The following is a 56,715-nucleotide window of genomic DNA, read 5'->3' on the forward strand; positions in this document are numbered from 1 at the left end:
TAACAAACACTAAAAATGAATAAAATCAACAGTTAAAGGTATGCTAAACTATATGAAAACACTGAGTAAGGAGACCATTAGAAACAAGGACTAGTATTATTTTATTTTCATTTAGAAATCACTTTCCAGAAAGTATCTCAAAAATACCAACAATAAAAAAAACATTTCATATGCAAACCAATTAAAAACATCTTAAAATCCCACACAGACCCTCCATGATGCAGAGTGGTAAGCGGCAGTAACACAGTCGAAGCTCTGCTCACGGCCGGAGTTCGATTCCAACGGAAGGAGGAACTCGAATCTCCGGTAAAAGGGGTCGAGGTCCACTCAGCTTCCCATCCATCCGTGGTCAGTAAAATGAGTGCCCGGCATATGCTGGGGGGTAAAGAAAGACCGGGGAAGGAACTGGCAGTCCCACCTCATATATATGGTCTGCCTAGTAAACGTCGCAAGTCGTCACCCTATTAGTCGGAAACAACTCGCACTATAAGTGTGGAGACACCTTTACCTTTTAAAATCCCACAGAAACAGTAATAAAGCTCTGCCCTTAAAAGGTTTGTTGAAAAAGGAAGGTCTTCTATAGGCACCACAAAAAAAAAACACCTGTCTGATACGTATCAGGAGGAAGTTCAAAAAAGTAGATGCCACCACACAAAAGGCCAGGTTTCTCTATCATGCAGAGTGGACTTCCTAATGAGATGGTATGTGTAAGAGGCCATCCTCTGCAGATTTCAGTGATGGGCTGCATATATAATAGGTGAGATAATTTTTTAAGCATCCTGGCCCCAACCTGTATAGGGCTTTAATCTATGTAGCCTGCAAGATGAAGAGAGGCTCCCATTGAAGTTCTTTCCATACTCCCTGCATTTAAATTGTTTCTCCTGTGTATCTTCTCTGGTGTAATGTAAACCTATTGCTTACATTGAAGCTTTCCACACTCCATGCATTAAAAAAGTTACTCCATAGTGTGTTCTTTGATGTGACGTAAGGCTACTGCTCTGACTGAAGCTCTTTCCACACCCCTTGCATTTAAATGGCTTCTCCCGTGTGTGTTCTTTCATGTAAAGTAAGTTGATGATTTTGACTGAAGCTCTTTCCACACCCTGCATTTAAATGGTTTCTCCCCTGTGTGGGTTCTTTCGTGTACTGTAAGCGTACTGCTCTGACTGAAGCTCTTTCCACACCCTGCATTTAAATGGTTTCTCCCGTGTGTGTTCTTTCATGTAAAGTAAGTTGATGATTTTGACTGAAGCTCTTTCCACACTCCTTGCATTTAAATGGTTTCTCCCCTGTGTGGGTTCTTTGATGTGAAGTAAGCTTACTTCTCTGACTAAAGCTCTGTCCACACTCCATGCATTTAAAGGGTTTCTCGCCTGTGTGTGTTCTGTGATGTAATTTAAGGCGACTGCTTACATTGAAGCTCTTTCCACACTCCCTGCACTTAAATGGTTTCTCCCCTGTATGGGTTCTTTGATGCAAAGTAAGGTGACTGCTCCGACTGAAGCTCTTTCCACACTCCCTGCATTTAAATGGTTTCTCCCCTGTGTGGGTTCTTTCATGTACTTTAAGGTTACCACTCTGACTGAAGCTCTTTCCACACTCCCTGCACTTCAATATTTTCTCCCCTGTGTGTGTTCTTTCATGTAAAGTAAGTTGACGATTTTGACTGAAGCTCTTTCCACACTCCTTGCATTTCAATGGTTTCTCCCCTGTTTGGTTTCTTTCTTGTAATGTAAGTTGACAATTTTGACTGACGCTGTTTCCACACTCCTTGCATTTAAATGGTTTCTCGCCTGTGTGTGTTCTGTGATGTAATTTAAGGTGACTGCTTACATTGAAGATCTTTCCACACTCCCTGCACTTAAATGGTTTCTCCCCGGTATGGGTTCTTTGATGCAAAGTTAGGTGACTGCTCCGACTGAAGCTCTTTCCACACTCCCTGCATTTAAATGGTTTTTCGCCTATGTGTGTTCTTTCATGTATTTTAAGGTTACCACTCTGACTGAAGCTCTTTCCACACTTCCTGCATATAAATGGTTTCTCCCCTGTGTGGGTTCTTTCAAGTATTGTAAGCCTACTGCTCTGACTGAAGCTCTTTCCACACTCCCTGCATTTCAATATTTTCTCCCCTGTGTGTGTTCTTTCATGTAAAGTAAGTTGACGATTTTGACTGAAGCTCTTTCCACACTCCTTGCATTTAAATGGTTTCTCATCCGTGTGGTTTCTTTCATGTAATGTAAGTTCACGATTTAGACTGAAGCACTTTCCACATTCCTTGCATTTAAATGGTTTCTCGCCTGTGAGGGTTCTTTCATGTAATATAAGGTGATCATTCCGACGGAAGCTCTTTCCACACTCCTTGCATTTAAATGGTTTCTCCCCTGTGTGGGTTCTTTGATGTAAAGTAAGCTTACTTCTCTGACTAAAGCTCTGTCCACACTCCATGCATTTAAAGGGTTTCTCGCCTGTGTGTGTTCTGTGATGTAATTTAAGCTGACTGCTTACAGTGAAGCTCTTTCCACACTCCCTGCACTTAAATGGTTTCTCCCCTGTATGGGTTCTTTGAGGCAAAGTAAGGAAACTGCTCCGACTGAAGCTCTTTCCACACTCCCTGCATTTAAATGGTTTCTTGCCTATGTGGGTTCTTTCATGTACTTTAAGGTTACCACTCTGATTGAAGCTCTTTCCCCACTTCTTGCATTTCAATATTTTCTCCCCTGTGTGTGTTCTTTCATGTAAAGTAAGTTGACGATTTTGACTGAAGCTCGTTCGACATTCCTTGCATTTAAATGGTTTTTCGCCTGTGTGGGTTCTTTCATGTAATGTAAGGTGATCATTCTGATGGAAGCTCTTTCCACACTCCTTGCATTTAAATGGTTTCTCCCCTGTGTGGGTTCTTTCATGTAATGTAAGTTGATCATTCCGACGGAAGCTCTTTCCACACTCCTTGCATTTAAATGGTTTCTCCCCTGTGTGGGTTCTGTGGTGTAATTTAAGGTTACCACTTCCACTGAAGCTCTTTCCACATTGCCTGCCTTTAAATGGTTGCTCCCCTATGTGCGTTCTGTGATGGAAAGTAAGGCTATTTTTTACACTGGAGCTCTTTCTACACTCTCTGCATTTAAATGGTTTCTCCCCTGTGTGGGTTCTTTCATGTAATGTAAGGTTACTGCTCTGACTAAAGCTCTTTCCACACTCCCTGCATTTAAATGGCTTGTTCCCTGTGTAGGTTCTGTGATGTATTTTAAGGTTACCGCTTACACTGAAGCTCTTTCTACACTCCATGAATTTAAATGGTTTTTCTCCAGTGTGTGTTCTGGCATGAAAAGTATGAGAAGTAGAGGATTTCTTGCTCTCATTCTTTGCCTGCTTTATTTCAGATGTTTTTGGTCCCCCATGATTTCCAAACATCTCTTTCTGACTCTCAGTCTTGGCTATTACCAGTGGCACCATCTGCGGTTCTCTAGTATTCTCATTCTTCTGCCCGTCGCCTGCTGAGGGGGAAGAGGGTTGAAAAAAAGCATTGGAATTTCAAGGCAAAAACAAAGCATTTCATCACAGATCAAGCCCAATTATCTGCTTCTTTATTTTTACATTTCCATTATTCCTCCTCTTGTGTCTTTGCATTCCCAGATGAAACCAAGATTACCTGAGCACAGTTTTGAAATTTCTTTCAAAGATACAGATAAACTAATCAATTCTGAACTGAAATTATTCTCCCTGCTCCAAAACAAAGAAAGATCTTAGATCTCCTATAGTTGAATAGCACAAGGGTATGTATAGCCAAATGTCACTTGTGGACAGGAAACTGTACATAAAGCAAAAAGACCCAGACAGTAAGGGACAGGATACTTCTAAATATCAGTTGCTGGGAACTGCAGGAGGGAGCAACAGTTGCATTCAGGTCCTGTCTGCTTGCTTCCCATAGGCATGCTGCACTAGAGGGGCCATTGGCCTGATCCAACAGGCTCTTCTTATGTTCTTAAAGACATCTAAGATGTCCTCCAGGAGAACTCACACCCTGATGGGTTAATTAATCTGCCAGGAATGATATCACACAGGAACCGAACAATCCTACAATTCCCAAACCAAAAAGGGCTTCACAACGCAGCTGAACATCTACCTGTTGATGTCGCCTCTTCTTTGGGATCCGGGATAAAGGCATCTTCTCTTTCTTCCCAACACGAATGGAGGTCCGACTCTTTGAAGGAAATAGACAAAACTAGTTACTTTTGACCAGAAACAGGTCCATATTTATTGATTGATTGACTGATTGTATTTATATACTGCCCCATAGCCAAAGCTCTCTGGGCGGTTTACAGTACCTAAAAACATTAAAAACAAATATACAAATTTAAAACACATCTTTTAAAAACAATTTAAAACACAATTTAAATACTTAAAACAAGTTCCACCTGAAGATTCAAGGGATTAAACTTAGCTGAGATAAGACAGGGATGGCCAAAGACCAACACTACACGACTTTGCAAAGATGTTCTGAACTGTAACAAGAATGCGGAGTGTGTATTTCACTGGCAACCGCAGGTACGGCATCCTCATTTTGTTCCCGTTATAACCTTCCACAAGATATTTTCCAGATTCATACCAACTGATCTCTTCCATTCGTCTAAGCCCTGTACAATTAGATCTTGTTCTTCCAGCCAAGAGACAAAGCCCAGTGTTGACATTTCTTTCAAAGATACAGATAAGCTAATTAGTTCTGAACTGAAATTATTCTCCTCTCTCCATAACAAAGAAAGATCTTAGATCTCCTGGAGATGAATAGCACAGGGACGTGTAGATCCAAATGTCTCTTGTGGACAAGAAACTGTTCAAAAACCTCAGTTCAGTGACACTGTGGAAACCAATCCAGCTTCATCAACCCCTGTACAATTAGATCTTGTTCTTCCAGCCATACCCCTTTAGGATGCACACCTTAACGTGATGAGGGGGTTTGAGAGTGTTGAAGAAGCTGAGAGCAATGCCGTCAGGAGTCTAGACCAAGAGGCTAGACTCCTAGCAGGGGCACCCATGGCGGAATGATCAAAGCTGAGACACCAGACTAAGATGCATCCAAACTCAGAGGAAGGCAATGGTAAACCACCTCTGAATATCTCTTACCATGAAAACACTATGAACAGAGTATCCAAAATGCAATACGAGATACTGCTGGAAGATGAGACCCCCAGGTCAGAAGGCACTCAAGGAGCTACTGGGGAAGAACAAAGGACAAGTATGAGCAGCGCTGTGACTAATGACGCAGCTGGCTCAAAGCCGAAAGGAAGCCCAGAGGCTGATGCGCACAGATGTGAAAGTAGAGTCCAGAGTTGTAGGACGCACACGATAGCAACATGGAATGTGAGAAGCATGAACCAGGGAAAGTTAGAAATTGTCAAGCAAGAAATGGAACGCATCAATGTTACAATACTTGACGTGAGTGAATTAAAATGGACGGGAATTTTCAATCAGGCAACTACAAAATACTTTATGCAGGAAATGAGAAATCAAGAAGAAATGAGGTTGCTTTAATAGTCAGAAGTACTGTAGCAAAAGCAATTAGGAGCTACAACGCAAGGTCTGAGTGAGTAATATCAATGAGATTAAATGGGAAACCTATCGACATAGCCATCATCCAAGTCTACGCTCCAACGTCAAACGTAGAAGAAGAATTGGAGAGATATTACGCAGAAGTACAGGAGGAAATTGATCACACACCAAAACAAGATATGATGATAATCATGGGGGACTGGAATGCAAAAGCAGGGAACAGAGAAGAACTAGGAATGGTGGGGAAATGGGGCTTAGGAGACAGAAATGAAGCAGGAGACAGACTTATTGAATTCTGTGAAGCCAATAATTTGTTTCTTGCAAACACATTGTTTGAGCAACCGAAAAGACGACTGTACACGTGGACATCACCAGATGGTCAATATGGGAATCAAATTGATTATATAACAGGCAACAGAAGATGGAGAAGTTCCATACTTTCTGCGAAAACAACACCAGGAGCAGACTGTGGTACAGATCATGAACTGGTCATATCGAAAATCAGAGTAAAGCTAAAGAAGAACAACAAAGTAATCACAATGTCAAAATACAATTTAAATAAAATCCCAGAAAAATATAAAGATCAAATAAGGAACAGGTTTGAGGCTTTAAACTTAGTTGACAGAGAACCAGAAGAACTATAGAGTGAACTCAGACACATTATCAGGGAAGAATGCAAAAAGACAATACCTCTAGTTCAAAAGAGAGAAAAACTTCAATGGATGACTGAAGAAACTCTTAAAATGGTTAAAGAGAGAAGGAAAGCAAAAGGAGACAGAAACACAGTCAGAACCCTAAATGCAACAATACAGCGACTAGTAGGTAGGGACAAAGAGAACTGTTACAATAGTTATTGTATAGAAATAGAAGAGGACAACAAAAAGGGAAAAACAAGAGCCCTGTTCCAAAAGATTAGAGAAATGAAAGGGAAATTTAAACCAAGAGTAGAGATGTTGAATAATCAACAGGGGAACACACTGACTGACTGAGATGAAATAAAAGGAAGATGGAAGCAATACCCTGAAGAACTCTATAAAAGAGATGCAAGGATGACAGATTCATTCACGGAGGAGCCATATGATGAAGAACCAGAAATTTTAGAATGCGAGGTGAAAGCTGCTCTTAAAATACTTGGAAGAAACAAATGATCAGGAACAGATGGCTACAAGCTACTGAGACTGAATCTGTCCAAATTTTGACAAACATCTGTCAAGAAATATGGAAAACTAAACAATGGCCCACAGGCTGGAAGTGTTCCATATACATCCCGATTCCAAAGAAAGGGGATCCCAGGAAATGCAGTAATTATCGAACTATTGCCTTAATATCCCATGCAAGTAAAGTAATGCTCAAGATTCTACAACAAAGGCTCTTACCATATATGGAGCGAGAAATGCCAGACATCCAAGCTAGATTTAGAAAGGGAAGAGGCACCAGAGATCATATTGTAGTTTGTGAAGGGTGCTGAGAGGAGACTCCTATTCCACTGAGAGAGCTCCAGTGGCCAGACTGGTTTAACAGTTAGCCACTCTGATTGATGCTCTGTGAGGGGAACAGGGCGTCTCCTAGCAACTCTCAGCACCCTTCACTAACTACATTTCCCAGGATTCTCTGAGGGAAGCCATGACTGTCTCAAGTGAAATCAAGTCAGCTGTGGGTGTGGCCCCCTGATTACCCAAGCCCAGCAGCTGTGAGTCTGGCTTTTAGAACAATGACAGTTGGTTCTTACTGAACATGTCCCACATTATCATTGGGTCCCAGCCAAAATTTTTTAAACTAATTAAAAATCAGCCAGGCATTTCAATATGGGAATTCCTGCCTTCTCTTGACCCTTTCCTGCCGGAACAAAGGTCCCCACTTGCTGAATCTGCTCCAAAAGCCCTTTCAAGGTTGCTGCTGCAATTCCTGCTTTCCCGGGATCCCTACTAGCTGAGGGAACGGGCCTTGTTCCAGCTGCCAAGGACCCTTTCTCAGGGTCCCTCTTGCCTGCTGCCTTTGCTGTGTCCCTTTGCTGAGTCCTTCAAGAAACCTGGTCCCCGAGTTCAGCAGTTGTGCAACTGACCTCCCAGTCAGTAATCTTCACACTTCTGATTCCCAGAAAATGGCATTCAGAGGCATACTGCTTCCCAGAGAGAAACTACAGGGAAGCATCATTAACAATTGCATAACATGGATTAGTTACACAACATGGATTAGTTTGAAGTTACCAGACCATTGATATATCTGGCCCAGAACTATCTATCCCAACAAACTGCCTCCCCCAATAATTTAAGCAGAGCTTTTCTGCAGCTTTGCTGCCTTTCCTAAAGGCCCTTCTATTGCCTGGAGAAGCCATTTGGCTATGTGACCGCTGACAAAACCCAATTCTCACTCCTTTTCTCTATGCGCACCAGATGACAGTGAGGTCCTTCATTTGCCTGCTAGGAAATAGCACTGAGACCAGATGAGACTGTGGAGTGAAATCAGTTTGGAAAATGTATTTAAAATACATCAGCAGAAAACTAGTGAATTCATTCTTCTTTATGAAAGATGTTAGAATAGCCAATACAAAAAACATCTAAGCAAAATAAAAACCATATTATACACAAAAATACATTTTTAGTTATTTATCTTAATAAAATGTGTACACTGCAGAAGAATTTTATAAAGAATAGAAAATGTACATTAAAATAGTTAATAAAAATCAACATTTAAAAAACACTAAAAATCAATAAAATCAACAGTTAAAGGTATGCTAAACTAAACTATATGAAAACACCGAGTAAGGAGACCATTAGAAACAAGGACTAGTATTATTTTATTTTCATTTAGAAATCACTTCCCAGAAAGTATCTCAAAAATACCAACAATAAAAAAAACATTTCATATGCAAACCAATTAAAAACATTTTAAAATCCCACAGAGATCCTCGGTGATGCAGAGTGGTAAGCGGCAGTAATGCAGTTGAAGCTCTGCTCAGGTCTGCAGTTCGATTCCAACAGAAGGAGGAAGTCGAATCTCCGGTAAAAGGGGTCGAGGTCCACTCAGCCTCCCGTCCATCCGTGGTCAGTAAAATGAGTGCCCGGCATATGCTGGGGGGTAAAGAAAGACCGGGGAAGGAACTGGCAGTCCCACCTCATATATACGGTCTGCCTAGTAAACGTCGCAAGACATCACCCTAAGAGTCGGAAACGACTCGCACTACAAGTGCAGGGACACCTTTACCTTCTAAAATCCCACAGAAACAGTAATAAAGCTCTGCCCTTAAAAGGTTTGTTGAAAAAGGAAGGTCTTCTATAGGCACCACACAAAAAAACACCTGTCTGATATGTAACAGGAGGAAGTTCAAAAAAGTAGATGCCACCACACAAAAGGCCAGGTTTCTCTATCATGCAGAGTGGCCTTCCTAATGAGATGGTATGCGTAAGAGGCCATCTTCTGCAGACTTCAGTGATGGGCTGCATATATAACAGGTGAGATAATCTTTTAAGCATCCTGGCCCCAACCTGTATAGGGCTTTAATCTATGTAGCCTGCAAGATGAAGAATAAAGCTCCCATTCAAGTTCTTTTCATACTCCCTAAATTTCAATTGTTTCTACTGTGTATCCCCTGTGATGTAAGCCTACTGCTTTCATTGAATCTCTTTCCATACTCCGTGCATTAAAAAAGTTACTCCACAGTGCTTTTTCATGCGAAGTAAGTGTGCTCTGACTGAACCTCTTTCCACTCACTACATTTAAATGGTTTCTCCCGTGTGGCTTCTGTGATGTAAAACAAGGCTACTGCTTACACTGAAGCTTTTTCCACACTACCTGCACTTAAACGGTTTCTCCCCTGTATGGGTTCTTTCATGTACAGTACGGCTATAGCTCTGACTGAAGCTCTTTCCACACTCCCTGCATTTAAATGGTTTGTCCCCTGTGTGGGTTCTTTCATGTACAGTAAGGCTACTGTTCTGACTGAAGCTCTTTCCACACTCACTGCATTTAAATGGTTTCTCGTCTCTGTGGGTTCTTTCATGTAAAGTAAGGCTACTGCTCTGACTGAAGCTCATTCCACACTCCCTGCATTTAAATGGTTTCTCCCCTGTGTGGGTTCTTTGATGTGAAGTAAGGTGACCACTCTGACTGAAGCTCTTTCCACACTCGTTACATTTAAATGGTTTCTCCCCTGTGTGGGTTCTTTGATGTGAAGTAAGGTTACTGCTCTGACTAAAGCCCTGTCCACACTCCTTGCATTTAAATGGTTTCTCCCCTGTGTGTGTTTGGTGATGTAATTTCAGGCTAAAGCTTACTCTGAAGCTCTTTCCGCACTCACTGCATTTAAATTGTTTCTCCCCTGTATGGGTTCTTTGATGAAAAGTAAGGTGACTGCTCTGACTGAAGCTCTTTCCACACTCCCTGCATTTAAACGGTTTCACCCCTGTATGGGTTCTTTCATGTACAGAAAGGCTACTGCTCTGACTGAAGCTCTTTCCACACTCCCTGCATTTAAATGGTTTGTCCCCTGTGTGGGTTCTTTCATGTACTTTAAGGCTACTGCTCTGACTGAAGCTTTTTCCACACTCCCTGCATTTAAATGGTTTCTCGCCTGTGTGGGTTCTTTCATGTAAAGTAAGGCTACTGCTCTGACTGAAGCTCATTCCACACTCACTGCATTTAAATGGTTTCTCCCCTGTGTGGGTTCTTTGATGTGAAGTAAGGTGACCGCTCTGACTGAAGCTCTTTCCACATTCGTTACATTTAAATGGTTTCTCCACTGTGTGGGTTCTTTGATGTGAAGTAAGGTGACTGCTCTGACTAAAGCCCTGTCCACACTCCTTGCATTTAAATGGTTTCTCCCCTGTGTGTGTTTGGTGATGTAATTTCAGGCTAATGCTTACACTGAAGCTCTTTCCGCACTCACTGCATTTAAATGGTTTCTCCTCTGTGTGTGTTCTTTGATGTAATCTAAGATTACCACTCTGACTGAAGCTCTTTCCACACGCTTTGCATTTAAATAGCTTCTCCCCTGTGTGGGTTCTTTGATGCAAAGTAAGGTCACTGCTCTGACTGAAGCTCTTTCCACACTCACTGCATTTAAATTGTTTCTCCCCTGTATGGGTTCTTTGATGCAAAGTAAGCTTATTTCTCTGACTGAAGCTCTTTCCACACTCCCTGCATTTAAATGGTTTCTCCCCTGTATGGGTTCTTTGATGCGAAGTATGGTGACCGCTCTGACTGAAGCTCTTTCCACACTCCTTGCATTGAAATGGCTTCTCCCCTGTGTGGGTACTTTGATGTGAAGTAAGCTTACTTCTCTGACTAAAGCCGTGTCCACACTCCATGCATTTAAATGGTTGCTCCCCTGTGTGTGTTCTTTGATGTGAAGTAAGCTTACTTCTCTGACAAAAGCCCTGTCCACACTCCCTGCATTTAAATCGTTTCTCCCCTGTGTGTGTTCGGTGAAGTAATTTCAGGCTACTGCTTACACTGAAGCTCTTTCCGCACTCACTGCATTTAAATGGTTTCTTCCCTGTATGGGTTCTTTGATACGAAGTAAGGTGACTGCTCTGACTGAAGCTCTTTCCACACTCCTTACATTTAAATGGCTTCTTCCCTGTGTGGGTTCTTTGATGTAAAGTAAGCTTACTTCTCTGACTGAAGCTCTTTCCACACTCCCTGCATTTAAATGGCTTCTCCCCTGTATGGATTCCTTGATGCAAAGTAAGGTGACCGCTCTGACTGAAGCTCTTTCCACACTTCATGCATTTAAATGGTTTCTCCCCTGTGTGTTTTCGGTGATGTAATTTAAGGCTACTGCTTAGACTGAAGCTCTTTCCACACTCTCTGCATTTAAAAGGTTTCTCTCCTGTGTGGGTTCTTTTATGTGAAGTAAGATGATCGTTCTGAGTAAAGCTTTTTCCACATTCCCTGCATTTAAATGGTTTCTCCCCTGTGTGGGTTCTGTGATGTGAAGTAAGGCTATTTTTTACACTGAAGCTCTTTCCACATTCCATGCATTTAAATGGTTTTTCTCCGGTGTGTGTTCTTTGATGAAAACTATGACAAGTAGAGGATTTCTTGCTCCCGTTCTCTGGCTGCTTTCTTTCAGACATTTTTGGTCCCCTGTGATTTCCAAATATCTCTTTTTGACTCTCAGCCTTGGCTATTACCAGTGGAACCATCTGTGGTTTTCTATAATTCTCATTCTGCCGGTCACCTGCTGAGGGGGAAGAGGGTTGAAAAAAACACATTGGAATTTCAAGGCAAAAACAAAGCATTTCATCACAGATGAAGCCCAATTATCTGCTTCTCTATTTTTACATCTCCATTATTCTCCCCCTTTTATCTTTGCATGGCCCTCCCTCCCTACTCAATATCTATATAAACTCGCTGACAAAACACCTCTCGGCAGTAAACTCTCACCCTCCTGTCTTGGCAAAGAGACACTTAACCTGTCTTCTATATGCCGAAGACATTGCCCTGTTATGCCAAACGCAGGTGGGCTTACGTTGTCTCTTAAGAGAACTTGCCTCCTTTTGTGTGGATGAACTTTTGAGAATTAACTATGCGAAATGTAAGGTTTTAGTTTTTGCCAAAAGTAGACATAAACACCGCTGGCAAATTGACAACCATATTATTGACCAAGTCAACGCCTTCAGTTACCTTGGCATTGCATTCCATCCCTTAGGTTTTTGGAATGTGCATTTTGTCCAGTCTGCTGCGACTGCACAGAAATCAGCCAGAGCTTTACTGACCTTCTTTTATACAAAGGGTGGTCAGTACATTCCGGCAGCAGTCCAGTATTCAATGCGAAGGTGCTTCCTCAACTGCTTTACGGGACCCAAATTTGTAGTGGACGCAATTACGCATTGTTGGAGAGAGTACAATCTAAATTCATGAGGTCCGTTTTGGGCGCTCCAAGATGTGTCCCCAATGTGACCTTACGCTTGGAATTAGGTGCCCTTCTGATTGAGACCCACGCTTGGATATTAAAATTTAACTACTGGATGAAGCTGCTATTTTTACCCACGGGATTGCCCCCATTAACTTTGGAAGATTCCTTCCAATCTCAATGGCAATGGGTAATGATTCACAAACTCAGAACTCTCGGTTTTTCGCTCCCAGCGATTGGTGCCCTAGGCCATACGACCGCTAAAACAACAATTATCCAACGCCTCAAAGATGTTGAGTATCAGAACAACATGAGCCTAGTTGCCGCTTATTCACAATGCAGTATTAATGTAAATCCCTGTAACTTGGCCACTTACATTTCAAGTTTATCTACCCCAAAACTCAGGAGAGCTTTTACCCTGGCACGATTCAATGTTCTGCCCTCGGCACTAATGGAGGGTAGATACAGGGGAGTCGATTATTATGATCGAACTTGCCCCTGTGGAGCAGATGCGGTGGAGACAGTGAGCTATGTACTACTTTGCTGCCCTTTTTATTCAGATCTCCGCCTTAAGTTCATCTCCCCACTTTTATGTAATCTTCCTCTGAGCCCAGAAGCTATGATTTTACAATATTTAATGGCAGATTCAAAATCACGGATCACTCTGAGGTCGCCTCGTTCTGCACAGCTGCTATGGCTCGCAGGAGGGATCTAATGCGATGTCTATTAGGTCAAGGTTTTAGCTAGATTACTATGTGGACCCGGTTTTAGCTTTTTAGCTTTCTCACTGCAATGATACTGTATTGTATTCTATCTCCACTCTGATATTCAGAGGATCCGTAATTATACCGCTGGTCTTGGACCGTAATAAAGATTTTACGTTATCTTTGCATGGCCAGATGAAAGCAAGGTTACCTGAATATCCTACAGTCTCACACAGCAACATAAATTCCTTTCAGGTCCATATAACACTTGATGTCACTAAGCCCAGATTTGTCTGGGTTTCCTCCTACTGCCATACAACTGTGATATATATTTCTAAAATAGTATGCAATGAAAAGTGGGGTGCGGGGGATGAGAAGGGCAGCAAGTCTGCAGAACAGGACAAATTGGGCACAGCTCACTTCTCCTTGATTCTTAATAATTTGACTGCAGTCAAAAGAGACGGTCAGACAGAAATATAGGAACAAATGAAGTTGTGATATACTAAATCAGACCCCTGGTCCCTCGAGCTCAGTACTGTCAATACTGGCTGGCAGCTGCGCTGCAGGTTTTCAGATAAAGACACTTCCAAATTCCACCTGAAGATTCAAGGGATTAAACTTAGCTGAGCTAAGACAGGGATGGCCAAAGACCAACACTACACGAGTTTGCAATGATGATCTGAACCGTAAGGGGAATGCCCGACTGATCTCTCCCCTTCATCAAAGCCCTGTCCAATTAGATCTTGTTCTTCCAGCCAAGAGACTAAGACCAGGTTTGACATTTCTTTCAAAGATACAGATAAACTAGTTAGTTCTGAACTGAAATTATTCTCCTCTTTCCAAAACAAAGAACGATCTTAGATCTCCTGGAGATGAATAGCACAGGGACATGTAGATCCAAATGTCTCTTGTGGACAAGAAACTGTTCAAAAACCTCAATTCAGTGACACTGTGGAAACCAATCCAGCTATCTTAATTTGGGGGATTTCTCAGCAGATGGGAAGGAAACTTCAACCTGGATGCCATTCCCCCTCCTTATATGAACAGCCTGGCTGGATCAGACCACAGGCCTATCTATTCCAGCATCCTCACAGTGCCAAAGTGGATGCAGATGGGAAGTCTACAGGGAGCACGTGAAGGCATCACTCAGCTCCAGCTGTTCTGATTCCAGAGATATCACATCTATTTATTCATTTATAGGCTCTTTGTATACCGCTATTTCATTAGAAACGTCAAAGCAGTTTACAACACGATAAGAAAAGGCAACCACCATAAATTAAAAACATCAAATATACAATAAAAACAAAGGTCAAGTGTTGTGAAAAGAGCATGCTCTTAATTGCCTGCCTGGTGCAACAGAACGGTTTTCAGCAGGCGCTTCGAAGTTTAAACAGAAGACGCCTGCTGAACCTCTGTTGGCAGAGCTTTCCAGAGAACTGGGCCGATGACACTGAAGGCTCGATTTCATGTCAATGTTCAAATCATTTAAACTCTATAAAATCTAGTTTCAAAGGAGATGAAGCTTCATCATGGATAGGGAGTAATTTACAAATGAATGCAAGCAAGAGTGAATTTGTTACAAGAAATTTTAAATGTCTCTATGCAAAGCACAGTAGCAAGCTGGAAGATGCAAAGGGAGACATCCTGGTTTGCTCCAAGAAAGCTAAATTGAGGAAGGTAACCTGGAAAGAAGGTGATGTGGAAGGCTAGTGACCAACTAATTTCAGAGATGAAAGGGAGACATCCTGGATAAACTGAGGAAGGTAACCTGGGACGCACGTGCAAGAAAGGAAGATGCTTTAAATGCAATTATAATGCCAATATAGAGGTACTGATTAAACAGAAATTATAACTTTAGGGTTTCTATAGGTTTCAATTAATCATAAAATGGCATCAGTATTTGTTAGGGAAAAGCTTTAAAAAAGCAGGTCACTTTGGGTCACCAATGATTGATATTTGAGGTTTAGAAAGTCTCGAAGGTCACAAAAAGCAAAACCAAAAGGAGATAGAAACCACAAAGTTTAATCTCAAAAAGTCAAACAAGCGTGCACTTTGAAAACAACTTATGTAGTCAGGGGCAGACACTTTGCAGGAAAGAAGGAGATGTGGAAGGCTAGTGACCAACTAATTTCAGAGATTTGACATTAAAACATCTTTAAGTAAGAGGGGGGAACATCGGTGAGGGTATATAAAGAACACGTCATCACTCCCTGACCATCCAGAGGCAGATCCTATGTTCTCTGAGCTACCACTTAGTCCCAGCAGCCTGGGCATTGCTTTTGGAGCATGGGGGTGCCCCTCTGCTGAGTTCCTCAACTCGCAGAGTAAGGAAGATCTTCCGTGCCTACAAGCTACTTCATTGCTGCTAAGGATCCATTGGAGAAGCTTTGCTGATCTGAGAGCAAGTGTGCATGCTTGTAATTTTCCTCTTTCCTCTTTGAAGAAAGCATTTATATTTGATGTCACACATTTGATTACGCTGAAAATAGAGAGTGCTTCAAAGGCACATAGCACGCGCTATTGCAACCCTACACCTATGTGGGGGAAGCGTGGGGTATTTGAGGTGTTGGGGTACTCCCTCTAGGTTCCTGTTGACCACCAAGATTCAGTGTTGTGAAATCCTTCTACAGCTTCCCTGAGTCATCTTTCAAGTCCATACCTACTGATCTCTCCCTTTCATCAGAGCCACATACAACTGGATCATGCTCTTCCAGCCAAGAGGTGAAGCCTAGTTTTGACATTCCCAAATTATCCTCTCCTCCCCAAAGCAAACAAAGATTTTAGATCTGGAACTGATTAGTACAGGGACCCAAGTTATCCTCCTGACCAGTTGCCTGGAGGTGTACATAAATCTCCACTCAGGGGCTCTGTGGAAACCAATCCAGCCATCTTAATTTGGGGGATTCCTCAGCAGGTAGAAAAGAAACTTCAACCTAGCGGCTCTTCCTCAGAACAGCCCTGTTGAATCAGACCACAGGCCTATCTAGTCCAGCATCCTCAAAGTGCCTGATCAGATGCGAATGGGAAGTCTACAGGGAGGACAAAGGCACCACCCTCCGATCTGACATAAGATGTGTGGCAGATAAGGGTGAGGCTTCAAAAGAACCACCAGCACCTTGAAATGGGCTGCCAATTCCTCCTTTGCTGGACTGGGGCGCACTTGCACCTGCCAGTCAGCTGATCAGTGATTGAATGAGTCTTTGCTCAAGGAAGGGGAAGCTGTTTCCATTGGATGGAAATCACTTCTCCCTCCCAGCGCTGCTCTGTGAAGCAGCCCCATTCAGCTCCTGAAGTTGAAAGAAGCAGTGTGGGGTGGCGAGCCAAGGGCTCAGCTTGGCTATGGGTGCCTGTTCCCTTTCGGAAGCCACTGCTTTTTAGAAAGATCGGCTGTGCATGGGACTTCTCTGGCAGGCAGCACATCCGAAAGGCACCATTTTCCCCTCCCCCCTGCTCAATGAAAGGAGGGGGAAGGGTGCTTCAGAGAGCACTTTGCAGCTTTAAGACAGTCACTGTGCTCCCAACGGGGCAAGGGTTGCACTCAGGTCCTCCTTGCTTGCTTCCTATAGGCATGCTGCCATTGGCCTGATCCACCAGGCTCTTCTTAAAGACATCAAAGATGTTCTCCAGGAGAACTCACACTCTGATTAATCTGCAACAAATCATATTACACAGGAACTGAAAAATCCTACAATTTCCAAACCAAAATGGGGCCTCAACGCAGCTGAACATCTACCTGTTGATGTCGCATCTTTGGGATACTGGATAAAGGGATCTTTTCCTTCTTCCCAACACGAATGGAGGTCCGACTCTTTGAAGGAAATAGACAAGACTAGTTACTTTTGACCAGAAAATATTCAGCCCTTACAAACAGAGATTTTTATAGATAAGAAAAGGTATAATTTTGATCTGGTAAGTCCTGCTCTCGGTGAATAGAACAGAGTTGTGTGGACCAAGTAGGGTCAGTCTGGCACTTGTGAACATGCGTCCACTGGGCATGAAGCTCGTCTTGAAATGCTTGTTGGGGGTGAACCTAGTAAAGCCAGCTTCTTAGTAGGCTGCAAAGTACTAGGGCAGAACCTAGTAAAGTCAGCAACAGTGGATGCAATTCACTGTGTCACAGGCCACCTGTATTTATAGAAATTGGCCATCTCAAGTTCTTTATAATTGATTTACATAAAATTATGTGTGGAAAAGTAGCGCAAACAATACAAGCCAAAACATGAGTAAAAAGACAAGCTGCCAGTTAAAGTGTCTTTTTTCCTTTGAGTTTTGTTTACAGTAGTTCCAAAATAAATTCTTTCCCGTAAAGTATCAACATTGTATAAGGAGTCCGGGCATTCAGCCAATGATCATGTCTATATATGGCTGAAGCTGTACAGGGGTGAGTCAGGAGAACTTATCAGAATACAACATCAGCATCAAGATGCAGGTTAGGATGAGAGTTCAAATGATGGAAACAAGAGCATAGTAGTAATATGAGCATGAACTGACAGAGTCTAGATCAGGGTTTCCCAACCTTTGGTCCACAGATGTTGCTGGACTACAGTTCCCATAATTCCTGACCATTGGCCATGCTGGAGGGGGCTGATGGGAGTTGTAGTCCCACAACATCTGTGGCTCAAAGGTCGGGAAACCCTGGTCTAGATAGATACAAACTAGAGCTATAAAAGACAGACAGCCTTGGGGATTTTTACCAGTTGTCCGTGACACTGGTCGAAGAAAGAACCACCTGCTCTGAGTGTTAAGGTCCACACGCAGCAAAGGTGAGATCACTCCTTTTCAGATGGAAATCAATGTGACCTATGCTGTCCTTTGAAATGCAACACGTTAGCGTACATCCCCTTTGTATGTGCTGTGTAAGACCTATGTTCTGATATGTGGCTATGTCCACAAAGTATAGTAAATTAGACGTGTTAATTATAAATAGACACTGATAAAGATTTCCTTTGTTGATCGGCCATTAGATATTTCTAGACCTAAAAAGATTTTTGGCTGGGATCTCTGGCCACTTGGTTTACCTGGTCAGACCTAACTGCCGGCAAAAACTGATGGGTAAAAGTAGCCTAAGGAGTAAAATTGGTCTTCTCAGCTGAGATGACATTGCAAGTCGTATGCACAGGACATGACCTGGTCAGGAGAGGGAACTCCCTCAGCTAACCAATGTGGGAATCTGCTTTGAAACCTTTCCCAAAAGTGGATAAAACTGAACTCCTGGTCCCACTCTGGGTTCCAGTTTGTGCGGTTCCTTTTGCTGCTTGAAATCTATCTTAGCCCCAGATGTCAACTGGGGTCTGACTCCATCACCCTCCCCTGCTTTTCCTTCCCTACCTCAGCTTCCTGCCTTCTCTCGACCCTTTCCTGCTGCAGCAAAGGTCCCGTCAAGGGCGCTGCTGCAATTCCTGCTTTCCTGGGATCTCTGCTAGCTGAGGGAACGGCCCTTGTTCCAGCTGCCAAGGAGCCTTTCTCGGGGTCCCTCTTGCCTGCTGCCTTTGCTGTGTCCCTGCCTGAGTCAAAGAGTCTCTGTGATCCATTTCTGTTTCCAGACTTCCCACCAGGGCTGGCAAAGCTAAATCTTGCTCTCTGTCCTGTCTTCTGGACAAAAGCTGACCTTTGGGCAGAGGAAGGAAGAGGGAGGAGGCAGGAGGTGCTCCCGGGAGCATCTCTTCCCACTGGGAGGTTAGAGTACAAGGCACAGAGTGTCAATGATCTGTTGAGGATGCAGGAGAAGATGCTCTGCTGGAGTTTGGGAGCCCCTGCCCTCTCCTCCTCCTGCTGCAAGGTAAGATTTTTCATCATGGGGCAGCAGAAGGCGGCAGGGAGGGGCACTTTTCGCACTGAATGATCAAAAAGCCCCAAGAACAGAGGAAGCTGCATTCTACCAGATCAGAGAGTTAGTCCATCTAGTCCCGCCTGCTTACAGCAACCAGCTGTGGATGTCACGCAGAGAAAAATCTTTCCCAGCACCTCCTACCGGATCCTTTCACCCCTCTTGGAGCTGCCAGGGACTAAACCTCGGACCTTCTACATGCAAAGCAGGTGTTCCCCTTCTGAGCTGCAGTCCCTCCCCAAATATCCAGGGCCCAGGCACCCATTTCCACGACAGCATCCCTGCAGTGGAAGGTTAAATAGCACAGGTGCTAAATCCATACCTTCAACATTCATCAGTCAAGGGGGAAAAGTGCCCTTACCGAGAGAGGCCACCGTCTCATAATTCTCCTCCATGACTTCCCTGTGCAGAACTCTTTGGCCAGGATCCAGCAGGGCCCATTCCTCCTCCGTGAAATACACGGCCACCTCCTCAAAGGTCACAAGACCCTGGAAGGGCAACAGATCCTGGAAAAAGAAGAAGAGGCAGTTTTTCCAACATGTACCATTTGCTCAGCCAAAAACTTGAATAGCTTTCAAAGAAGATTGGACAAATCCATGGAGGATCAGGCCATCAGTGGCTACGAGCCACAATGGCAATGCATTGCCTCCACTGCCAGAGGCAGTATGCTGGGAATGGCAACAGAGCAGGACACTTGGCAGCTACACTTTGGTTCATATCGTACTAATAGCCTGACCAGTGGGGCACGCTGGGATTAATTAATTAATTAATTTTATTGCATTTATATACAACCCCATAGCCGAAGCTCTCTGGGTGGTTTACCACAAAAGCAATATAGAAATCTAAAAATACATTTTAAAAAGCAATTTAAAAGCACATGCTAAAATGCCTGGGAGAAGAGGAAAGTCTTGACCTGGCGCCGAAAAGATAACAGTGTTGGCGCCAGGCTCACCTCATCACAGAAATCATTCCATAATTTGGGGGCCACCACTCAGAAGGCTCTCTCCCTTATTGCCAGACTCCAAGTTTCCCTCAGAGTGGGCACCCAGAGGAGGGCCTTAGATGTTAAGCGTAGTGTACGGGTGGGTTCGTGTCAGGAGAGGCATTCCATCAGGTATTTTGGTACCAAGCCGTGTGACTCTCTTGAAGCTGTCCCACTCTCTTTTTCTTTGCATTTCTTTAGTACAGTTACTTTTTATTTAGCTTTTGTGGGGGTGAGTATTTCTGGATTTTACACTGCTCAGACACAATTGCAGGGCAGAGCTTGATTGACTCTCGAAAAAGATCCCACCTCTCCAAGAGTGTATTTTAGGAGTTTTGCCAGAGTTCTGCCAGACACGTGTCACCGAATCACAAGTGGGGCGAGTGCTCATGTGTTCAGGTCCTGCTTGCAGGCTTCCCACAGGCATCTGGTCGGCCACTGCAAGAACCGGCTGCTGGAACAGACGGGCTATTGGCCTGATCCGGCAGGCTCTCCTTATGCAGCCTCAGAGGTAGTTTTCTCCCAGAGCCCTCCCCTCTATGCTCAGGGAGACACACCCCAGCTGTCCCCTCGGTCTCTCCCCCAATGATCCTCCCCTTACCTGATTGGGCTGCCCGGCTGCTCTTTCCACTCTATCCCACAAAAGAGACAATCCGGACGGTGCCTCTGAGGCCATGGCGCTGCCTGAGAGGGAGGAGTAAACTGGGCCAGCTCTGGGACTCCCACAGCTTTCACCACGATGCACGTTTCGTAGGGAGCAGCTCTCAAGGGCCTGCAGGGGAGAGACGGAGGATGGGAGGGATTTCATCCTTCATGCAAATTTGGGTTCCAGAGATTTGAATGTTATAAGCAGCCTCAATCCAAATAAATAAATTGCACGTCCCTTTGTTGTTTTTCCCCACAATGCTTGATCTGCAAAAGGCCTTAAAGGCCCCAAATCTCTCTCAGAACATTCTCCAGTTTCTTCCAGACTTTTCTCCACGCTTGGGCACCTGTTGTGTCCTTTGCCACCCCCAGGAATTTCACCCATCTCGGACCCCTCACCTCTCATCTCTGCTTCTGCTTCCGCAAAGTCTTTAATTCCTGAGCCCCACAGAGTTTCTTCATCACATTGTGAACCATTTCAGGCTTTATTATTGGGCCTTTTCATCATGGATATAATTAAAAATTTAATCTGCACAGATATTAATTCCATGTCATCTCCCTGACAGTTGGCAAAAAAATAGGTTTTGCACACATTGTCAAGAAGTACTGGGGGTGAATTTGGTCAAATGACTCCATCTTGGAGCTTCCTGGGGATGCAAAACACCTCCAGTCTTTCCATCAGAAATATGGGGAGAGGAAAAATGAGATGCATTCAGTCTGGTTCAGCTCACTGGGTAATGAAAAGAGTATGAAGAACTACTTGCAATACATCCATTTCAAGATCAGCAGGACACGTTATTTGGTACCATCCACTTGTATAATCTGAGTTAACCTTTAGACATTTCTGGACTACAACTCCCATCATCCCTGGCGTTTTGCCATGTTGTCCAGGGCTGATGGGAGTTGGTCCAACCATACCTGGAGGGCACCAAGTTACAGAACACTACTCCAAGTTGGAGAGGTGATGCACAAGGTGAAAAGCTTAACAGCAAACTCACCACACAGGGTTGAGCAACTGGGGTAATAAGTTGATTTCCTTATTATAGGTTTATCCAAACATTTCAATATATTTTTATATTTCTGTGCAGGCTTTCCTCTAATGAGCTCACCGTGGGAAACATAATTTGTGCCCCTCCTTTTGTCTTCACAACAACACTGTCACTGGGCCCAGGACACCACCTGAATTTCACTCCTGAGCAGGGATTTGAACCTGGGTCTCTGTGGACATAGTTCAGCATTAAACTGTGATTCCAATACAATAGACACACACACTTCCACAGATGTGGAAGGTCCCACACAGAGTGGATGTCTGAAATCTAGAGTGGCACATAAAAGTTTATCCTCACGACTTCCGGGAAGGGTGACTTAGCCTGTGCCTGCTTTTGGGACGGGCTCCTGCCGCAAAAGAAGCTTATTCAGATATAAATCAGTCAAAACATTTTTTTTTTTGACTGATGAAACTTCTCCCGGGCAGGGAGAAACGAAGAGATTAACCTCAAAGCCTATTTTTGTTGGGAGGACTAGATTTCATTAATTTATGAGACGAGGTCCAGCCGACAAAGAGGGACGGATTTTCAACAAGCTCTATCTGATAAAGCGACACGTTCATCTTTTCTTCAAAGAGAGAACGGACTAACAGGCAAGCACCCTTCTTTCTATATTTTTTTTACTTGACTTAAATTGTTGCAGTAAAAGGAGATTTGCCAGATTGATCGGCTTTGGACATCTTCTCGGTGAGCTATAACTCTTCTCTGCTATTCACTAATTAACAGCTTATCTCTGTTTTTGTTGCAAAAAGCTGTCCTGGATTTGCATTCTAAAGATATACACAGAAGAGGGATTTCTATTCTTGATTTCTATTCTGAAGAATATTATATTGTCTGAGACTACTCTCTTTTTGGTTTATTTTATTTTGACGAATCTGTTTCCTGACGACGCCATTAATTGTTTCGATCCTGGGAACTACATTTGTTTTCTTAAGCATAGAGAGATAAGGCTGGCTGCTCTGTTTATACTGTGATGTCACCAAGTTTGGAGTATTAACCCAATTGTTGCTGAAATAAGAAGTGGTTCTCTTATATTTTTCTTTTAAAATGGCAATCAAGAAAGTGGCTGAGAATCTGGAAGTAATTATGTTTCAGAAAATAATGGATGAGATTGAGATAACGAAACGAACCCTGTGACAGGGTTGTAAGGAGCTGAAAATTGAATTGAGCAAAATGACGCAGGAGTTTAAAGAAATAGGGGTCCCTGTGAGAGAGGAGACCCTGGAGACTGGAACAAACGTGGAACAGGAAAAAGATCTGGAGTTTATGGATTTTAGAAATAAAATCTACTGTTTGGAATTCAATGTTATCTCTGAAGAAATTAATGAAGATATTAGAGATAAAGTTATCAACGGCATGGATAATCTTCTGGACTGGAATGATGTGATGGAGCCTAATATAGAGAAAACCTATGGAATTAACTGCAGCCATGTGACAATGGAAAAACTTTCAAGAGATGAGCCAGTACATTTTGTAAAAAAGAACAGAGATATGATTTTACAGCAGTATTCCAGCAACCTATTCAGAATGGATGGCAAGAAAATATTTGGGATAGAGGCAATTCCCATCAGACTCTTACTATATGACTATGGCTATGACAGCAAGATTATTACGGAATACTGATAATGGAAGATTGGACACTGAAATTACTGGACTTAACAAGACTATTGAAGATGGAAGATGGAACTAATAGGGATAATAGAATAATGGCTACTGAAATTATTGAACCTAACAGATTCTGATGAGATGGATTAATCGAAATGTTTATTTTGACTATGGTTATGACAATAAGATTATTATAATTATTAATGAGATGGATTAATCGACATGCTTATCTGGAGAAAAATTGATAGATATATTTCTTAAAGAATTGAAACCTCTCTTTGACTTTTTGTGGAAAGAATAAAGTAATGTTTATGAGATTTGATGATTAAGTAAGATAACTACTGGAGGAAAGTGATTTTATAATATGATTTAAGAGACAGGATTGTTATACATTGTAGACTTATAACTGATTTGATCTGTGACAAATGGGAAGTCAATATTTTACTTTTTATTTTTTTGTTTAACTATTTTTGATTTTGTTTTTTGTCTTTGAATGTTTTATGGTTTTGTCTTGTATGTTTTATGAAAATCTGAATAAAAATTATTGTAAAAAAAAAAAAAGTTTATCCTCACAACCATCCAGTGAGGTGGGCTGGGCTGAAAAAAAGTAGACCCACAGACCTGCATAGATCTGGGGGGGAGGGGTCTTAGACCCCTTACTTTTTTGGGAGCAGGCTCTTAGCAGTGTCCCCATGTCTCCAGCAACCTATGAGCCAATCAGCAAGAAAGGAGAGTGTATTAGCCACTGAGAAGAATCTTCTAACATGCTTAATTGTTCTTTCCTGATAATTAGAGTGAATCAGAGTGAAAGGAGGTGAAGCCAGCCGCTGAGACTCTTCTCAGTAGGTAACACTTTGCCCTTCCATGCTTTTCGCTTCTGGCTGTGGGAGAAGGCATTAACATGCATCTCATTCTCAACCCAGCAGGAACAGGATGGGAGGGGGCATCGCTATCATGAATGGACCCTGCACTTCTGAATTTGTCACTACACTACTGTAGAGATGTGAAGGCCCATAACAAAAGTGGAAAATTTGGGAGGGAAAGCAGTTTTTTTCTCTCCCCCCCCCCCCCGTGCACTGACACCGCTCCTTAGAGAGCTCTGTATTGCTGTCCTGGGCTCCTACTGGGAGGAAGGGCAGGATATAAATCTAATAATTAATTAATTGCGCTGAAGAAATGTCTGACTGGTTCCTGGCTACAAGAGACTCTACTATACAAATGTCAGTGACACATCCATAGCTCTACCCACTCTGGCATTTGACAGTAAATTGGCCCTTGGACTGCTGCTTGTGCGTAAATGTGAACCTCGGGTTGAAGAATATTCCCTAACCACTACATTAGCCACAGGCTCTCATCCAAGACCGCCTTACAGGGCTCTTGCGACCACTGCCCAGCTATTGTGCTTTGGACAGGGGGGACGCTGGCTGCCAGCACCCCCACAGATGAGCCAATCCTGCAAGAGAAGCTGAGATCCACCCCAAGGAGGCTTCGATGTTGGAGGGAAACTGACCAGCCCCTCTTCCAGTGGAGGAAATCCAAAAGGGGCTCTCCCTCCAGCTGTGGGGCAGAAAAGCAGCACAGCATTCTCCCCTCCCCGCCAATGTGCCCCCCAACAAGGCTGCATCAAGAGGTCCCCCTTTCCCCCCTGCCTGAGCTGTGTTCCATCCTTGGGGGGAATGGGCTCACCTGCAAAAGGGTTGGGGGGCAGATTCAGTGGAAACAGTTTTGGCCACACTTTGCCTCTGGACTGCGTGGATCAGGCCCCCTCCACACACTTTCTATGGGTTCCCAGAGGGAAGGGAGGGCTCTTCCATCACACCCTCCCCCTCCCAAAAAACAAATCTTCCTTCCCTCATCAGTCCCCTGTCAGGCCCAGGAATTGCAAAGGCAGCTCCCCTCCCCCAGCTGTGGCCCTCAAAACAACACAGGACATCAACCCCCAACATACAGCCGCCCCCCAAGTGCCCCTCTGCAAAGCTGCATCCCCTTGCCCGGGCTCTGGCTTCCAAGACGGCCTTGCAAAGCCAACCCCGCGGCATTTTGCAAATGGATTGCATGCACCAGGGACCGCCAGAGGAAAAGGAGGGAGTGCCCCCCTTCCCTCACCCCCCAACAAAAATACCAAATCCTCCCCCCCCTTTGCACCTCTTTCTCCTCTGCACGAATTCTTTCTTTACCCGGAATACGAATTAAGACAGCCCCCCCACTTCCCCTTCAATATTCCCTCCCCCCTCCATGTGATTAAGACTTCCTGCCTCTCTAGGAACCAGAACTCCTTGCCTTAACCCATCGGAGGACTAAGTGGCAAGAGCTGCTTCTGCCCCCCCAACTGCCAACATTTTCCTCCCTCCTTTCTGTCCCAATATTGCACCTCATCTTCCTCTCTTGCCTCCCGCAGAAGCAGTGGCAAGATAGGCGTGTGCGTGTGTGCTGTGTGATATATACAATATACACATTTGTGTGTAAAAGGTAAAGTGTTCAGGAGGGACGGTGTAAAAGCTGGAACGGAACACGCCGGAATGGGCTCTTTAGAAAAGAAATTGATGCCCAAAACACTAGGATGTGTTAGAGACACATGAGAACAACATTTAGGAACAAAAACCATCCCGATAGCATTTTTATCAACCCTTTCACAACCAAAATGCCCTCCGGAATGAATGAACAGCCCCGAACGGTGACTTCCCAGCAAGCCAGACCTCTGAAATTCACCAGTCCCACATGACTACATGGGATGCATGCAGTAAGACACAAAACATCCACGCAAACCACGTTCCGATACCCGTTCCGGGCTAGAATCCATTTTTACGTAAAAAAGCCCGGAACGGCGACTTCCCAATCAGCCAGACCTACCAAAATTCACCAACCACACATGTTGCTGCCTCTCCTTTTGTTGGGAAATGAGAGATAGCACAGGATGACCCAGGAACCTCTGGGGTGATCAGCAATACCCTTTCTTGCTGTTTGTAGGTCCACTAAGCAGCACTATTGTTGCTGCTATCAGGTTGCGAATGGCTGGTGAATTGGGGAGAGAGAGAGAAAGAGAGATTGGAGGGGCAAGTCGGCTGGCAGAAGGGGGAGAGAATAGAGTTTGCCTTCTGTGAAATAGATGTGCTATCACAGGAAAAAAACTGGGTTCAAAGAAGTGCTCTTGTGTGCTTGGGCTCAGACTCCACCTCTGCCTTGTATTCAAGTTCTGGGCCAAACCTCACCAGTTTGCTTTCTGTGAAATGAGTTTCTGACACAACTACTTTCAAAATCAAGGTTATTAAAGTCTGGAACCTGTGGGAGGGACTCCTACTCATTGGGCAGAGCGCATGAGGTGGAGGCAGAAGAACTTTCCAGTCAAAAGGCTCTCAGGCAAGAAGGCTGGAGAACAGGACCTTGGACAGCCACTGCCAGTCTGAGGGCCAAACTAGAGGAGATACCAATCATGCAACAAACAATTGCACGATGAGCTTTGCAACACTAAATTGAAGGTGCAGGGCAGTTGATCCCTAGTGGGGTCCTGACATGCACCTGTTATTTACATTGGGAACAACAACAATAACACCAGCTCACCAGTCTAATCACTTTTACTGGCTAGATCCCAAGGAAGAGGCAGGAAGGGACAGGAACAGGAAGTGCTTCAAGCAACCTGGTCCCCGAGTTCAGCAGTTGTGCAACTGACCTCCCAGTCAGTAATCTTCACACTTCTGATTCCCAGAAAATGGCATTCAGAGGCATACTGCTTCCCAGAGAGAAACTACAGGGAAGCATCATTAACAATTGCATAACATGAATTAGTTACACAACATGGATTAGTTTGAAGTTACCAGACCATTCATATATCTGGCCCAGAACTATCTATCCCAACAAACTGCCTCCCCCAATAATTTAAGCAGAGATTTTCTGCAGCTTTGCTGCCTTTCCTAAAGGCCCTTCTATTGCCTGGAGAAGCCATTTGGCTATGTGACCATTGAGAAAACCCAATTCTCACTCCTTCTCTCTATGCACACCAGATAACAGTGAGGTCCTTCTTTTGCCTGCTAGGAAATAGCACTGAGACCAGATGAGACTGCGGAGTGAAATCAGTTTGGAAAATGTATTTAAAATACATCAGCAGAAAACTAGTGAATTCATTTTACTTTATGAAAGATGTTAGAATAGCCAATACAAAAAATATCTAAGCAAAATAATAAATAATAATAAATAAAATTTTATTTTTGAGTCGCCTATCTGGCCGAATAAACGGCCACTCTAGGCGACGTACAATGTCATGATAAAATACAATACAACCAAAAATATAATAATTAAAATTAAACAGCATTATCAACATTAGAAACTGACCCATCCCCAGAGACCCCATAGGCCTGCCTGAATAGCCAGGTCTTTAAGGCCCGGCGGAAACCTGTCAGGGAGGGGGTGTGGCGAAGATCGAAAGGAAATGAGTTCCAGAGGGTGGGGGCCACAATCGAAAATGCCCTCTTTCTAGTCCTCACCAGCCTAGCTGTTTTAACTGATGGGACCGAGAGAAGGTCTTGTGTGGCTGATCTTGTCAAGCAGCATAATTGGTGATGCTGGAAGCGCTTCTTCAGATAAACTGGGCAGAACTGTATAGGGTTTTTTTGTTTTTGTTTTTTTTTTACAATAATTTTTATTCAAATTTTCATAAAACATACAAAACAAAATCATAAAACATTCAAAGACAAAAAACAAAACAAAACAAAAATGATTAAACAAAAAAATAAAATGTTGACTTCCCATTTGTCACAGATCAAATCAGTTATAGGTCTACAATATATAACAATCCTGTCTCTTAAATTATATTATAAAATCACTTTCCTCCAGTAGTTATCTTAATTAATCATCAAATCTCATAAACATTACTTTATTCTTTCCACAAAAAGTCAAAGAGAGGTTTCAATTCTTTAAGAAATATATCTATCAATTTTTCTCCAAATAAACATGTCGATTAATCCATCTCATCAAAATCTGTTAGGTCCAATAATTTCAATAGCCATTATTCCATTATCCCTATTAATTTCATCTTCCATCTTCAATAGTCCTGTTAAGTCCAGTAATTTCAGTGTCCAATCTTCCATTATCAATATTCCATAATAATCTTGCTGTCGTAGCCATAGTCATATAATAAGAGTCTGATGGGAATTTCCTCTATCCCAAATATTTTCTTGCCATCCATTCTGAATAAGTTGCTGAAATACTGTTGTAAAGTCATATCTCTGTTCTTCTTTTTTACAAAATGCACTGGCTCATCTCTTGAGAGTTTTTCCATTGTCACATGGCTGCAGTTAATTCCATAGATTTTCTCTATATCAAGCTCCATCACGTCATTCCAGTCCAGAAGATTATCCAAGCCATTGATAACTTTATCTCTAATATCTTCATTAATTTCTTCAGAGATAACGTTAAATTCCAAACAGTAGATTTTATTTCTAATATCCATAAACTCCAGATCTTTTTCCAATTCCACATTTGTTCCAATCTCCAGGGCTTGTATCTTCCCTTTATTTTTTCTTTTCTCATCTCTGATCTCATTCTCCTCTCTCACAGGATCCCCTATTTCTTTAAGCTCCTGCGTCATTTTGCTCAGTTCAATTTTCAGCTCCTTACTGCCCTGTAGCAGGGTTTGTTTCGTTATCTCAATCTCATCCATTATTTTCTGAAACATAATTACTTCCAGATTCTCAGCCACTTTCTTGATTGCCATTTTTAAAACCACGAAAACAAAGCAAAACAAAAATAAAGAAGAACCACTTCTTATTTCAGCAACAATTGGGTTAATATTCCAGGCTTGATGACATCACAGTATAAACATGGCATAATTGGTGATGCTGGAAGAGCTCCTTCAGATAAACTGGGCCAGAACTGTATAGGGTTTTAAAGGTCAATACCAACACCTTGAATTGGACCCGGTAAACAACTGGTAACCAGTGTAGATCCACTAACACCGGGGTGATATGATCATGGCGACGGCTGTTCTTAATCAAGCGTGCCGCCGCATTCTGTACCAGCTGTAATTTCCGGACCGTTTTCAAGGGTAACCCCACGTAGAGCACATTACAGTAGTCTAAGCGAGAGGAGACCAGGGCATGTATCACCCGTGGGAGCAGATGTACAGGAAGGCAGGGTTGTAGCCTCCGTAGCAGATGTAATTGAGACCAAGCCACCCGGCTCACTGCTGAGACCTGAGCCTCCATAGACAAGGCTACGGACCTGGTCTTTCAGGGGTAATCTTACCCCATTAAACATCAGGTCTATATCCCCCAACCTTCTCTTGTCCCCCATGAGCAACACCTCGGTCTTGTCGGGGTTTAGTTTCAGCCTATTCCTTCCCATCCATTCACTTACGGAATCCAGGCACTTGTACATGGTATCCACAGCCAACTCTGGTGAGGACTTAAACGAGAGATAGAGCTGAGTGTCATCTGCATATTGGTGACACTGCAGCCCGAATCTCCTGATGATGGCTCCCAGCGGTTTTACATAGATGTTGAATAGCATGGGGGAGAGGATAGATCCCAGTGGCACTCCGCAATTGAGAGCCGAATAAAAACCATGTTATACACAAAAATACATTTTTTAGTTATTTATATTAATAAAATGTGTACACTGCAGAAGAATTTTATAAAGGATATAAAATGTACATTAAAATGGTCAATAAAAAATCAACATTTAAAAAACACTAAAAATCAATAAAATCAACAGTTAACTGTATGCTAAACTAAACTATATGAAAACAATCAGTAAGCAGACCATTAGAAACAAGGACTAGTATTATTTTATTTTCATTTATAAATCACTTCCCTGAAAGTATCTCAAAAACACCAACAATAACAAAAAAATCATATGCAAACCAATAAAAAACATTTTAAAATCCCACAGAAACAGTAATAAAGCTCTGCCCTTAAAAGGTTTGTTGAAAAAGGTCTTCTATAGGCACCACACACACACAAAAACACCTGATATGTAACAGGAGGAAGTTCAAAAAAGTAGATGCCACCACACAAAAGGCCAGGTTTCTCTATCATGCACAGTGGACTTCCCAATGAGATGGTATGCGTAAGAGGCCATCCTCTGCAGATTTCAGTGATGGGCCGCATATATAACAGGTGAGATAATTTTTTAAGCATCCTGGCCCCAACCTGTATAGGGCTTTAATCTATGTAGCCTGCAAGATGAAGAATAAAGCTCCCATTGAAGTTCTTTCCATACTCCCTACATTTCAATTGTTTCTCCTGTGTATCCCCTGTGATGTAAGCCTACTGATTTCATTGAATCTCTTTCCATACTCCATGCATTAAAAAAGTTACTCCACAGTGTTTTTTCATGCGAAGTAAGTGTGCTCTGACTGAACCTTTTTCCACTCACTACATTTAAATGGTTTCTCCCGTGTGGGTTCTGTGATGTAAAGTAAGGTGACTGTTCTGACTGAACCTCTTTCCACACTCCCTGCATTTAAACGGTTTCTCCCCTGTATGGGTTCTTTGATGCAAAGTAAGGTGACTGTTCTGACTGAACCTCTTTCCACACTCCCTGCATTTAAATGGTTTCTCCCCTGTATGGGTTCTTTGATGCAAAGTAAGGTGACTGTTCTGACTGAAGCTCTTTCCACACTCCCTGCATTTAAATGGTTTCTCCCCGGTATGGGTTCTTTGATGCGAAGTAAAGTGACTGCTCTGACTGAAGCTCTTTCCACACTCCTTACATTTAAATGGCTTCTCCCCTGTGTGGGTTCTTTGATGTGAAGTAAGCTTACTTCTCTGACTAAAGCCTTGTCCACACTCCATGCATTTAAATGGTTTCTCCCCTGTGTGTGTTCGGTGATGTAATATCAGGCTACTGCTTACACTGAAGCTCTTTCCACACTCACTGCATTTAAATGGCTTCTCCCCTGTGTGGGTTCTTTGATGTGAAGTAAGGCAACCACTCTGACTGAAGCTCTTTCCACACACTTTGCATTTAAATGGCTTCTCCCCTGTGTGGGTTCTTTGATGCGAAGTAAGGTCACTGCTTCGACTGAAGCTCTTTCCACACTCCATGCATTTAAATGGCTTCTCCCCTGTGTGGGTTCTTTGATGTAAAGTAAGTTTACAGCTCTGACTGAAGCTCTTTCCACATTCCCTGCATTTAAATGGTTTCTCGCCTGTGTGGGTTCTTTCATGTAAAGTAAGGCTATGGTTCTGACTGAAGCACTTTCCACACTGCTTGCATTTAAATGGCTTCTCCCCTGTGTGTGTTCGGTGATGTAATATCAGGCTACTGCTTACACTGAAGCACTTTCCACATTCCCTGCATTTAAATGGTTTCTCGCCTGTGTGTGTTCTGTGATGCAAAGTAAGGTGAATGCTCTGACTGAAGCTCTTTCCACATTCCCTGCATTTAAATGGTTTCTCGCCTGTGTGGGTTCTTTCATGTAAAGTAAGGCTACTGTTCTGAATGAAGCACTTTCCACACTCTCTGCATTTAAATGGTTTCTCCCCGGTGTGTGTTCTGTGATGTAAAGTAAGTTTACTGCTCTGACTGAAGCTCTTTCCACATTCCCTGCATTTAAATGGTTTTTCTCCAGCGTGGGTTCTTTCATGTACTGTAAGGTACCGCTTGTGTCTAAAGCTCTTTCCACACTGCTTGCTTTTAAATGGCTTCTCCGCTGTGTGAGTTCTCTGATGTAAAGTAAGTTCATTGCTTACACTGAAGCTCTTTCCACACTCCATGAATTTAAAAGGTTTCTCTCCTGTGTGGGTTCTTTGATGCGAAGTAAGGGGACCGCTCTGACTGAAGCTCTTTCCACATTCACTGCATTTAAATGGCTTCTCTCCTGTATGGGTTCTTTGATGGGAAGTAAGGTGACTGCTCTGACTGAAGCTCTTTCCACATTCACTGCATTTAAATGGCTTCTCTCCTGTATGGGTTCTTTGATGCGAAGTAAGGTGACCGCTCTGACTGAAGCTCTTTCCACATTCACTGCATTTAAATGGCTTCTCCCCTGTATGGGTTCTTTGATGCGAAGTAAGGTCACAGCTCCGACTAAAGCTCTTTCCACACTCCCTGCATTTAAATGGTTTCTCCCCTGTGTGGGTTCTGTGATGTGAAGTAAGGCTATTTTTTACACTGAAGCTCTTTCCACATTCCATGAATTGAAACGGTTTTTCTCCGGTGTGTGTTCTTTGATGAAAACTATGACAAGTAGAGGATTTCTTGCTCCCATTCTTTGGCTGCTTTCTTTCAGACGTTTTTGGTCCCCTGTGATTTCCAAATAACTCTTTTTGACTCTCAGCCTTCGCTATTACCAGGGGCACCATCTGTGGTTTTCTATCATTCTCATTCTGCCGGTCACCTGCTGGGGGGGAAGAGGGTTGAAAAAAACACATTGGAATTTCAAGGCAGAAACAAAGCATTTCATCACAGATGAAGCCCAATTATCTGCTTCTCTATTTTTACATCTCCATTATTCTCCCCCTTTTATCTTTGCATGGCCCTCCCTCCCTATTCAATATCTATATAAACTCGCTGACAAAACACCTGTCGGCAGTAAACTCTCACCCTCCTGTCTTGGCAAGGAGACACTTAACCTGTCTTCTATATGCCGACGACATTGCCCTGTTATGCCAAACGCTGGTGGGCTTACGTTGTCTCTTAAGAGAACTTGCCTCCTTTTGTGTGGATGAACTTTTGAGAATTAACTATGCGAAATGCAAGGTTTTAGTTTTCACCAAAAGTAGACATAAACACCGCTGGCAAATTGACAACCATATTATTGACCAAGTCAACGCCTTCAGTTACCTTGGCATTGCATTCCATCCCTTAGGTTCTTGGAATGCGCATTTTGTCCAGTCTGCTATGACCGCACAGAAATCAGCCAGAGTTTTACTGACTTTCTTTTATACAAAGGGCGGTCAGTACATTCCGGCAGCAGTCCAGGTATTCAACGCCAAGGTGCTTCCTCAACTTCTTTACGGGACCCAAATTTGTAGTGGAGGCAATTACGCATTGTTGGAGAGGGTACAATCTAAATTCATGAGGTCTGTTTTGGGTGCTCCGAGATGTGTCCCCAATGTGACCTTACGCTTGGAATTAGGTGCCCTTCTGATTGAGACCCACGCTTGGATATAAAAATTTAACTACTGGATGAAGCTGCTATTTTTACCCACTGGATTGCCCCCATTAACTTTGGAAGATTCCTTCCAATCTCAATGGCAACGGGTAATGATTCACAAACTCGGAACTCTCGGTTTTTCGCTCCCAGCGATTGGTGCCCTAGACCATACGACCGCTAAAACAACAATTATCCAACGCCTCAAAGATGTTGAGTATCAGAACAACATGAGCCTAGTTGCCGCTTATTCACAATGCAGTATTAATGTAAATCCCTGTATCTTGGCCACTTACATTTCAAGTTTACCTACCCCGAAACTCAGGAGAGCTTTTACCCTGGCACGATTCAGTGTTCTGCCCTCGGCACTAATGGAGGGTAGATACAGGGGAGTCGATTATTATGATCGAACTTGCCCCTGTGGAGCAGATGCGGTGGAGACAGTGAACCTTGTACTACTTTGCTGCCCTTTTTATTCAGATCTCCGCCTTAAGTTCATCTCCCCACTTTTATGTAATCTTCCTCTGAGCCCAGAAGCTATGATTTTACAATATTTAATGGCAGATTCAAAATCACGGATCACTCTGAGGTCGCCTCGTTCTGCACAGCTGCTATGGCTCGCAGGAGGGACCTAATGCGATGTCTATTAGATCAAGGTTTTAGCTAGATTACTATGTGGACCCGGTTTTAGCTTTTCAGCTCTCTCACTGCACTGATACTGTATTCTATTCTATCTCCACTCTGATATTCAGAGGATCCGTAATTATACTGCTGGTCTTGGACCGTAATAAAGATTTTGCGTTATCTTTGCATGGCCAGATGAAAGCAAGGTTACCTGAATATCCTACAGTCTCACACAGCAACATAAATTCCTTTCAGGTCCATATAACACTTGATATCACTAAGCCCAGATTTGTCTGGGTTTCCTCCTACTGCCATACAACTGTGATATATATTTCTAAAATAGTATGCAACGAAAAGTGGGGTGTGGGGGAAGAGAAGGGCAGCAAGTCTGCAGAACAGGACAAATTGGGCACAGCTCACTTCTCCTTGATTCTTAATAATTTGACTGCAGTCAAAAGAGCCGGTCAGACAGAAATATAGGAACAAATGAAGTTGTGATATACTAAATCAGACCCTGGTCCCTCGAGCTCAGTACTGTCAATGCTGGCAGCTGCGCTGCAGGTTTTCAGATAAAGACACTTCCAAATTCCACCTGAAGATTCAAGGGATTAGACTTAGCTGAGCTAAGACAGGGATGGCCAAAGACCAACACTACACGAGTTTGCAATGATGCTCTGAACCGTAAGGGGAATGCCCGACTGATCTCTCCCCTTCATCAAAGCCCTGTACAATTAGATCTTGTTCTTCCAGCCAAGAGACTAAGCCCAGGTTTGACATTTCTTTCAAAGATACAGATAAGCTAATTAATTCTGAACTGAAATTATTCTCCTCTCTCCAAAACAAAGAACGATCTTAGATCTCCTGGAGATGAACAGCACAGGGACATGTAGATCCAAATGTCTCTTGTGGACAAGAAACTGTTCAAAAACCTCAATTCAGTGACACTGTGGAAACCAATCCAGCTATCTTAATTTGGAGGATTTCTCAGCAGATGGGAAGGAAACTTCAACCTGGATGCTATTCCCCCTCCTTATATGAACAGCCTGGCTGGATCAGACCACAGGCCTATCTATTCCAGCATCCTCACAGTGCCAAAGTGGATGCAGATGGGAAGTCTACAGGGAGCACATGAAGGCATCACTTAGCTCCAGCTGTTTTTCTGATTCCAGAGATATCACCTCTATTTATTCATTTATAGGCTCTTTGTATACCGCTATTTCATTAGAAACGTCAAAGCAGTTTACAACACGTTAAAAAAAGGCAACCACCATAAATTAAAAACATCAAATATACAATAAAAACAAAGGTCAAGTGTTGTGAAAAGAGCATGCTCTTAATTGCCTGCCTGGTGCAACAGAACGGTTTTCAGCAGGCGCTTCGAAGTTTAAACAGAAGACGCCTGCTGAACCTCTGTTGGCAGAGCTTTCCAGAGAACTGGGCCAATGACACGGAAGGCTCGATTTCATGTCAATGTTCAAATCATTTAAACTCTATAAAATCTAGTTTCAAAGGAGATGAAGCTTCATCATATATAGGGGATATTTTACAAACGAATGCAAGCAAGAGTGAATTCGTTACAAGAAATTTTAAATGTCTCTATGCAAAGCACAGTAGCAAGCTGGAGGATGCAAAGGGAGACATCCTGGTTTGCTCCAATAAAGCTAAATTGAGGAAGGTAACCTGGAAAGAAGGTGATGTGGAAGGCTAGTGACCAACTAATTTCAGAGATGAAAGGGAGACATCCTGGATAAACTGAGGAAGGTAACCTGGGACGCACGTGCAAGAAAGGAAGATGCTTTAAATGCAATTATAATGCCAATATAGAGGTACTGATTAAACAGAAATTATAACTTTAGGGTTTCTATAGGTTTCAATTAATCATAAAATGGCATCAGTATTTGTTAGGGAAAAGCTTTAAAAGAGCAGGTCACTTTGGGTCACCAATGATTGACATTTGAGGTTTAGAAAGTCTCGAAGGTCACAAAAAGCAGAACCAAAAGGAGACAGAAACCACAAAGTTTAATTTCAAAAAGTCGAACAAGCGTGCACTTTGAAAACAACCTATGTAGTCAGGGCAGACACTTTCCAGGAAAGAACGAGATGTGGAAGGCTAGTGACCAACTAACTTCAGAGATTTGACATTAAAACATCTTTAAGTAAGAGGGGGGAACATCGGTGAGGGTATATAAAGAACACGTCATCACTCCCTGACCATCCAGAGGCGGATCCTATGTTCTCTGAGCTACCACTTAGTCCCAGCAGCCTGGGCATTGCTTTTGGAGCATGGGGGTGCCCCTCTGTTGAGTTCCTCAACTCACAGAGTAAGGAAGATCTTTCATGCCTACAAGCTACTTCATTGCTGCTAAGGATCCATTGGAGAAGCTTTGCTGATTTGAGAGTGAATGTGCATGCTTGTAATTTTCATCTTTCCTCTTTTAATAAAGCATTTATATTTGATGTCACACTTTTGATTACCGCTGAAAATAGAGAGTGCTTCAAAGGCACATAGCACACGCTATTGCCAACCCTACACCTATGTGTGGGAAGCGTGGGGTATTTGAGGTGTTGGGGTACTCCCTCTAGGTTCCTGGAGACAACCAAGATTCAGTGTTGTGAAATCCTTCTACAGCTTCCCTGAGTCATCTTTCAAGTCCATACCTACTGATCTCTCCCTTTCATCAGAGCCACATACAACTGGATCATGCTCTTCCAGCCAAGAGGTGAAGCCTAGTTTTGACATTCCCAAATTATCCTCTCCTCCCCAAAGCAAAGAAAGATTTTAGATCTGGAACTGATTAGTACAGGGACCCAAGTTATCCTCCTGACCAGTTGCCTGGAGGTGTACATAAATCTCCACTCAGGGGCTCTGTGGAAACCAATCCAGCCATCTTAATTTGGGGGATTCCTCAGCAGGTAGAAAAGAAACTTCAACCTAGCGGCTCTTCCTCAGAACAGCCCTGTGGAATCAGACCACAGGCCTATCTGCTTTATCTGGGGCGGCTCAGGACTTCATGGTTTCCATGACAAGCATGGGGCTGTCTCAATTTGTTTCTGGCCCGACGCATGTGTCGGGACATACCCTTGATTTGATCTTCGTCACTGGACATGGAGATGGTGATCTGGAGGTTGGGGATTTATCATCTATTCCTTTGTGATGGACAGATCACCGCTTGCTGAAGTTTAGGCTCATAGCAGCCCTTTCCCTCTGCAAGGGCGGGGGACCTATTAATTTGGTCCGCCCCCGGAGACTAATGGATCCTGAGGGTTTCCAAAGGGCTCTGGGGGTTTTTCCGACTGAGAAGACTGGCGCTCCTGTCGAAGCCCTGGTTGAACTGTGGAATACGGAAATGACCCGGGCGGTTGACACGATTGCTCCCATGCGCCCCCTCCTATGCAGAGCTCATACAGCTCCATGGTATACCTTGGAGCTGAGAGCGATGAAGCAAGAGAGGAGGAGGCTTGAGTGCAGATGGAGGCGAACTCCCGATGAATGCAATTACACCTTGGTAAGTGCTTGTTCTAAGCAGTATATAGTAGCGGTGAGGGCAGCAAAAAAGAGATATTTTGCTGATACTATTAAGTCATCACTCTCCCGCCCAGCGGAGCTCTTTAAAATTGTACGAGGGCTTTTACATTCTGGTCCTCGGGATATTATAGATTCATCTGTAGCCCGCTGTGATGAGTTCGCTAAGCACTTCCAAGAAAAGATCGCATGCATTCGCCGGGACTTAGACTCCAATATTATAGCAGTTGGACCTAATGAAGTATCCAGATCACGGTCTTGTCCTCATTTATTGGATGAGTTTCAGTCTGTGCAGCTTGAGGATGTTGACAGGATCCTTGGACTGGTGCGGGCGACCACATCTGTACTGGATCCTTGCCCCACTTGGCTGGTGAAAGCTGGCAGGACCGGAACCGCCGGCTGGGCCAAGGAGGTAATAAATGCCTCTTTAAGAGAGGGAGTGGTCCCTGACTGCCTAAAAGAGGCGGTGGTGAGACCACTCCTGAAGAAACCCTCCTTGGACCCAGATAACTTGAACAACTATAGACCTGTGGCGAATGTTCCATTCCTGGGCAAGATCCTGGAGCGGGTGGTTGCCGGCCAGCTCCAGGGGCTCTTGGATGACACTGATTATCTTGATCCATTTCAATCTGGTTTTAGGCCCGGTATTGGCACTGAAACAGCCTTGGTCGCCCTGTATGATGACCTCTGTCGGGAGAGGGACAGGGGGAGTGTGACTCTGTTGATTCTCCTTGATCTCTCAGCTGCTTTTGATACCATCGACCATGGTATCCTTCTGGGAACACTCACGGAGTTGGGAGTTGGGGGTGCGGCTTGGCAGTGGCTCCGCTCCTACTTGGTGGGTCGTCACCAGAAGGTAGTGCTTGGGGAACATTGCTCGACACCCTGGACTCTCCATTGTGGAGTCCCGCAGGGATCGGTACTGTCCCCCATGCTTTTTAACATCTACATGCAGCCGCTGGGTGCGGTCAACAGGAGTTTTGGGGTGCATCAGTATGCTGATGACACACAACTCTATTTCTCCTTTTCATCCTCTTCAGGTGAGGCTGTTAACGTGCTAAACCGCTGCCTGGCCGTGATAAAGGAAAGGATAGGAGCTAACAAACTGAAGCTCAATCCTGACAAGACCGAGACGCTGTTGGTGAGTGCCTTCAATGTCCAGATGGAGGATGTTCATCCTGTTCTTGATGGGGTTACACTCCCCTTGAAGGAACAGGTTCGTAGCTTGGGAGTTCTTTTCGATCCTTCCTTGTCTCTCGAGACCCAGGTGGCCTCGGTGGCACGGAATGCTTTCTATCATCTTTGACTGGTAGCCCAGCTATGTCCCTATCTAGACAGTGACGACCTCGCCTCAGTTGTTCACGCTCTGGTAACATCTAGGCTGGACTACTGCAATGTGCTCTACGTTGGGCTGCCCTTGAAGATAGTTCGGAAACCACAGCTAGTCCAGAATGCAGCGGCCAGATTACTGACGTGGACCAGAAGGTCTGCTCATATAACACCTGTTCTGGCTCATCTGCACTGGCTTCCTATTTGTTTCCGGGCTAGATTCAAAGTGCTGGTTTTGACCTATAAAGCCCTACACGGCATGGGACCGCAATACCTGGTGGAACGCCTCTCCCAATATGAACCTACCCGTACACTGCGCTCAACATCTAAGGCCCTCCTCCGGGTGCCATCCCATCAAGAAGCCCGGAGGGTTGTGACTAGAACTAGGGCCTTTTCGGTAGTGGCCCCCGAACTGTGGAATAGTCTCCCCGATGAGGTACGCCTGGCGCCAACGCTGCTATCCTTTCGGCACCAGGTGAAAACCTTTTTATACTCCCAGGCATTTTAAAGTGTATTTTAAATTGTATTTTATAGTGTATTTTATCAGTATTTTCATTATTGTTGTATTTTGACGTTGTTGGTTCTTTGTTATTGTTTGTTTTGATTTTTGATTTCGTTATACTTATTGTATTTATATATTGTGCTTGTTTTATCTCTTACGTACACCGCCCAGAGAGCCTTTTTGGCTTAGGGCGGTATATAAATTAAATTAAATAAATAAATAAAATAAATATCTAGTCCAGCATCCTCACAGTGCCTGATCAGATGCGAATGGGAAGTCTACAGGGAGGACATAAAGGCACCACCCTCCGATCTGACATCAGATGTGCGGCAGATAAAGGTGAGGCTTCAAAAGAACCACCAGCACCTTGAAATGGGCTGCCAATTGCTCCTTTGCTGGACTGGGGCACACTTGCACCTGCCAGTCAGCTGATCAGTGGTTGAATGAGTCTTTGCTCAAGGTAGGGAAAGCTGTTTCCAATGAATGGAAATCACTTCTCCCTCCCAGTGCTGCTCTGTGAAGCAGCCCCATTCAGCTCCTGAAGTTGAAAGAAGCAGTGTGGGGTGGCAAGCCAAGGGCTCAGCTTGGCTATGGGTGCCTGTTCACTTTCGGAAGCCACTGCTTTTTAGAAAGATCGGCTGTGCATGGGACTTCTCTGGCAGGCAGCCCATCCGAAAGGCACCTTTTTTCCCTCCCTCCCTGCACTATGAAAGGAGGGGGAAGGGTGCTTCAGAGAGCACTTTGCAGCTTTAAGACAGTCACTGTGCTCCCAACGGGGCAAGGGTTGCACTCAGGTCCTGCTTGCTTGCTTCCTATAGGCATGCTGCCATTGGCCTGATCCAGCAGGCTCTTCTTAAAGACATCTAAGATGTTCTCCAGGAGAACTCACACCCTGATGGGTCAATTAATCTGCAACAAATCATATTACACAGGAACTGAAAAATCCTACGATTTCCAAACCAAAATGGGGCCTCAACACAGCTGAACATCTACCTGTTGATGTCGCATCTTTGGGATACTGGATAAAGGGATCTTTTCTTTCTTCCCAACACGAATGGAGGTCCGACTCTTTGAAGGAAATAGACAAGACTAGTTACTTTTGACCAGAAAATATTCAGCCCTTACAAACAGAGATTTTTATAGATAAGAAAAGGTATAATTTTGATCTGGTAAGTCCTGCTCTCGGTGAATAGAACAGAGTTGTGTGGACCAAGTAGGGTCAGTCTGGCACTTGTGAACATGCGTCCACTGGGCATGAAGCTCATCTTGAAATGCCTGTTGGGGGTGAACCTAGTAAAGCCAGCTTCTTAGTAGGCTGCAAAGTACTAGGGCAGAACCTAGTAAAGTCAGCAACAGTGGATGCAATTCACTGGGTCACAGGCCACCTGTATTTATAGAAATTGGCCATCTCCAATTCTTTATAATTGATTTACATAAAATTATGTGTGGAAAAGTAGCGCAAACAATACAAGCCAAAACATGAGTAAAAAGACAAGCTGCCAGTTAAAGTGTCTTTTTTCCTTTGAGTTTTGTTTACAGTAGTTCCAAAATAAATTCTTTCCCGTAAAGTATCAACATTGTATCAGGAGTCCGGGCATTCAGCCAATGATCATGTCTATATATGGCTGAAGCTGTACAGGAGTGAGTCAGGAGAACTTATCAGAATACAACATCAGCATCAAGATGCAGGTTAGGATGAGAGTTCAAATGATGGAAACAAGAGTATAGTAGTAATATGAGCATGAACTGACAGAGTCTAGATCAGGGTTTCCCAACCTTTGGTCCACAGATGTTGCTGGACTACAGTTCCCATAATTCCTGACCATTGGCCATGCTGGATGGGGCTGATGGGAGTTGTAGTCCCACAACATCTGTGGCTCAAAGGTCGGGAAACCCTGGTCTAGATAGATACAAACTAGAGCTATAAAAGACAGACAGCCTTGGGGATTTTTACCAGTTGTCCGTGACACTGGTCGAAGAAAGAACCACCTGCTCTGAGTGTTAAGGTCCACACGCAGCAAAGGTGAGATCACTCCTTTTCAGATGGAAATCAATGTGACCTATGCTGTCCTTTGAAATGCAACACGTTAGCGTACATCCCCTTTGTATGTGCTGTGTAAGACCTATGTTCTGATATGTGGCTATGTCCACAAAGTATAGTAAATTAGACATGTTAATTATACATAGACACTGACAAAGATTTCCTTTGTTGATCGGCCATTAGATATTCCTAGACCTAAAAAGATTTTTGGCTGGGATCTCTGGCCACTTGGTTCACCTGGTCAGACCTAACTGCCGGCAAAAACTTATGGGTAAAAGTAGCCTAAGGAGTAAGATTGGTCTTCTCAGCTGAGATGACATTGCAAGTCGTATGCACAGGACATGACCTGGTCAGGAGAGAGAACTCCCTCAGCTAACCAATGTGGGAATCTGCTTTGAAACCTTTCCCAAAAGTGGATAAAACTGAACTCCTGGTCCCACTCAGGGTTCCAGTTTGTGTGGTTCCTTTTGCTGCTTGAAATCTCTCTTAGCCCCAGATGTCAACTGGGGTCTGACTCCATCACCCTCCCCTGCTTTTCATTCATCACCGCAGGTTCCTGCCTTCTCTGGACCCTTTCCTGCCGGAGCAAACGTCCCCTTTCAAGGACGCTGCTGCAATTCCTGCTTTCCCGGGATCTCTGCTAGCTGAGGGAACGGCCCTTGTTCCAGCTGCCAACGAGCCTTTCTCGGGGTCCCTCTTGCCTGCTGCCTTTGCTGTGTCCCTGCCTGAGTCAAAGAGTCTCTGTGCTCCAGTTCTGCTTCCAGACTTCCCACCAGGGCTGGCAAAGCTAAATCTTGCTCTCTGTCCTGTCTTCTGGAGGTCATTCCCTACAAATTGTAGCCTCCACCTCCGCTTCCTCTTCTCTAAACTGCCGCTTCTTCCTGCTTCAAAGACAAAAGCTGACCTTTGGGCAAAGGAAGGAAGAGGGAGGAGGCAGGAGGTGCTCCCGGGAGCATCTCATCCCATTGGGGGTTTAGAGTACAAGGCACAGAGTGTCAATGATCTGTTGAGGATGCAGGAGAAGATGCTCTGCTGGAGTTTGGGAGCTCCTGCCCTCTCCTCCTCCTGCTGCAAGGTAAGATTTTTCATCATGGGGCAGCAGAAGGTGGCAGGGAGGGGCACTTTTCGCACTGAATGATCAAAAAGCCCCAAGAACAGAGGAAGCTGCATTCTACCAGATCAGAGAATTGGTCCATCTAGTCCCGCCTGCTTACAGCAACTAGCTGTGGATGTCAGGCAGAGAAAGACCTTTCCCAGCACCTCCTACCGGATCCTTTCACCCCTCTTGGAGCTGCCAGGGACTAAACCTCAGACCTTCTACATGCAAAGCAGGTGTTTCCCTTCTGAGCTGCAGTCCCTCCCCAAATATCCAGGGCCCAGGCACCCATTTCCACGACAGCATCCCTGCAGTGGAAGGTTAAATAGCACAGGTACGAAATCCATACCTTCAACATTCATCAGTCAAGGGGGAAAAGTGCCCTTACCGAGAGAGGCCACCGTCTCATAATTCTCCTCCATGACTTCCCTGTGCAGAGCTCTTTGGCCAGGATCCAGCAGGGCCCATTCCTCCTCCGTGAAATACACGGCCACCTCCTCAAAGGTCACCAGACCCTGGAAGGGCAACAGATCCTGGAAAAAGAAGAAGAGGCAGTTTCTCCAACATGTACCATTTGCTCAGCCAAAAACTTGAATAGCTTTCAAAGAAGATTGGACAAATCCATGGAGGATCAGGACATCAGTGGCTATGAGCCACAATGGCAATGCAATGCCTCCACTGCCAGAGGCAGTATGCTGGGAATTGCAACAGAGCAGGACACTTGGCAGCTACACTTTGGTTCATATCGTACTAATAGCCTGACCAGTGGGGCACGCTGGGATTAATTAATTAATTAATTTTATTGCATTTATATACAACCCCATAGCCGAAGCTCGCTGGGTGGTTTACCACAAAAGCAATATTGAAATCTAAAAATACATTTTAAAAAGCAATTTAAAAGCACATGCTAAAATGCCTGGGAGAAGAGGAAAGTCTTGACCTGGCGCCGAAAACATAACAGTGTTGGCGCCAGGCTCACCTCATCACAGAAATCATTCCATAATTTGGGGGCCACCACTCAGAAGGCCCTCTCCCTTGTTGCCAGACTCCGAGTTTCCCTCGGAGTGGGCACCCGGAAGAGGGCCTTAGATGTTAAGCGTAGTGTACGGGTGGGTTCGTGTCAGGAGAGGCATTCCATCAGGTATTTTGGTACCAAGCCGTGTGACTCTCTTGAAGCTGTCCCACTCTCTTTTTCTTTGCATTTCTTTAGTACAGTTACTTTTTATTTAGCTTTTGTGGGGGTGAGTATTTCTGGATTTTACACTGCTCAGACACAATTGCAGGGCAGAGCTTGATTGACTCTCGAAAAAGATCCCACCTCTCCAAGAGTGTATTTTAGGAGTTTTGCCAGAGTTCTGCCAGACACGTGTCACCGAATCACAAGTGGGGCAAGTGCTCATGTGTTCAGGTCCTGCTTGCAGGCTTCCCACAGGCATCTGGTCGGCCACTGCAAGAAGCGGCTGCTGGAACAGACGGGCTATTGGCCTGATCCGGCAGGCTCTCCTTATGCAGCCTCAGAGGTAGTATTCTCCCAGAGCCCTCCCCGCTATGCTCAGGGAGACACACCCCAGCTGCCCCCTCGGTCTCTCCCCCAATGATCCTCCCCTTACCTGATTGGGCTGCCCGGCTGCTCTTTCCACTCTATCCCACAAAAGAGACAATCCGGACGGTGCCTCTGAGGCCATGGCGCTGCCTGAGAGGGAGGAGTAAACTAGGCCAGCTCTGGGACTCCCACAGCTTTCACCATGATGCACGTTTCGTAGGGAGCAGCTCTCAAAGGCCTGCAGGGGAGAGACGGAGGATGGGAGGGATTTCATCCTTCATGCAAATTTGGGTTCCAGAGGTTTGAATGTTATAAGCAGCCTCAATCCAAAGCAATAAATGGCACGTCCCTTTCCTCTGTTGTTTTCCCCCACAATGCTTGATCTGCAAAAGGCCTTAAAGGCCCCAAATCTCTCTCAGAACATTCTCCAGTTTCTTCCAGACTTTTCTCCATGCTTGGGCACCTTTTCTGTCCTTTGCTACCCCCAGGAATTTCACCCATCTCGGACCCCTCACCTCTCATCTCTGCTTCTGCTTCCGTAAAGTCTTTAATTCCTGAGCCCCACAGAGTTTCTTCGTCACATTGTGAACCATTTCAGGCTTTATTATTGGGCCTTTTCATCATGGATATAATTAAAAATTTAATCTGCACAGATATTAATTCCATGTCATCTCCCTGACAGTTGGCAAAAAAATAGGTTTTGCACACATTGTCAAGAAGTACTGGGGGTGAATTTGGTCAAATGACTCCATCTTGGAGCTTCCAGGGGATGCAAAACACCTCCAGTCTTTCCATCAGAAATATGGGGAGAAGAAAAATGAGATGCATTCAGTCTGGTTCAGCTCACTGGGCAATGAAAAGAGTATGAAGAACTACTTTCAATACATCCATTTCAAGATCAGCAGGACACGTTATTTGGTACCATCCACTTGTATAATCTGAGTTAACCTTTAGACATTTCTGGACTACAACTCCCATCATCCCTGGCGTTTTGCCATGTTGTCCAGGGCTGATGGGAGTTGGTCCAACCATAGCTGGAGGGCACCAAGTTACAGAACACTAATCCAAGTTGGAGAGGTGATGCACAAGGTGAAAAGCTTAACAGCAAACTCACCACACAGGGTTGAGCAACTGGGGTAATAAGTTGATTTGCTTATTATAGGTTTATCCAAACATTTCAATATATTTTTATATTTCTGTGCAGGCTTTCCTCTAATGAGCTCACCGTGGGAAACATAATTTGTGCCCCTCCTTTTGTCTTCACAACAACACTGTCACTGGGCCCAGGACACCACCTGAATTTCACTCCTGAGCAGGGATTTGAACCTGGGTCTCTGTGGACATAGTTCAGCATTAAACTGTGATTCCAATACAATAGACACACACACTTCCACAGATGTGGAAGGTCCCACACAGAGTGGATGTCTGAAATCTAGAGTGGCACATAAAAGTTTATCCTCACAACAATCCAGTGAGGTGGGCTGGGCTGAAAAAAAGGAGACCCAGAGACCTGCATAGATCTGGGGGGGGAGAGGTCTTAGACCCCTTACTTTTTTGGGAGCAGGCTCTCAGCAGAGTCCCCATGTCTCCAGCAACTTGTGAGCCAATCAGCAAGAAAGGAGAGTGTATTAGCCACTGAGAAGAGTCTTCTAACATGCTTCCTTGTTCTTTCCTGATAATTAGAGTGAATCAGAGTGAAAGGAGGTGAAGCCAGCCACTGAGACTCTTCTCAGTAGGTAACACTTTGCCCTTCCATGCTTTTCGGCTTCTGGCTGTGGGAGAAGGCATTAACATGCATCTCATTCTCAACCCAGCAGGAACAGGATGGGAGGGGGCATGGCTATCATGAATGGACCCTGCACTTCTGAATTTGCCACTACACTACTGTAGAGATGTAAAGGCCCATAACAAAAGTGGAAAATTTGGGAGGGAAAGCAGTTTTTTTCTCTCCCCCCCCCCATGCTCTGACCCCGCTCCTTAGAGAGCTCTGTATTGCTGTCCTGGGCTCCTACTGGGAGAAAGGGCAGGATATAAATCTAATAATTAATTAATTGCGCTGAAGAAATGTCTGACTTGTTCCTGGCTACAAGAGACTCTACTATACAAATGTCAGTGACACATCCATAGCTCTACCCACTCTGGCATTTGACAGTAAATTGGCCCTTGGACTGCTGCTTGTGCGTAAATGTGGCCCTCGGGTTGAAAAATATTCCCTAACCACTACATTAGCCACAGGCTCTCATCCGAGACCACCTTACAGGGCTCTTGCGACCACTGCCCAGCTATTGTGCTTTGGACAGGGGGGACGCTGGCTGCCAGCACCCCCACAGATGGGCCAATCCTGCAAGAGAAGCTGAGATCCACCCAAAGGGGGCTTCGATGTTCCCCTCCAACACACTCCCAAGGGGATGTCTGGAGAAGCCTCTTCCTCTGGAGCCCAGCTGAGGAGGGGACATTTATTCACCCATTTCCTCCATCCTCTGCCTTGAAAGCTTCTAGAAGCCCATTCAGAGCCTGGTCAGTTTCAGATTCCTCTCTCCATCCCTCCATCTTCCTTGCCTGACAGGAGGGAAACTGACCAGCCCCTCTTCCAGTGGAGGAAATCCAAAAGGGGCTCTCCCTCCAGCTGTGGGGCAGAAAAGCAGCACAGCATTCTCCCCTCCCCTCCAATGTGCCCCCCAACAAGGCTGCATCAAGAGGTCCCCCTTTCCCCCCTGCCTGAGCTGCGTTCCATCCTTGGGGGGAATGGGCTGACCTGCAAAAGGGTTGGGGGGCAGCTTCAGTGGAAACAGTTTTGGCCACACTTTGCCTCTGGACTGCGTGGATCAGGCCCCCTCCACACACTTTCTATGGGTTCCCAGAGGGAAGGGGGGGCTCTTCCATCACCCCCTCCCCCTCCCAAAAAACAAATCTTCCTTCCCTCATCAGTCCCCTGTCAGGCCCAGGAATTGCAAAGGCAGCTCCCCTCCCCCAGCTGTGGCCCTCAAAACAACACAGGACATCAACCCCCAACATACAGCCGCCCCCCAAGTGCCCCTCTGCAAAGCTGCAACCCCTTGCCCGGGCTCTGGCTTCCAAGACGGCCTTGCAAAGCCAACCCCGCGGCACTTTGCAAATGGATTGCATGCACCAGGGACCGCCAGAGGAAAAGGAGGGAGTGCCCCCCTTCCCTCACCCCCCAACAAAAATACCAAATCCTCCACCCCCTTTGCACCTCTTTCTCCTCTGCACGAATTCTTTCTTTACCCGGAATACGAATTAAGACAGCCCCCCCACTTCCCCTTCAATATTCCCTCCCCCCTCCATGTGATTAAGACTTCCTGCCTCTCTAGGAACCAGAACTCCTTTCCTTTACCCATCGGAGGACTGAGTGGCAAGAGCTGCTTCTGCCCCCCCAACTGCCAACATTTTCCTCCCTCCCTTCTGTCCCAATATTGCACCTCATCTTCCTCTCTTGCCTCCCGCAGAAGCAGTGGCGAGATAGGCGTGTGCGTGTGTGTGCTGTGTGATATATATGATATACGCATTTGTGTGTAAAAGGTAATGTGTTCAAGATAACAGAGCTAAAGTGCCCCCATTCCCACAGTTGCTTCCAGTGCTGGTGTCTTCCCCACTAGTACACTCCCTCTTCCCAATGCTGACTTTCTCATCTCCTGCCTGGGCACCTTCTCCTCCTGCATCTCCCACCCTGCGGCACTTTCTGCCCTTGTCTCCAATGCAGGGAAATGTCCAACTTCAACCAATCTCAGAGGGTTGCCACATCCTTATTCCTCGTGGCGTAGCATGGTTCCACCTCGCAGCAGTCACTGTTCAGGTTGCTGTTGCGATGGCCTCAAATCATCTCAATCTGTGAATGCACGGGTTTGAGAATTCTGGCGTCTCTCCCCTTGGTCCGCTCTCTGCCAGCTACCATATGACAAACTTTGCGGTCACTTGAGCTTCCAACAGTTTTTGCCAGCAGTTAGGTCTGACCAGGTGAACCAAGTGGCCAGAGATCCCAGCCAAGAATCTTTTTAGGTATAGGAATATCTCAGGTAATTAATGGACAATCAACAAATTTATTATTATTTATTTATTAATTCAATTTATATACCGCCCCATAGCCAAAGCTGTCTGAGCGGTTTACAACAGGTAAAAAACATCTGACATACAATTAAAACCTCATATTAAGCAGTTTAAAAATAAGTTAAAAATATCAAGAATTAAAACATAATTAAACACACACTAAAATGCATATTAAATACTACTAAAATGCTGAAAATGCCTGGGAGAAGAGGAAGATTTTTATCTGACGCCGAAAGGATAATAATGTTGGCGCCAGGCGTATCTCATCAGGAAGAATATTCCATAGTTACAAAGGAAATGTTTATCAGTGTCTATTTATTATTAATACATCTAAGGGTGACTTCGCTTGTGCCTGCTTTTGAGACGGGCTCCCGCCTCAAAAGAAGCTTATTCAGATATAAATCAGTCAGAACATTTTTTTTTGACTGACGAAATTTCTCCCGGGCAGGGAGAAACGTAGAGATCAACCTCAAAAGCCTGTTTTTGTTGGGAGGACTGGATTTCATTAATTTATGTGATAAGGTCCAACCAACAATGCCGGACGGACTTCCAAACGAGCTCTATCTGTTTAACGCGATACGTTTATCTTTTCTTCAAAGAGAAAGCGGACTAACAGGCAAGCACCCTTCTTTCTATTATTTTTTTTACTTGGTTTAAATTGTTGCAGCAAAAGGAGATTTGTCAGATTGATCGGCTTTGGACAACTTCTGGGTGAGCTATAACTCTTCTCTGTTATTCACGAAATTAACAGCTTATCTCTGTTTCTGTTGCAAAAAGCTGTCCTGGAAGTGCATTCTTTTTTTTATATATATAGTTTTTATTCAAATTTTTCCAAAAACAAACAAAACAAAGTAAGAAAAAACATAACAATACTACAACAAAAAATGAAAATAAAATGGTTGACTTCCGATTTGTCACAGATCAGCTATAAGTATATAATATACATCAAACCTGTCCCTTAATATATACGTACAGAATCCCTTTTCTCCATAAGCTGTCTTAATTAATCATCAAATCCCAGTATCATCATTTTATTTTGATCTTTCGACAAAAAGTCTAAGAGAGGCTTCCAATCCTTAAGGAATGTATCTGTCGATTTTTCTCTAAGTAAACACGTCAATTTATCCATTTCTACTAAGTCCATTAATTTCAATAGCCATTCTTCCATTGTTGGTATTGATTCCATTTTCCACTTTTGTGCATATAATAATCTTGCTGCCGTAATCATATATAATATTATTCTTCCATATTTCTTTTCTATTTGTTTATCCATAAAACCCAGTAAAAAAAATTCTGGTTTTGACTGAATATTTATCTTTAAAATTTTTTGCATCTTCCTACCTATCTGTGCCCAGAATAATTTTGCCTTTTTACATGACCACCACATATGATAAAAAGATCCTTCTTGTTGTTTACATTTCCAACAAACATTAGAGACATTACTATACATTTTTGACAGCTTTTCTGGAGTCATGTACCAACGGTACATCATTTTATAAAAATTTTCTTTAAGATTATAACATAATGTAAATTTCAAGCCTTTTTTCCACATATTTTCCCATTGATCCATTTGTATGTTATGACCAAAATTTTTTGCCCACTTTACCATGCACTCTTTTACTTGTTCTTCCTCCATATCCATTTTCAATAAAAGTTTATACATTTTCGCAATTATGTTTTCATCATTTGTACACAAACCTATTTCAAAATCAGATTTACTTATTTCAAACCCATACATTTTCTTGTCCATTTTATATCTTTCTAACAATTGTAAATAGGCAAACCAATGAAAACTATATCCTTCCTTTATCAGTTGTTCTCTCTCTTTCATTGTGTATTCTCCATGTACATTTTCTAATAGTTCTTGATAAGTTAACCATTTCTCTTTTCCAGTCATTTCTCTTCTATAAAACGCTTCTTGACTTGAGACACATAATGGTATTTTCGAATAAAACCTTGGTTTGTATCTATTCCATATTTTCAACAGAGGACGTCTTATAAAATGATTGTTAAAGTCTACGTTTACTTTTACTTTGTCATACCATAGATATCCATGCCATCCCCACTTCAGATTGTGGCCCTCCAAATCCAATAGTCTTTTATTCCTCAATAAGATCCATTCCTTTATCCAGACTAAACAGCAGGCAGCAAAATAAAGTCTCAAATTTGGTAATCCCAGTCCTCCTCTTTCTTTAGCATCTTGAAGTAATTTAAATTTAACTCTTGGTTTTTTTCCTTGCCATACAAATTTAGAAATATCTTTTTGCCATTGTTTAAAAGGTAAATCAGAGGATATTACAGGTATTGTTTGAAACAAAAACATCATTCTCGGTAATACATTCATTTTTATCACAGATATTCTACCCATTAATGACAGTTGTAGTTTATCCCATCTTAGCAAGTCTTTCTTAATCTCTGTCCATAATTTTTCGTAATTATTATGAAACAACTTTGAGTTTTTATTTGTCATAATGATACCTAGATATTTCAACTTTTTTTCTATTGTAAAATCTGTCTTGTCCATTAACTCTTTCTGTTCCCTTAAAGTTAAATTTTTCACCAACATCTTTGTTTTTTGATTGTTGATCTTAAATCCTGCTAACGGTCCAAATTCTTTTAATTTGTCCATCAATATATGAATTCCTTCCAAAGGGTTTTCTAGTACAATTATCAAATCATCAGCAAATGCTCTCAATTTATATTCTTCTTTTTTTATTTTTAATCCCGAAATCCTTTTATCTTGCCTTATATCTCTAAGCAGCACTTCTAAAACCAGAATAAATAAAAGGGGAGATAATGGACATCCCTGTCTTGTACCCTTTTGTATTTCACATGAATCCGTTAAGTCTCCATTAACAATTATCTGGGCCTTCTGTGATGTATAAATCGATCTAATCCATTTTATAAAGTTGTCTCCAAAATCCATTTGCTCCAAAACCTGGAACATAAATTTCCAATTCAAATTATCAAATGCTTTTTCAGCATCTAAAAAAATCAAAGCTGCTTGTTTATCATTTCGTTGTTCTAAATATTCCAACACATTCAAGACATTCCTGACGTTGTCACGTAATTGTCTTTTAGGTAGAAACCCTGATTGATCTTCCTGAATAAATTGTTGCAATATTATTTTCAATCTTTCAGCCAAAATCATTGTAAAAATTTTATAGTCATTATTCAATAGAGATATTGGCCGATAATTTTTTGTTTTAGTTAAATCTTGGTCCTCTTTAGGTATTAATGTTATATTAGCATTTTTCCAACTATCCGGTATCTTTCCCTCTTGCAAAATAGAATTCATTGTAGACTGTAAGGGTAGCAAGAGTTCTTCCTCCAAACATTTATAATACATTGCAGATAACCCATCTGGTCCTGGCGCCTTTCCTAATTTAATTTTATTTATAGCTTCAGATATCTCTCTTGACGTAATAGGGCCATTAATAACTTGTCTCTGAAAATCTGTAATTTTAGGCAAATTCTGTTTAGATAAATACTCTTCTATTTTTTCAGATGGAATTTCTTGACACTTGTACAATGTTGAGTAATATTGATGAAAAATCTTTTTGATTTTTACATTATCTGTCAGCGTCTCGTCTCCTTCTTGTATCTTTAAAATAATATTTTTTTGACGTTCTTTTCTTAATTTATATGCTAACCATTTCCCAGGTTTATTTGCAAATTCAAAAGTCCTTTGTTTAGCAAAATTTAATTTCCTTTCAATTTCTCTGACTGTCAACATTGATACTTGCTTCTGTAACATTTTAATTTGATTTACAATAGAAACTTTAGCTGGATTCTTTTTCAATTCTTCCTCTTTTTGTTTTATTTCTTCCAAAATTAATTGCATTTTCTGTTGTTTCTTTTTTTTTAATTCAGAATTACATTTAATAAAGTATCCCCTCATAAATGCCTTACTTGTATCCCAAACAATATTTTCACTTGTTCCTTTATATAAATTATATTCAAAGAACTCTTTTAATTTCTTCTTACATTCTTGTACTACTTTATCATTCTGTAATAAAGATTCATTTAGTCTCCATCTAAATCCAAGATTTTTTTTTTTTAAAGTTAATATCACAGGATTGTGGTCCGAAAAAGTTTTTGGTAATATATCCATTTTAAAAATATCCTTCGCTAAAATTTTAGACATCCAAATCATATCAATCCTCGAAAATGTTTTATGTCTTTCTGAAAAATAAGTAAATTCCTTTGCGTTATCATTTATATATCTCCAGGTATCCACCAATTCTAAATGTTCCATGAGTTCAAAACAAATCTTCGGTAATTTACCTTGTGTCTCTTTGATATTTTTTTCAGAAAGCCTATCAATTTTTGGTGAGATTACCCCATTCCAGTCACCCATGACACACCAATGCTCATATGAAAACTCTGACAATTTTTCCATAAGTCCTGTATAAAACCTTGTTTTATCTTCATTGGGGGCATAAATACCCACTATCAAAATGTTTGCACCTTGTAAAGTAATTTCAACCCCCACAAATCTACCACTATCATCCAATAATACCAATTTAGGAAGCAATTGTGGGTTAATATAAAGAACAACTCCATTTTTTTTTTTTGGTCCAGCTGAAATAAATTCTTCACCCAAATTTTTACAAATCAAATATTTGGAATCTTTCTTCTGAATATGAGTTTCTTGTAGACAAATTATATCCAATTTTAATTTTTTCAAGTAATGAAACACTTTCTTTCTCTTCTGCGCCGTGTTGGCTCCATTTATATTCCAAGTTAGGTATTTGTAATCCATCATTAAGCGTGTATTTTAAAATGTGCCTGATGCTCCTTTTGATCCATCATCTTCCTTCCCCTCCTCTGCATATCCTTGTTGACTTTGTTTCCCAGGAACTATATCCATATCTTTGAGTTTATCTTCTTCCATATCTTTTGAAGCTTTTCTCAAGAAGTCCCTTGCTTTTTGAACAGTATTCAATCTATATTTCTGTTGTCTGAATGTAAAAATCACTCCTTCTGGAACGTCCCACCTAAATTGAATTTTGCATTGCTTAAGTTTTTCTGTAAGGAAAGCATATTCTTTTCTCTTACGTAAAAGTCTAATAGGAATTTCCTTCATCACCAGTATTTCCTTACCATCAATTTTAAAGGTATATTTAAAGTGTTGCTGTAATACCATATCTCTGGTCGTCTTCTTTACGAAATGAACAAGCACATCTCTTGGAATTTTTTTCATTGTTGCATATCTGGAGTTAATTCTATAAACTTTGTCTATTTCAAATTCCATCCGATCTTCATTCAAGTCCAGAAATTTTACTAAAACATTAACAATTTTATCTCTGATGTCTTCACCTGTTTCCTCAGGGATTGCACGGAATCTCAAACAATGCTCTTTATTTCTCATTTCAGTCACAGCCAAATAGTCCAAATTTTTTTCTAATTCCAGATTTAGTATATCTGTTCTATTCTCCAAGGTTTGTACCTTTTCTTTAGTATTTTTTGCATCCTCCTTTATTTGCCCAATTGTCCCTTTAATCTCATCTACTTGTGTTTTAATATAGTCTTTTATATCTGTCAATTCAGTTTTCATTTCCTGTTTCATTTCCTGTTTTATAGCATTGATCCCTTCCATTATTTTTTGAAACATTTCTGGGGGTATATCCTCTTCCTGTGTATCAATAGAACCTCTTCGCCCCTGGGCCTTGGTTGTTTTTTTAGTTGTCATTTTCAAAAAGAAGCCTTTAATTTCTAATATTAATCACTGTTTCAGAACCTAAAGGCAGTCTATTTCTTTTCTTTTTTCCCTCCACCAAAAAAAGAGTTAATATTCCAGGCCTGTTATTGAAGTCCAGCCAGCACAACACAGTTCTTATCTGCATCCAAGAATGCAAAACAATTCTGGTTGCCAAGACTAAACAATTAGTAGCATATACGAGCAGCGGATTCATCCAAAAAGAAATAGTCCAAAGAGAAAAATAGTCCAAAATATAATAATTACCTCTCATCCGTTTTTAAACTTTAAAACTCCAAATTCAAGCCAGCTTTTTGTCGTAAAAAAAGTATATAAGTTGTTTATATTTTCTTTCTTCCTTAATTATATTTAAAAGAGAAAAAGTATGACTCACCCAGGTTTCTCAGTTGCTGATTCATAAACAAATCCCTTTTATTGCAGTAATTTAAGCCGAATGATAAGATTTAGGCAGAAGTGGGCTCGCTGGTTAAGAACGTTTTTTTTAGAGAAGAAAAAACGCTTCGCTTTATTCCAGTTCAGCTTGCGTGGAATTCCTGACTCCGTCTTCAGCCGATCGGCTTGCCTTCTTATCTCAGGAATTTCCTGATCAATTCCAGCCGCCGACAGCTCAACGAAGTCTTGTGGAAGATCTGATCGGTTCTCCTATACCTTGGAGAACATTTAAGCCAGTCCAAGATTCCTCATGGCTGGCTTTTAACCTGAAAAAAGCTTCCTCTGAGGCAGAGCTCCCTCAGAGACAACCACCAGCCAGCACCACTTCCCGGAAGTCCCCCTGGAAGTGCATTCTAAAGATATACACAGAAGAGGGATTTCTATTCCGAGGAACATTATATTGTCTGGGACTATTCTCTTTTTGGTCTATTTTATTTTGACGAATCTGCTTCTTCACGACGCCACTAACTGTTTTGATGCTGGGAACTAAATTTGTTTTACATTCTTGAACATAGAGAGATAAGGCGGGCTGCTCTGTTTATACTGTGATGTCATCAAGCCTGGAATATTAACCCAATTGTTGCTGAAATAAGAAGTGGTTCTTCTTTATTTTTGTTTTGCTTTGTTTTCGTGGATTTAAAAATGGCAATCAAGAAAGTGGCTGAGAATCTGGAAGTAATTATGTTTCAGAAAATAATGGATGAGATTGAGATAACAAAACAAACCCTGCGACAGGGCAGTAAGGAGCTGAAAATTGAACTGAGCAAAATGACGCAGGAGCTTAAAGAAATAGGGGATCCTGTGAGAGAGGAGAATGAGATCAGAGATGAGAAAAGAAAAAATAAAGGGAAGATACAAGCTCTGGAGATTGGAACAAATGTGGAATTGGAAAAAGATCTGGAGTTTATGGATTTTAGAAATAAAATCTACTGTTTGGAATTTAACGTTATCTCTGAAGAAATTAATGAAGATATTAGAGATAAAGTTATCAATGGCTTGGATAATCTTTTGGACTGGAATGACGTGATGGAGTTTGATATAGAGAAAATCTATGGAATTAACTGCAGCCATGTGACAATGGAAAAACTCTCAAGAGATGAGCCAGTGCATTTTGTAAAAAAGAAGAACAGAGATATGACTTTACAACAGTATTTCAGCAACTTATTCAGAATGGATGGCAAGAAAATATTTGGGATAGAGGAAATTCCCATCAGACTCTTATTATATGACTATGGCTACGACAGCAAGATTATTATGGAATACTGATAATGGAAGATTGGACACTGAAATTACTGGACTTAACAGGACTATTGAAGATGGAAGATGGAATTAATATGGATAATGGAATAATGGCTATTGAAATTATTGGACCTAACAGATTTTGATGAGATGGATTAATCGAAATGTTTATTTGGACTATGGTTATGACAATAAGATTATTATTATTATTAACAAGATGGATTAATCGACATGTTTATTTGGAGAAAAATTGATAGATATATTTCTTAAAGAATTGAAACCTCTCTTTGACTTTTTGTGGAAAGAATAAAGTAATGTTTATGAGATTTGATGATTAATTAAGATAACTACTGGAGGAAAGTGATTTTATAATATAATTTAAGAGACAGGATTGTTATATATTGTAGATCTATAACTGATTTGATCTGTGACAAATGGGAAGTCAACATTTTATTTTTTTGTTTAATCATTTTTGTTTTGTTTTGTTTTTTGTCTTTGAATGTTTTATGATTTTGTTTTGTATGTTTTATGAAAATTTGAATAAAAATTATTGTAAAAAAAAAAAATCTGACATACAATTGAAACCTCATATTAAGCAGTTTAAAAATAAGTTTAAAATATCAAGAATTAAAACATAATTAAACACACACTAAAATGCATATTAAATACTACTAAAATGCTGAAAATGCCTGGAAGAAGAGGAAGATTTTTATCTGTTGCGGAAAGGATAATAATGTTGGCGCCAGGCGTATCTCATCAGGAAGAATATTCCATAGTTACAAAGGAAATGTTTATCAGTGTCTATTTATTATTAATACATCTAATTTACTATACATTGTGGACATAACCATATATCAGAACATAGATCTTACACAGCGCATACAACGGGGATGTACACTAATGTGTTACATTTCAAAGGACAGCATAGGTCACATTGCATTTCCATCTGAAAAGGAGTGGTCTCACCTTTGTTGTGTATAGAGCTTAACACTCAGAGCAGGTGGTTCTTTCTTCGACCAGTGTCACAGACAACTGGTAAAAATCCCTAAGGCTGTCTGTCTTTTATAGCTCTAGTTTGTATCTATCTAGACTTTGTCAGTTCATGTTCATATTACAACTATACTCTTATTTCCATCATTTGAACTCTCATCCTAACCCTACATCTTGATGCTGATGTTGTATTCTAATAAGTTCTCCTGACTCACCCCTTTACAGCTTCAGCCATATATAGACATGATCATTGGCTGAACGCTCAGACTCCTTATAAAATGTTCATACTATGGGAAACATTTTATTT

At 42.6% G+C, this 56,715-nt stretch overlaps 1 protein-coding gene, 1 long non-coding RNA gene and 1 pseudogene across 2 annotated transcripts; all 3 read right to left on the reverse strand.

Annotated features, from left to right (window-relative positions):
• Positions 1–743: 743 nt before the first annotated feature.
• Positions 744–5,704, reverse strand: LOC133379020 (zinc finger protein 91-like). The gene is made up of 2 exons (XM_061613632.1): positions 4,124–5,704; positions 744–3,494 (listed from the first exon to the last, which is right to left on the reverse strand). The coding sequence occupies exon 2, from the start codon at positions 3,451–3,453 to the stop codon at positions 1,192–1,194; it is 2,262 nt and encodes a 753-aa protein (XP_061469616.1). The 5' UTR covers positions 3,454–3,494; positions 4,124–5,704; the 3' UTR covers positions 744–1,191.
• Positions 5,705–8,284: 2,580 nt separating this feature from the next.
• On the reverse strand, positions 8,285–32,598 carry LOC133381719 (zinc finger protein 721-like; annotated as a pseudogene).
• On the reverse strand, positions 19,302–25,429 carry LOC133381735 (uncharacterized). The gene is made up of 3 exons (XR_009761722.1): positions 25,358–25,429; positions 20,518–20,688; positions 19,302–19,440 (listed from the first exon to the last, which is right to left on the reverse strand). It is a non-coding gene; the product is annotated as an uncharacterized LOC133381735 (long non-coding RNA).
• Positions 32,599–56,715: the final 24,117 nt, after the last annotated feature.

The sequence above is a fragment of the Rhineura floridana genome, chromosome 3 (assembly GCF_030035675.1).
Source record: "Rhineura floridana isolate rRhiFlo1 chromosome 3, rRhiFlo1.hap2, whole genome shotgun sequence".
In the NCBI taxonomy this organism is placed as follows: domain Eukaryota; kingdom Metazoa; phylum Chordata; class Lepidosauria; order Squamata; family Rhineuridae; genus Rhineura; species Rhineura floridana.

Coding starts and splice junctions, on each gene's coding strand:
- LOC133379020 (XM_061613632.1), bottom strand. CDS start 3,453: ATGGTGCCACTGGTAATAGCCAAGACTGAGAGTCAGAAAGAGATGTTT.